Source organism: Apodemus sylvaticus, chromosome 13 (assembly GCF_947179515.1).
Source record: "Apodemus sylvaticus chromosome 13, mApoSyl1.1, whole genome shotgun sequence".
Taxonomy (NCBI): Eukaryota; Metazoa; Chordata; class Mammalia; order Rodentia; family Muridae; genus Apodemus; species Apodemus sylvaticus.
This window is the reverse complement of record NC_067484.1, coordinates 6,987,381-7,059,469: the sequence shown is the minus strand read 5'-3', so window position 1 is coordinate 7,059,469 and position 72,089 is coordinate 6,987,381. Positions and strand designations below refer to the sequence as shown.

The following is a 72,089-nucleotide window of genomic DNA, read 5'->3' as shown; positions in this document are numbered from 1 at the left end:
GTAGCTTCCGTCCTTGTATTGGAGTTTTCCCCCTATTATCCTTTGTAGGGCTGGGTTTGTGGAAAGATATTGTGTAAATTTGCTTTTATCATAGAATATCTTGGTTTCTCCATCTATGGTGATTGAGAGTTTGCTGGGTATCATAGTCTTGGCTGGCATTTGAGTTCTTTTAGAATCTTTGGTGAGAAGTCTGGTGTAATTCTGATAGGTCTTCCTTTATATGTTACTTGGCCTTTTTCTCTTACTGCTTTTAATATTCTTTGTTTAGTATATTTGGGGTTTTGGTTATTATGTGATGGGAGATATTTCTGTTCTAGTCCAATCTGTTTGGAGTTCTTTAGGCTTCTTGTATATTCATGGGTATCTCTTTCTTTAGGTTGGGGAAGTTTTCTTCCATAATTTTGTTGTAGACATTTACTGGCCCTTTAATTTGTAAATCTTCACTCTCATCTATACCTATAATCCTTAGGTTTGGCTTTCTCATTGTGTCCTGGATTTCCTGGATATTTTGGGTTACAAGCTTTTTGCATTTTGCATTTTCTTTGACTGTTGAGTCGATGTTTTCTATGGTATCTTCAGCATCTGAGATTCTTTCTTCTATCTCTTGTATTCTGTTGTTGATATTTGCATCTATGGCCTCTGGTTTCTTACCAAGGTTTTCTATCTCCAAAGTTGTCTCCCTTTGTGATTTCTTAGTTGCTTCTACATCTGTTTTTAGATCTTGGATGGTTTTGTTCACTTCCTTCACTTGTTTGTTTGTGTTTTCCTGTAATTCTTTGAGAGATTTTTGTGTTTCCTCTTTTATGATTTCTGCCTGTTGACCCAAGTTCTCCTGCATTTCTTTAAGTGATTTTTGCTTTTCTTCTTTATTGGCTTCTATCTGTTGACCCATATTCTCCTGAATTTCTTTAAGTGATTTTTGTGTTTCCTTTGTAAGGGCTTGTACCTTATTCATGTTCTCCTGTATTTCTTTAAGAGATTTATTTATGTCCTTCTTATAATCCTCTAATAGCATCATGAGATGTGATTTTTAAATCCAAATCTTGTTTTTTCTAGTGTGTTGGGGTATCCAGGACTTGTTGTTCTCAGAGTATTGGGTTCAGATGCTGCCATATTGCCTTGATTTCTGTTAGTAATGCTCCTACATTTGCCTTTTGCTATCTGGTTATCTCTGGCTTTAGTTGTCACTGGCTGGCGCTTGAACCTCCTGTGAGCCTGTAAGGCTACTTCCACACCACTGGATGACTGGGTTTCCCCTGGCACAGATTGCTGATGGGCTGCCCTACTCTTGGGTGCCGTTGGAGCCCTGGTATGCCGTGCCCCAAGCAATGTTATACTCAGGTTGTCTCTATGTACCTGGTGCTGTCCTCCTGGTCCGTCAATAAGTGAAAATGGCGGAGACTGTGCCAAGTGCTGGTCACCCTGCAGGGCAAACATCCCACGACAGGGCTGGCACACAGATGACTCGCAGAGCTGCCCAGGTCCTGGGCACATGCAGAAGCCTGGCAGGCTGTGTCCCGAGTGATGTGAAACTCGGGATATCTATGTGTACCTGGTGTTGCCTTTCTAGTTTGTCTGGTAGTGAAGATGGCGGAGGCTATGGGGACCCCCTCCAAGTGCTGATCACTCTGCAGGGCAAACGTCCCAGGGCAGAGCTGGCATATATTAACTAATAAATGTAGATTAAGATGCATAAAATATTCTTAGAATTCTTTGGGAAATTTTATTCCTAGTCAGTTGTTGGCCTTTGTTCTGAGGAAAGATGTGTTAGTTGTCCTCATGTTTCAACCAAACCAACCTGCACATTTGGAGGAAGTCAGTTTTGAGGGCTATTATTTTAGTAATAAATAAAGGGAAGAGAGTCAGAATTCATCAAATTTCTCCTAAATATGGTATTTTGTGCAAAACAATAAAAATATGATCATGATGCCATTTGTAACAATAAAAAAATGGCTCTGCAATGAAGAGACAGTATCAATGGCAGTACATATTGTCCTCATTCAATGCTGCAATAGGTCCATCTATTCAGAAAGAACAAATTACAAATCCCAATGCAAAGGCAAAAAAAAGTTGAGAAAACAATGGTTTGGAAGAGAGGCTCTTAGTCTATTCAGCCATGCTGACACCTAAGGAATCCTAGTGTTTCAGATGATGAATTCTAGTTCTGACTAGGCAATGTTAACTGTATTTACATAGAAAACTTCTCCTTCACCAACCACTGTGGAAACTGAGCTATCAATACCCAGTTTCTAAGACCAGTACTTCTGTCCCTCAAATTTTCATTCTGCATTTGTCGAATACCAAAGAGATATCAGTACCATCTCTTCTACCTCTGTCCCTGAGGTTGTGTGGCTCTTGGTCAATGTCAACACAGTTTAAACAGACATGCCCTGTGCACCCAGCACATGTGCTAAAGACGACTCAGAGACAGTGGGATGCAGGGCAAAACCCTGCATTTTCATCCTAGATGAAGAGGGCGGAGCTCCAGGCTTGTAAGTGTACCAAACTCTTTCTTTGGAGGATGGGAGCTTACAGCTACCTATGTGGCTGAAATTTGACCTGCTAGGGCAGTGATGGAATGAGGAAAGGACAAGCACACAGACACATGTACAGAAAAGCTGGGGTCAGGTGACCTATGCCCACTGTGATGGAGTTCACAACCTGGAACCTCAGACCTTTTATTATGAGCATCTCAGAAAAAAAAGAGTTAGCTAATCTCCCTAGGAGGTCTCTGTAAGCTCCAGTCTAGGGGTGTGAGCATCTAGCAGGAGGAAGCTTTAGTCATTAGTTCTTACACACACACACGCACTGACAACATTCTATTCTGATCCTGACCTGGGGGAAAGCCTTTCCTATTTTTCATGGATTTGAGTGAGGATTTGAGTGAGTGCTTGGCATGGCCATGCCTATGCCAAGACTACACATTCATTCGGGATTTCTTCAGCTCTCCAAAGGAGCTGCTGGCAGGTATTCGTTCTTGTGAATGACACAGAATGGGCAGGGAAAGAAAAGGAAAGAAAAGGAAAGAAAAGAAAAGGAAAGAAAAGAAAAGAAAAGAAAAGGAAAGAAAAGGAAAGAAAAGAAAAGAAAAGAAAAGGAAGTAGTTGGGATTTGTTAGGAAGATATTGGTTGACCATTCCTCATTCTTTTCCTTTCCCACCTTTAGCCACAGATTCTTGCCCACTTCCTAAATCACACTGGGGGCAAGCATACCTAGAAACCGTGAGATTTAGCAGTCCCAATAGATGCAAAGTTGAGGTACTCCTTTTTTTTAATTGAATACAATCTTCATTTACATTTCAAATGCTAAAACCTTTCCCAGTTTCCACCCCCCACAAAACCCCCAACCCTTCCTCCCACATTTCTTTAGGTGCTTTAGAGCCATTCAAGTTTCCTCAGTTGAGAATTCCCTGTTTAGCTCTGTACCCCATTTTTAATAGGGTTATTTGATTCTCTGGAGTCTAAATTCTTGAGTTCTTTGTATACATTGGATATTAGCCCTCTTTCAGATGCAGGATTGGTTAAGATCTTTTCCAAAATTGTTGGTTGCCATTTTGTCTTATTGACCGTGTCCTTTGCCTTTGCATTTTTGTGAGGTCCCATTTGTCGATTCTTGTTCTTAAAGCATACGCCATTGGTGTTCTATTCAGGAAATTTTCCCCTGTGCCCATGTGCTCAAGATTCTTCCCTACTTTCTCCTCTATAAGTTTCAATGTGTCTGGTTTTATGTGTAGATCCTTGATCCACTTGGACTTGAGCTTTGTATAAGGAAATAGAAATAGGTCAATTTGCATTTTTCTGCATACTGACTTCCAGTTGATCCAGCACCATTTTGTTGTGAATAAAAGGAGAAAGACCGAGCAGCAAGAAGAGCTTCTTTCACCACATTGGCAAAGGCCCTCTTTCTGTACCTATATACATCCATGTAAAGACTTGGCCTTGAGAAGTATGATTTGGTGACCATGAAGTGTTAGACCTAAGAACAAGAACTGAAGATGCTGAAGAATGAAGAAAAGAAAGAGCCTGGGACCTCATGACCTTAAGCCATCAGCAAACCTAAGAACAATTATCCAGTTATTTATACACGTACTATTAATATAAACTGTCCACACATCTCCTCCATCCTGAATCCTAAAATAGCATAGACTGGCACAGATAAAGAGTAGAACAGGAAAGCTCATAACCTACACACAGGCAACAACAAAGATAATTCAGGCATTGCAAGAGTAGGAGACATATCCATAAGCAACCCATCAAAACCTAGCATATAAGGCCTTAGAAACAGCTACTAACAGAAAAAGAGCTAGCTGGAGCAGTTTACAGTGAATGCAGGTGACCTCTGGAAGAAATACAAAGCTTCCTTCTCAATGAAAATGTGATTGCTTAAACTTGCAGGCATAACTGGGAATAATAAGGAAGCCATAGGAAAAACTTACCAGTGGGAACAATGGTAATTTTATTTTTATTAATAATTAACCATTGCCTTCCTTTATTTTTAATAATTAGTATCCTCATGGGAAGGTGAGGAATAAAGGATGATGATTACCATTGGAGGGGAGAAATGAAAGGAGCATGCAATTAAATGATTAGCTGTAAGCCATAACCAAAAAGCAGCTCCAGGTCAACAGCCAATAAACCAGTGGAGGTGAGATAGCAAATACCTTAGATCTCTATCCAAACTCTGGCTCTCAGGCACTGTCCTAATGACTCAGCACACACACAACTGAGTCACTCTAATTTCTGGCACCTCCCAGAATTTAAACTGGGATATGAAGAAAATGCACATTAAGTAGACAAATCAAACCAGCTCATTCAAATCATTATAATTAAGGCAGTCTATTCATTCTCTGATACACACTTAATATACAAGGAAGAAGGGGAGGAAAAAATGATATATAAGAAGAACCAGGAAAAAAAAAGATATATAAGAAGAACCAGAATAAAGTGAGTCATGACAATGCTTACAAGTCAGCAGTTTTCAAACAAATACCACAATGTAGACAAAACTGAAATATCTACAACAGAGCTGGAGAAATAGCTCAGTTGCACAAGCATGATGACCCAAGTTCAGATCTCCAATATCCATACACAAAGTAGAGCATGGGGCATACAACAGCTGTCGGGGCTGAAGACAGAGACAGGAGGATTCCTGCCTAGCTCAAGCAGGTAGTCTCAGGTTCAACAAAAGACATTGTCTCAAAAACATAAGGTGGAGAGTAACTTAACTATATACATGTATACTCATGAACAAGTACACATGCATGCATGACACACATACACTTAGCAAAAATATAAAACTAGCAGAAAAAAAAAGAAATACTCTATAAATGGGGCCAAAGAGGTGGTTCAGGAAGTGAAAGGGCCTTGCTGCCAATCCTGACCTCTTGAGTTCAATCTCTGGGACTCAGATAATTGAAGGAGAGAACCCATTCCCTTGTGGGTCCTCTCATGTCTACATATGAATTATTATATAGATGAGCATGTGTGCATGTTTTTGTTTGCATACATACATGTACATACTAAAATTAAATGTAAATTAAAAAGAGAAATACTCTTCAAATATGTAAAATGTTGTTTGAGAGTTAACTCAGGTCTGGCCAGCATTTTTATTAGTTAGCCACGCTACAAGTCTTTCAAAATAACATGGGATGGCTTGAAATGATCTCTATAAACCACAGAGCCTTTGAACATAAATCTGCCTGCCTGAGGCCACACCCTTGCCTTGCCTCATCCTGACCTGTGATTAATTTCTTGTTGTCTTGAATTCAGGAAGTTTATGAGGGTGTAACGAGGGTACCATCCCTAAGAGCTCTCACCTCATTGTACAGTTGATTTATCTGATGTTTGTGGAAGGGAGCCTGAATGAGAGTCATATTAACCAAGCATTTTTATTATAGGAAGAATTGAATGATACAATTAACATATTTAAAAATATTTGCAAAAATGTGTATGTCATGCAAACATTTGGCAGGTTTTAATGAGTGATTATATACTAGAATATTAAAAATATTTCAATAGATTCTAAAAATTACAAAATATAAAACCCACAGTTTCTGGCTAGCTTGTAAGAACTAAGCAATCACTTTTGCTAAGTATAGAATTCACACATTTCCTCTCCATCTAGCCTGCCACCACTAAGTAAGAACAGTTACTCTATGGGACTAGTGACTACTCATGGTGATATATTTTCCAACCAAAAATACATGTAAAAATTTCCATTTCTCTCTTTTAAGCAGAACCCATGGCATGATTCTCCAAACTAAATTTGATATTGAGGCTGTGGAGACCCCATCAATCAATGCCTCTACCCAATCATTGTCACTGTCACTTATTGCTACCTAAAAACTTTTTCAAAAGTTTAAATTGTTGTGTGTAGGCAAAAACAAACAAACAAACACACCTATTTTATTAGATTTCATGATTCTTTAGGATATGGAATTTGTGTTGGGATCACCTTAGACATTCTTCAGTTTTATCATAAGTTGACAAATATCACTGATGGTTCTAAATAGGAAAATTGAATCCTCTGAAAGAGCACTAAATAGTGTGAGCAAGACATAAAATCTTTGAGCCTTCATACCTGGCATCAGTGGATTTGTTGAGTGGGGTGCCTACATGTAGCCTCTCCAACATAGTAATCTCAAAAGAGCCAGAACTTAACACATTGTGGCTCAGATTCAAGATTGAAGCAGCTTGGCCTTTAGTAATCTACCATCCACAAGTCATCAATGGTCAATACCAGTTATTGCCAAAGCAGTCACAAGCAATCTTGAATCAAAGGATAATGTGTATAACACCATCTCATCCATAAATGTTAGACATGTTAGCTAAACAGAGATAGACATGACACTGGGAACATCCAAAGTGTCTTAAATATCGGAGGTCATGGACTGCATAGCCACTAGAATTCTTTTACAATATACATAATTGAAGAGGAGCTGGAAAGAGTCAACTAGTTTGAATCACATGTATTTAATCACACCAAGAATGAGTATGTAAATTCTCATTTTATTAAAGATTTAAATTTTGCTGTATTCAGAACATACAGGACTGAAAAGATTTCTCAGTAGTTAGAGCATCTACTGCTTTTTTGCAGAAGACTGGAGTTCAGATCCAAACATCTACATATGATAATTTACAACCCACTGTAACTCCAGCTCCCAAAAAATGCGATGCTTTCTGCTGGCTTCTGATTATACACAATACACTCACACATATATACAGAATCACATAAATATACACAGATAAAATAAAAACAAGTTTACCCCATAAAGTAAAACAAGTCCATTAGACTTAAATAAAATTGCCTCCACCATATTTCCTGTTACTTGCTGTACGTAACAAATATCATACACATCTGTGAATAACAATCTATCATCTCATAGTTCTGTAGACATCATATCAGGAAAAGGCCTCATAGAACTAAAGTATCCATGTCTGAGAGATGGTTTATATCTGGGCTCTTGGAAAGAACCTATCTCCTGTTCATTTAGCTTCTTGAAGTTGCAGAGCGGAGGGACAATTTCCTTGATTCCAATCACTCCTAACTTCTAGAGGCCATCCTTACTCTTAGGCTTTGCCTACTCTCTCGTCTCCAAAGCAAGCAGAGGCAAGTCATGCTCTTCTTATCCTTCTTCTCTCTATTGCCTCTCTCTGACTTCAGCCAGAACAGATACTTCAATGTTAAAGCTTCATGTGATTACACAAGATGCCAACAAGATGCCGAGATCATGTCCTCACCCCAATCTATTTAATTTAAACACATCTCTAAATTCTAATTGCCATATAACATATGCACAATTTTAAGCACGAGGCTGTGGACCTCTCTCTGGAGTGTCACTATTCCATTTGTGACCCTCTCAAACTTCCATTTGAATTCCAATTTATTTTTGCAGTAGTACCAACATATAGTACCATTTCTGAATTTTCTTCTTCGGTTTAATTCTTAGGCTTGAGGTATCAACCACCAAGTCATTTCCATTAAAATGGTAATTTAATTATTTTTATCTAACAGAACACTTGCTCTCAAACATGTCCTAGCCTTTTCCTATATTCCTAAGTATTATGTTCTAATTTTGGGAGATGTTTAAATATAAGCAAAGTAAATATTTTACAATTAAAATATGCATTGTGATATAGTTACATGCTTTCTAGTGCAATCACTGTTTGCCACATTTACCTTGTTTTTCTTTTTTAGTTGTTTCCTGTGTGTATATCATCATTGAAGTCTTCAAAGGAATTGAGAGTTATTCTTAACACATCCTAACATAACGGATAATCAATTGGATTTTCTCTCTTCTTGCTCTGGCTGGCTGGACCTTTACCCTGTCTTAAGATTGAATTGATTGCTGTCTAGTCTGCTATAACTGTTAACCTGTATATGTCTTTTTAGACTCACTCCCAGGATCCCTTTCACATTTCTCCTGGGTGAAGAGCCATCTAATTCATGATTTCTCCCCTTTTGTGGGGAGTACATTCTTTGATAGATCCCCAAGGGAAGAATGCATGCTGTCAATTTATTAGTTCCTTAAGTGTTTGTATTCCATTCTCACATTTGATTAACAGGGTCTGTATAGTATTTTGAGAAATCTTCCTCCTTTTCTAACATGATATGGAGATGTGCATATGGATAGTGTAGAGAGATCTACATGACAGACTGAAGCCACAAAGTCACAGAAGTGAAAGGAACATTGTGGAAGTTTAACTGAGATGTCCCTATAGTCTTGGGCATTTAAACACTTTGTCCTCAGTTGGTGGCACTGTTTGCAGAGGATTAGGAGGCACAGCCTTGCTGAAGAAAGATGTCACTGGAGTCTAGCTTGAAGAGCTGAAAGCCTGCCCTCCTTTCTCTTTGCTCTCTCTTGACGACTTTGTGACTGCAGTAAAGGATGTGAGTTCTCAGCACAGCATCCTGCTCCTGCTGCCCTGCCTGATCTGGCTGCCAGGAGTTCCCATCATGACAAATTCTAAGTACAAATAAACTCATCTTTGGTCATGATGGCCTTAGTCATGATTTCATCATAACAACAAAAAAGTAACCCTACCATTGTGAAGACAAGTCCACCTCCAGAATTGTCCTTGAGGGAATAGGAAATGGTTTCCTTACATACCGGTGTGTGGAGACATCAAAAAAAAAATTTCATAGCCTTTTTTCATGGCACAGACTTTCTCTATTTTTGCTCTATTTTGAAGACCATTCTAAAGCATCAACTCCTCCCTAAAAACCAGGTAGGAGACATAAAAATCCTCACTTTTCTATATGCTCTCTCAGGACCATACATTTTTAACTCTTTCATCTGTTTGAGTGTCTTTATTTTATCTCCTAGAATAGTATATTGGTATCCTATCTGTGGTTTTGAGTTCAAAAAGTCAAATGTAACTAATACTGAAAAGAATTGCTCTTCCTTTCTCTTTTTAAAAATCTATACTAGAAATAAGCATGTTTTATATGCTGAATATGAGGAACTGAAGAATCATATGTGTGTTCAACTAAAAAAAATCGTAGATTTCTTATACCTACAAATAAATGCAGCTCTTACTCCCCATCAAAGAAAGTTCTCTTTTCAACAGAAAGCGACAACTGGTCAAATGCAGAGAGAACAACTGACCGACCATGAGGTGCCTAGCCCTAACTGGTACATCTACAACACAACTCCTACACCTAAAGCTTAGGGAAATTTTCAGAAGAGGGGGCAGAATTGAAAGAGCCAGAGAATCAGGAAGTCTGCTGTTAGATTGTATCATCTATATCTGAAAAAGTGAAGCTACTCTTATGAAATTCAAGAAATATGGCTACTTAAACAAAACCTGAACAATGACAACACACATTGAGATGCTACCCTGGGTGGGGGACATCTCATGGGGCTCCACTTTTAGACACAAAGCACCATAGGCAGTTAATGGCTGTGAAAAGAGGGTGAATTAGATTTCCCCAGGAATGAGCTTCCTAAGTGGCTACCTAATACCAAGTGGTCAGCCTCCTTAAAAACATATACGAACCGGGCGGTGGTGGCACACGCCTCTAATCCCAGCACTTGGGAGGCAGAGGCAGGCGGATTTCTTAGTTTGAGGCCAACCTGGTCTACACAGTGAGTTCCAGGACAGCCAGGGCTACACAGAAAAACCCTGTCTCGAAAAAACAAACAAACAAACAAAAAACATATACGCACAAATGTTGTGCCCATTCAGGATAGTCTGAAAGTACATCTAGAACTGCCAAGCTTATCATGATTGGCTGTTGCTAGGGAGTAGCTAAAGAGTAAAGCTTTGGTCAGCTTGAGTTCAGCTGCAGGTCAAGTTCTCATGCCCTTTTTCTTCTAAAATAGAGGCTGGTCCCAAAATGGAACACTGAACAGATTCAGCAGGTTGCATGTTTATACTTATTCACATATATGTAGCAACAATAAATTGCAACTATTTTTTATCAATTTGTTTTTCAACAAAAAAAACAAAGCAAAACAAAGCTAAAAGTCCTCATGCTTTCTAATGATCTGTGAAAAGGTAGGGACTAGAAGTTGGTTCAGCAGTTATGAGCACTTGCTCTTCTTGCAGAGAAATCCTCATTTTGATTCCCAGCATCCATACATCATGGCTAGCAACAATCTTTAACTATAGTCCCAGGAGATCCAACACTGTCTACTGACCTCAAAGGCCACCGCACACACACACACACACAACACTACACTAGAGAAATCCAGACCAAACACTAATATAGACAAAATAAAATGGATAAATATATCCAAGAATCTAAAAAGAAAAGCCCTACCCTTATATTTATTGTCAGCAAATTACATACATGTATGTATCTATCTGCTAATACAATCCTAGAAATTATTAAATTTAATAATACTTTAGGAAGTAACTAAGTCATAAATATTGGGTATTGAGACAATGTCATTGCCCAAGCCTCCATTTCTAGGCTTTTATGTCTTTTTAGAAAGATAGCTATAAAATGAACAGCTAAATAGTCTATGATTACATGCCAAAATTAGTATTAAAAAGACTTAATTTCTAACTGAGTAAGGAAAAACAAGGGAACTGGTACCAAACTTTATCCTGTAATCCACTTAGAAGAAGAACAATCAAAACAAACCCTAAACCGCAACTTAAGGAGACATATATAAAAAAATTCAAATAGATCTCTTAGCATGTATTCAACCTCTATATCTGAATGAATGTATAAGCTATGAATAGAAAACAGCATTATATTGCTATAGCTGAAATTTTATGATATTATAACTGAACTTTTATTCTAGGGCTGACATGGAAACAAAAACTGAACAAAAATAAATACATTTCTTATAACTACAGTTTTATAAATGTACTTTTTTGAACATTTCTGTACCTTATATTTTTAACTTCCTCAGAAAACCATAGAAATATGCTTCCATTTTATTCTGGCCTTAAAACCTAGTTCTTGCAAATAGGGAAATCCTTCCAACCCATTTTAACAGCAGGGTTGGAATCTAAGGTTGTATCAATATAATAATGAACAACAATTTAGTAGTTGATAGATGCTATTTCATGTTCTTAGATAAACTCCTTTATACTCTCGATTTAATAATGCATGCTAATTAAGCTATTAATTAAATGTAGAACTAACATTAAATTGCGCAGTTACAGAGCAAATGTAGGTAATTTCTAAAATCTAATTTACTGGAGACAATACATATGTGCAGGTATTATAGAATGCCAGACAAAAAGCAGGAAAAAATCAATATCTGATTTAATTGTTCTAAGAACTTAATTTCAGGTTTCCCCTTCCAGTTGGCATTGGCTGGATTTCTGGATTCCACCAATTGTCTTTAAACTCTAAACAGGGAAAAACTATTTCCTTAGATGTAGTTTTAAAAAAAAAAAAAAAGAAAGAAAGAAACACACACACATGCATGCACAAAGGGAAACCAGTCACCATTATAGCTGAAGTCTGCAGTTAAAGTTCAAGTGGTGAGTGAGCACCAAAGGCACAGATGTAAAATTATTCCACATTAGTTGTCCTTGCCAAGTGAAAGCTTAAACATAACATGGTTTCTAGTAAGTGAATGACATTTGTATTTTTCCCCAAAATCAAAGTAAATAAATCAAAGTTAGATTTCATAATTTTTTTTCTGCCGTCTGAAAAAGTGTTCTCTTGTGTGGAAAAGAAGAAAGCATGGCATGGTTAAATGAAAAGACTGACTTTAAAAGTCATCAAACCGTGAAAAACTTACTTTGTAAATGACTTACACTGACAATTTCCTGAGAGCTCCAGGTCCTATCTGAGCAAAGTACTGATGCATAATTTTGTTTCCTGCCTTTACATATTATTTTCATTACTATAGTTTCACTGTGCCAGTAGGTTTCATAAGAAGAGTTCAGCAGCTAGATTCATCTTTTATGATTAAGTCTATTTGCACAGTAAGTCTAGGAGGCATGTATTAGAACTGAGAACTGAATCTTTAATGACAATAAAAATCAAATCCTTTCTGTTGGTTCAGAAAAGGAAAGTTTGTTATATATTGGAATTCCATGTGTCAGTGTCATTGAGAATAAACAAGAGTAGCATTTCAGGTCAAAAAGGATAAAACTGAATTACAGTCAGAAAAAACTTCAATAGAGAGGTGAGTAAGAATACACTAAAATCAAATTACCACAGGAATGACTCTGAAAACACACACACACACACACACACAGAGAGAGAGAGAGAGAGAGAGAGAGAGAGAGAGAGAGAGAGAGAGAGAGACTGAGAGTGAGTCATGGGTTGTTTGCCCCAAGCATTAACTTGCCAAGATACCAGCTACAAAGTCATAAAACATGCAAAAACATCATTAAAACTAAACATTTAACTAGTAGAAAACAGGGAGAACCCAGGGCTACATGAACAAGGCTACAGATTAGGTTAAAGAGCTGTGGAGGTGGAAGCAAACAGTAAGCTTAGAGCTACCTTCCACCAACAGATGCCCTCCTGTCCTGACTTGTGAGTGACATGAACCCACGCTGCTTTTGGGATTCGGGCCTGGTTCTATACTGAAGTATTTTTGTTATTACTCCTGATATTTATAATCCAAGAGAGGCATTCCCAAAAGGACACTTGGATCTTCCAGAAGTGTCAGGAAACCCTGCTGCTAATGTTGAAGTCAGGGTTACTGGGAAAGTCCTGAGCTCAGTACAAAATGGCAGACTATCTTTGTCAGCTGGGCTTCCTCTTTTCTGGCGGTCGACTACCTGAGTAATGTCATGTAGTCCTGCACCTGAAATTCCTGGAGTGCCTCCCCAATCCTAATGAGACATAATAGTAGCCTTAGCCTTCAGCCAATCTTTGCCCACCCTGGATATTCTCACCCCCTTTCCCAAAACCATATAACCTTTAGTCCAACCCAAATAAAATGTATGTGTATAAGCCCACCCTGAATAAAGGTATATGCAGAAGCTAAGATTATCTCAGAGAACTAGTTCACTGACGATTGTTGGAGAAGGTTGTGGCTTAAAAGAGCTGTAACATGAAGATTGTTAGAGAAAAAGACTGGGATCCTGTTTGTTCCAGACTCCACTTCATCCTTCCAGCCTCGTGTGCAGTGAGCAGTGTCTGGACACCCCGAAAGGGAGAAAGCTGGGGATCCAGAATCACACAGGCGTGTTGGTCAGGCTGCATGGTCCTAAGTAGGAAGGAATGCAGTCTTGAACAAAACTAGTTACAAAACATGGCTACAAAACTCAGATGTAAGCTCTGGGAGATGTCTCAGTAGGTAGACACTGAATTTCAATGTGCAACACCCACACAAAAAGAAACTGGGTATGATAGTCATACCTATAATACCAGCACTGGGAGGTAGGGGATGTGAATATGGATGTAGATCCCTGGGGCTCACTAGGCAGACATTCTAAGCTGAGACAGTAAGCTCAATTTCAAAAAAATAAGGCAGAGAAACCATTAAGGAAGAAATTGTTAACTTTTTGGCTTCCAGATACTTGCACACTTGTGTGCAACACACACACACACACACACACACACACACACACACACACACACACACCCCAAATTCATGACTGCAGGAACATATACATGCAAATTTAGCTGTGCTTAGAGACACTACTGGTTCTTCACCAGGATCAGGCCTCACCATTTCCAGAAGTTCTTGAATTTTTCTCTCCCATGATTCAACCCTAGCAAACAGCCAGCGGTTTCTTTTGTTTGAAAGTCTTAGGTAGCCTAGGCTAACCTTAAACTTGCTACAGAAGCAGGTGCTGATCTTGGACTCCTGGTCTTCTTACCTGTACCTTCTAAGTGCTAGGATTTTAGGTAGGAGTTCCTTGACCAACTAAAACCAGGCTCAAATGTGAATTCATGAATGATCTTCCTATAAAAACTGAATTACCTAAGAACAGAGTACCATATTCACAGCATTAAACTAACTGCCACTTCAAAAGCACAGACAGCACAGGATAAAACCATGTCTGGTAATGGAGTTTCAGGTCTCACAGAGACAAGGAGAAGAATCCCTTGATGGTCGAGATAAAGCAGTCATGAGCTGCTCAAGTATATGCCAGGAATAAAACTCAGGGTCTCTGAGGAACAGCAAGCACTTTTAAAGTCAGGGCTGGGCCATCTCTCTAGCCCCAGAGCAAAGATTTAAAAGAAAAAGAAAAATTTCACTGGAGGCCAAAATATTAGGCTCTATGAAGAGAAATTCAACTGAAATAATGGTTAAGTATTTTTCATTTAGAAGTTAAAAGCCTCAGAAAAGAAAGAAAACATCTGGGCCTGGGGCAGAGAAGTTCAGAATGTAAAGGTGAGAGTAAATTAAATTGGCTGTTAAGCATAAGAGTAAATTATGCATCCCAAGGTTGACTGATGTTTTTAGTGAGTTCGCTGGCTTGTTGCATCAGCTACTCCACCCTCAGGAAATGGGTTACTACTGTCATCCTCCTCACAGAGACTGCAAAACTTTCAGGGACACCATCTGGTCTCTTCCTCCTTCTTCCATCAGGTAGAATGAATAACTCTAGCAAAAGGATGGGGGATAAAAATAGGTTGTTTATATATTGTGTACACATTTGTGTGTGTGTGTGTGTGTGTGTGTGTGTGCGCGCGCGCGCGCGTAACAATAACAATCTGGGAAGTTGCTATCACTATGAAAGCAAAGGAGGTGGAAGGAAGGGCTACAGAAGGGCCGGAGGGAGGGGTGGGGGAAATGATGCAATTTTCGTAATATTTAAAATGTTCAAAAAATAAAATACTTCACATAAAACAGAAAAATCTGAAAAGATTTCACCTCTGGAGACAGCTTTTCCTAGTATGCTGTCACTACTTAATACTGCCAGCATCAGCTCAGAGACCCTTGGGCCTGTAGGCCTGGGTCTCAGCTTGACTCATAAACAGTCTGAAATGCTTTGGGTTGTCTGAATCACTGCCCATGAGGCCAGGAAAGACTCTTTAAGGAACTTCATAATTTGGCTGTATTTTAACAAGAGCCATCCATTTTCTTAGTGAAGACCTCTCTTGATTTACTCAAAGACCCTACAACTGCCTTTGGAGGGAGTTCTAGAACCAAATATAGGGTTAGTATCAAATTTTACCATGGTCCTAAGCACACCCTATATGACACAGCCAAGGAGCACTACAGATCTGTACCTCCTTCTGTGTACCTCCATCAGTGAAGTCTTCAACTTGCCTTTGGTGATTGCCCTGAAGATCATTAAGTGAAAGAACTATTCTTGGCTAAGCTGAACCATGAAGCTACTTGTTATTTGGATTTTATTAAATCTTGGAGTTTGATGACTTAAGCCACGTCCTAGGGGACTTTAGAAAGACATTTTGACTTCAAAGTGATGTGCAATTATCAAGTAAGACAATGACTGGGAATAGAAGGTGTGATGATCAATTTAAGTGTCAAGAGGACAATACTGGAAAACAGACAACCATCAATTATTTAGCTCTGAACTTGCAAGGAACTATTGACTAGACTGAGGTGGGAAGACCCGGTCTAGAAGCACGTAGTACTGTTCTCCGGGCCTAGGTTCTAGACTGTACACAAACAGAACGTGAACTGAGCAAAAGCACGTATTGCTCTTTGCTAACTGTGGATACATGGTACCAACTGCTGCTGTGACACCATGATAGCCTCTACCTTTGAAACATAAACCAGAGAACATCTTCTCGCCATTGAATTATGTTTTTTTCAGGGTATTTTATCACAGGAGAAAAAGAAACAAAGACACAGGGAGAGTGCTAAGTAGTGTCATGAAATATTTACATATCATTTTCAAGAAGACATCTGGCTCACTTCCTCTGCACATTCATAGGTTCTTAAAGGTTTTCTATCACACATGTCTGAGGCCTGTCCATTCTAGTCTCATAACTGAGCCTCTCCTTAGGCCCATCACTTCAATGTTATCAACTTAATAAGCTCCGGAGAAACTGAGTAAGGCTCCTATTTTGGGTTCTACTAACATCAATTTTTGCTGTGTTATTTTTCAACAAGATTAAAATCCATCTTTCACTTAGCTATGATGGGGGGTTACTTTAAAATAATATTGGTAGAAATTTTTCAAGTAGTGCTTAATCCAAGATGCTTACTGTGATAGTGCTGTCAAACCATTTAGAATCAGCAGAAGTTGAGTCTCTAAGCAACTCTGTGTGAGTTTCTCTTCATTATGACTTATACCTACACACAGGAGTGTCTCCTAGATGACGTGGAGCAGTGGAAATGAGCAGCAGCAACATTTATGGATCCTCTGTGTGTTCTAACCTACATACACAGACAGACAGACAGACAGGAATGTATAGGTGCAAACTTTTACAAAGCAATGAAATTCAGTGGATATTGGAAAGCTTTCTTACAACTTTTCATGGTAAAATATTATTAAATAATGAGATGCTTTTTAATGTTTTTAATCCAAACATTTATCACTTAGCCTAGCTTCCATTTTGTACGTTTTTGTTACTTTGCTACTTTTAGTCTTTCAGTATGTCTCTCAACTCACTCCATTATACTGAGCACTGCAGTGTATATAGCAGCACCATCAGAGGACCCCTGGTTGGTCACCCTGATACTTCACTAACATGCAGTGGCTCCCAGTTCCCAGTGTCTGCGCTCTTCATGGCACACACACACTCTCCAGCTAACCACACACGAAGAGGGCCAGACCCTGCACCTGGATGGTACTGATGACAAGGCAGACATTATGAACAAAACTTTTATTTACATACTGTATCTAGAAGCAGATACATAAATTTTTATACAATTGATTTCCAAAAAATGTGCAAGAAATTACTATAATTCGCTTACAAACCAAACACATATTAAATCGGTGGACTTTGGATAATTCATTCTGTGGTGTTCTCAGTACAAACAGTATACACCTGATTTGAAACATACAAAGTGTAAACTACAGCAATCTAGGTTGCAGGTATTAATTTCATGGCATATCAACTATGAGACTTCCTTACCCCAACATGACAATATACTGTTAGGAAATTCTAAGACCCCATCACATCCTTTCTGGTTAGAGAACATGCATCACCTTTCAAAAACAAATTCCTATTTGCCTTGTTAAATCATGACTGATCAATAAAAAAGATATAAAAATTTTTCTTTATGGACTATAAAAGTATTAAAAGAAAGCAAATATTTTATTATTGATGTACTAATAACTTTAGAATTTTAGTTATTTGTGGAACTGGCTATTGTTCCTCATTATTCAACAAAACTGTCTATTGCTGGTAGTGTTATTTCATTTTCTAATTAACACTTCATATTCAATGAAAGACACTCAGAAATAAATCAAAAATGTTACTTTGATTCATTCATAAAAGTTTCTCTCATATATAACATGAAATGTAAAGTTGGCATTCCTGAAAGCAGCTAGAGATGCTTAGCACTAGGGAAAGAACTGCATACACCTGTAAGATCTCAATAACTTCTGTCTTCAGTAATACTGCCTCGGAAACTGATGAATACTGTCTTTCACTTCCTTAATTCTAATGAGTTAGCCTATTTGGCACATTATTTTATTCAACAGCAAAATTGTTGCCCTGTGTGGCTGGTTTCCTTAAAATCGTTTTTCAGTTTTGTTGTTATTTACTGTGATATGTGACCTTCTAGTTTTTCAGAGTAGTGCACCATGTAGAAAGAGAACAGTCTTCCTTGGAGAAAGCAAGGCATTTTTTTCAAGTACTTTCCATAGCTCTCTTATTTATAAAAATGTGTTAAGTGTCTTAGGAAGCCCCAAATTAACCCTCAGCCTCCAGCATTTTTCATGGTGGAGTATAGGAGTAAAAAAGAAAAAAAGAAGAAAAAAACCTGATTTACTCTCAGATGGTTTTCCTGCTTACTTTTGTCTTGCCTTAATATAGAAATTCTAAATGTTATCTGAACTAGGGCCTCTGCATAAGCCTTATGGTTGTGTAGTTGGTGTTCTTGTCAGACCCCTAATAGCAGGGGCTGAAAGTGCCACTGATCACTGGGGCCCCTTTTCCTTCCAACAGGTGGCTTCATCCAACCTTGTATGAGAGTTTGTTCCTAGTCTTAATGGAATTTGTTATGCCAGGTTCTGTTAATATCCCTTGGAGGCCTGCTCTGTTTTTTGTTTTTTAAGAGAAATGGAAGAGAAGAGGATCTAGGGGACACGGGGAGTTGGGAGGAGGAAAGGTACTGAAAACTGTGGTCAGGATGTAAGGGATGCAAAAAATTAAAAGTAACAAAAATTATTTCACACACAAACACACCACACCATACACACACACACACACACACACACACACACAGAATGGCTTAGAGGTTATGTTTGTATCATCTAAGTTCAAAAAAGCCAGAAAGTTAATCAACTTTAATCTAGGCCAAGATACAAGACAGAGATTTAAATCTTTTCCTTTTTACCAGACAGTGTCACACAAAAGTCAGTATTTCCCACTGTTTCCCACTTATGTCAGATGGATGTCTTGGCTACAAAAACACAAAAATACCGACAATACACCTTTCTGTTTGCGTATCTGATTTCCCAATAAATGCTTCAGTTTTTTTATTCCTAAACTATCAGAAGCTAATAATGATTTCAAATTGAGTTGGACAGGTCATATTAACCATGAAAATGGAAGTTCATCAAGGGTTGTTTTCATAATAAATATTTGTCCTAAAAAGTAACACAAAATTGATTATTAGAAAGATTCAGATGAAGAATACTCTTGTCATTTAATGAGTACATCCTAAACACACAGCACCATGAGAAGGAGTGGGAAACGTGCTGGGGACAGTCTCGAGCCTTCTATGAGCCAGGATCTGCAGGACACGTGCATGGTTTTGGAACATGAAGCCATCTCGACATTCATCATTAATACAGTGACTGTGACAACACCTGCCATCTAATGTAGATGTGGGACTGTCAACTCACACGAGACACAGCTTCAGTTGTTTAAAAAATAAAGTTTTACAAAAAAATAGGGAACTGTCTTGCATTACTTTGCTCCCAAGTGTATAACTCTCCAATGGTTATTAACCCAACAGTGAACCTTTCCACTAGTACAGTGTACTCCATCTATATCACATTAGATGAAATAAGTCAGAAAATGAAATTCTCTGTAACATTCCATCAAAAGTAAGTGCCTTGCTACTTCTAAGTCAAGATGGCACAACTCTTTATCATGTTGGCACTAAGCCTTTTCCTGCAATATCTCATTTTTGATTCTAAAAAAGGAAGAAAAAATGTAAAGCTATAGCTATGTTTGGATTACAAGCCAGCAAGTTTGACCTAAGACCTTTACCCTGATTTTTTTTTTAAAGCATATGTAGCTGGAAATATTTTCTGAATGGGGAAATCTTTAAATACTATCACTTAGTAGTTTTAATAACACCACTACAGAACTTTAAAGTCAACCAACAGTCTACATTCCAAAATAACTTTTAAAACCTGGGCACATCATTCTCTAATACAATGATAAGAAAGTAGAGATGCCAAACTACTTAAGAATTAACTAAATTAAAATAAACCAAAAAGAGTAGTCACAGGGAGGAAACTATTTCTGGTATCTGACATGGTTTTACAATTTTTCTCACATAATTTATCACGATTTCTAATTATTTAACTGATGTCATTCAGGGTTGTTGGTTTAGGGGTAAAATGGTCAAACCCATAACACTGTAAAGATTATACAGAAGAAAGTCAAGACAACTTTAAAATTACCTTTCTATTCAAATCAGTTTACAACTTTATATAAACTTTAATGTAAGAAAATACAACTCATTTATGAAACTTGTTTTGTCAAGTTTGTGGAAGAAAGTATCTACTAAAGAAATCATAGATAAAACATTGAATTGAAAAAAATATCTCTCTCTCTCTGTCTCTCTCTCACATACACACACACACACACACACACACCTCACATGAAACCAGGGTTATCTTACTTTAGTACCAATTGTTTGGGCTTTACAGAGCTTTAAGTTATGCCAATTTGTACCCGAGTTTAATGACAGAAAAGGCAACAATTTATAAATTGGTTATATATTTGTTTACAATTTTAATGTAAGGCAATTTATCAAAAGAGACAAACCACAAGATGAAAATGAAGGCAACAGAAAAATTCAACTTCTCACAACCAAAACAATTATCGCATCCTTAAAAAATAATTTAGAAAAGTGTTGTAAAAGGTGTTGTAGATTTGCATTCCATTTATCAACAATGTATTAATTCATAATTCTGAACAAATAATTTTTCTAGTGTGAGACTTAAAAAACCATTTTAGGTAAATGTTTTATCCCACACATGTTTATTCAACTGGGCCATTTAACGTCATAGCAATTTATATTTAAGTTTCAATTTAATTTTACTTAGGGTTGAGTACACATGAAATGTGCTTAAATGCATAAGAATCACAGTGGATAGCAGCAAAGGACTGGGGAGGGGCGTTAAGGAGAATCTGGTCATTCACATTGTGATTATTCTGCACACTAAGGAAAGATTACTCACACTTCTAGAACTCAAGACATCCCTTTACAAGAACCAAAATAAACTCAGGACACCTTGCAGACACTTCCCCACCCCTGAACAAATTGATGACTCTCACACATTAAAAACTAAAAAAGTTATGGCAGCAAAGACTTCAATGGCGATGTAAGTCTGTAAACTGTACTCAAGTCTTGTTTCTGAACCCCAAAGTGCAAGAAACAGGGCTCCCAATCTCTCAGTAGTGCTTCTCCTGCAAATAATCCTTCATTTTGTTTGGCAAAGGCAGTTTCTGAATTAAGTCTATTCTGGTGTACTGTCGTATAACAAAGCGGCACAGATACTGCAGAGAGCGCACCTGCATGAACCGTGACACTGGATTGGTCAGTCTGACTGGGTAAGTTGCTGATCCAGGCAACCGAGACCTTGAATAACAAAATGCTCCATTTTCAGAGTCCCTGATTGAATGTTCGATTAAGTCAACTATTGATGTATGCCCTTCCACATCTGGCTGTTCATAAAAGCTGAACCTGCCATTTGAGTGCTCAATTCTTGTGTGAAGTGTTTTACCATGGGAGCGAAAGCTCAGGCTTAAAAGGTAACGGTCATCAGAACTATCCCGAACAAGAAAAGAACCATCTGGCACATTTGCCAACTTCCCCTCTGCCTCCCAGCGTGTGATGGGGCCCCAGTACCACCCCTGTTTTGCAAGTTTCTTCAGCTCCTCCGTAAGACTGGTAACAACCATGGGGCCACTACTTTGCACCGAGTCATAAACTCTAGCAACCCCAGGCGCAGAGTTGGGATCGAAATTCAAATGACAGCGAACACTTTCCGCCATGTGCAAGTCTGGGCCTGAGAGGCCGCTGAAGTTCCTTTGGATTGGGTTATTCTGCATTGGAGGTAGCAATGGTGAGAGGGGAGGGGCATCATCATGACCTCCTCTAGGGCTCTGCAACATGACTCCTGTGGTGCCAATCAACAAGTTGTTCACTGATGAATCCACAAGGATCTCTGGGCCTACAACCAGGTCCTGGTCCACATGACTGTCATCTTCGGAGATGACACTCGCCCCTGGCAAGGCTACGGCTGACACCTCCATGGGAGAAGATGTATCCAGGCAGCAGCTGCGCGGCCCTTCAAGAGGGCACATCCCATCGTCTAAAGGCACGGTGTACTGAAGGTAGTCCTGAGACATGAGTCCAATTACTACAGGCACGTGTTCCTCCAGGTGGAGGCTCAGGTCCCCGGGCGAGCTGGGGCTGCAGCGGGACTCAGGGCGTGGCTCTGGCTGCAGGTCTCGCAGCTCCCTGGGCTGCAGTAGCTCCCTGGGCTGCAGCTCCCGCAGCTCCCTGGGCTGCAGCTCCTTGCGCACACCGTTGACTGGTCCTGGGCTGGCAGCATGCACCAGCGCCTTCACGCGCATCTCCATCTTGATGCACGTCTCCTCCGAGCTGGTGGGACGCAGTGGCCAGGGTGTGGGGCTATAATGGTGGCTTCGCAGTGATGTGGAGCGGATGGGCCGTGGAGCACGCACATCCTTGAGGCCACCAGGAGCTGAAGCTGAGGAGAAGGTGTCCTCATCTGTGGGCGCAGTGCCACCTTTGCCCTTGCCCTTCTGCTTGGCGGACAAGCGCCTCTTCAAAGTGCCCATCAAGCTCTCGCTTTTGGACCTGTTCTTCCCTTTCTCATCCTCGCTGCCAAGGTCGCAATTGGCCATGTCTTTGCCATAGCAGCTCCCGAATAAAGAGTCATCTTTCACGAAGTCGCCAGCAAGGGACTGGGGCTGAACCACCATGAACTCAGTTTCATCTTTGCTTTTACTCAGGTTGAAAGACTTCCTGAAGGTCTTCAGACTGATTTTCTTCATTGTGACAAAAGTTAACTAATCCAAATGGATCAATTTGCTTCTTGAGCAGCTATGCCCAAACACTGGGACAGGCTGCGATGCCTCATGGGTGAACTCTGCACAGCTTCATTTAACCTCTGAAGCTATTTTCTGGGGGGAAAAAGTTAAAAAAAAATCCATTAAATATTTTAGTTTTCAAATAAAACTTAACAGAAATTTTAATTTTTACCTTCAAAACAAAAGCACCCAATTCTAATCTTAGGAATGTCACCCTAAAGATTAGGATAACTGCCTGCTATACATCCTGGACATGGGGCAAACACGGGTCCTTTGTTTATTCCTTGCTTTTTATTTTGTGTTTAGGCCATGCTCATCTTCAGCACCAAGTCTAAGTAGCCCCCTCACCACTGCCCATGCACCAGGCTGAAGGAGCAAAACATAATGAAGGCCCCACAACGCCCTGGAAGAACAGACCCACACCTCAACACATACATATGCATTGTGAGACAGTCTGTGGCCCATCGCAGGTATACTGCCTGACCCAAAGAGAAATGCACCCAAAATCTTAACACCTTTCCACTGCAGCTTAGAGCCACTCAGTTAATTAGCAGAAAACACAGTTCTAACTCACCGTTTGCTTACTAACCCCTACTATACACACAGCAAAGTGCAATAGCATGAAGGCTAGTAAGTTATGATATAGAATGCTGGTAAGCAAGTAGAAGAGACAGATATATGAATGGTAAATTACGGCACAAATCTGTCTGGAACACACTGGTAAAACAGGTGGGAGTTGAGTGGAAAAAAAGAATATGTCAAGTGTTCAGTGTTAACAACAGAGAGCAGGTGGTTGTTGTATAGACAGAATCTGTAAAAGTCATGCTTACTGAAACCACTCAAACCAGACAACCTATCAGGAACAGCTACATCAGCTCCACAAAAAGCAGCAGCAGTTTTAACAGCCTCGCTGTCATATAGTCTCTGGAAGATAGTGTAAAAATAGAATACTTATAAATATTTGGAGTAGCAGTGACTTTAAACATGAAGCTATGCACCAAGTGAACTCACTAAGTGCCTGGTCTGGTCCCAGGTAGCAGACTCAGTAGCTGATTGTGAAACAGTAAGTGTTTTACTAACCCTGAGGTTTCAATAGTCCTGCTTGCCACTATCATATATCTACACCACAGATGATAAAAACACTACCAATGCATATGCAACTCAATTCTAATATTAAGGGGACAAGATCCAATCCTAGACATTAGAAAGTAGAAGTTCAATCAAACCATATGCTTCAGTTCTCTTTTCTCCATCTTCTAGGCAGAGATTACTCTAATTTTTTTAAAGACTATTTTCCTGTTTGCACTTCCAAAAATATATGCCATCTTTTTATAGGATTACCATCTGTCTTGTGCCCAATAAGTGTTCTAAATCAATCTTGCCATTTTTCTAATTGCAAAGTTTTAAGTTTACACACACACTTGAAAAAATTGTATAATGGTTCAAGGGAAAAGGTTTTAGATATTTAAAAAAAAATAATAAAGAAAAAAAAAAACCCTCTGCAGGACTGGTGAGGTGGTCCAACAGGTAAAGGTACTTGCCACTAAACTGAATCCCTGATACTTTTCTCTCACTCTCTGTTTTTGGTATTTGGAAATTGTTTTTTTTCCAGGAAACTGATTTATATTAATACATAACAAATATATTAATGTTTTTAAATAATCAGGTAAGTATTTTTAAATTTGGTTTTAGTTTCTAATAGGATAAATTTCAATAGGAACAAAACATGTAATTAAATCATTTTGTGATTCCCAAACAGCAATTTCAAAGATCTTTTAAGAGAATAAAAACACAGAGGGTGGATTAAGGAGCACTGATACAAGGACTAGACCCAGGTTCAATCCCTGGCTATACATAAGCCAGGTGCTATATGCAAGTTTGTGATCCCATCACTTAAGGGGAGTTGGAGTTAGGAAGATCAGGAATTCAAGGCCTTCCCTAGCTACACAGAGAGTTCCATAATTCTGGAGACCCTGACTCTCCCAAAGACATTAACTATGGTGAGGCTTAAATGGATTGATCTATTTTTCAAAACTCTATGAACTGTGTACTAAAAAATGTGATTTCACTGTAGGTGAATTATATCTCATTCTAAAAACTTATTAAACAGGACATTCAAATCAAGATAATATATTTCTGAGAGCCATAGTGTAGCTAACAAAAACTCTTATTGCCAGGCATATAAAACCACCTTTCAGATTGGAACTGACCTGAAAGCCTCCTTCCTGAGGACTATCCGAAGGTGCTAAAGGAGAAAAAGCAATTAGAAAACATACCAAGGGAAGGTCTCGAAACCACAACAATGACCAGCATAGCAAAATATGCAAAATATGCAAAAGGGTGCAATAGGTCTGGAGAGATGGCTCAACAGTTAAGAGCACTTGTGTTCTTCCAGAAGTCCTGTGTTCAATTTCCAGCAACCAGCCACATGGTGGCTCTCAAAAGGGTGGAATAGTAGCATTTATATCTTGGGGGCAACCAATAGCCACCTCATTTAACTAAAGGTCTATTCAACAGGAGGGAATTAATCCCTGGTACTAAGAACCTAGCCAACTACCATTAGTTGGTGAGATCACTGACCCCCAAAACTAGCATCTTTCCCAACTGCATTCTAAATACCTATTCTTATATCCACACGTAAGGGTAGCTCTTATCCCTCATCAGAAAAGCCACATTTTGCTTTCCAGTTCAACTACAATTCAATCTATTGTGGTAGGTCTGTTCCCTGTGGCTACCAGAAACCTAAACCTTGCCCAGCCAAATCCCTGACATCTAACACCCTGGAACCTAAATTCATCCAAAGCAGGGGTTTCTATCATTCATAGGATTTCCACAAGTTTCCTTAATTTATATGCACTTCTTTGCCTCTACCACTTCTCTTTCATTATTGTAAGATAGCTTTATCAAGTCATTGACAAAACACTGTGCTTTCCAGAAAAGTCTGCAGACTTAGCTACAAGCAGTGGTTAGAAACAAAGACTAACTAACGGACAAGCGCTGTACTCTCCAGGCCTTCGGGTTCCAACATTAAGGCACTAAGACAGCAGCAATCATGTATAGTAAAAAACTTAGGATGTTGCACATTCAGTGGCTCAGGCCAGGAGGAAGCTACTGGCTGCAGCTGTGGAGGTCATAATGTACCAAAAAGTATATTTCCCTTTCTGCCCCTCAAAAGAGTTCGATCTTTAAAAGGCTACCTTTCTTTCCTTCTTACAGAAAAACAAAGTAAGTTTAATAATGTCTCCAAAGTCCAAAAGGAATCCTCTGAGTAATGTGGAAGCACTGCAAACTTGATCAAGCTTTCACAGCAGATCAAGAACACAGATACGCCATTCTGCCTGAGTCATTTCACAGGACCATGTATTTCCTAATGTTCTGGATGCCCATGGAATGCTTCCTCATCCAGAAATACAGACAAAAACAGTATATGCATAGATGCACCTGTAACATGATGTAATAAGGAAGGTTGTGAGTCCTTTCCCCTACAAAGTAACTGAAGCTGAGCTTATATGCCAAACAGCACTAAAGCGCATGCTCACAAACACTACTGACTCTGGAGAAGGCGATCTGCGCAGGAAGATAGCAAGACTGAGAGCAAGAAAGGAAGATATAAAGATATAAAGGAGAACAGCTTCTTAACAGGAACAAAGGAGGCCAGAAGGGAGTAGGATGACACATTCAAATGCTGAAGAACATTCTGCTACCAAGAATTCTATAGTCAAAGCAATGTAGGGTAATCAGGAAAAAGAATTAGCATGATGCATAAGCATTCCTGTGTTGAAAAAAGGTTGGGCTGCTAGCAGGTCTGTAGCCAGAGACTACGAAACATACCAGAAGGAAAGTGCTTCAAAGAAGATGCCACTTGGAAAAGACTGGAAATGATAAAAGTAAAGATTAATTTACAAATTATAATTTCTCTCATCCCTCTGTTTTAAAGGACACAGGAAAGTATAAATCAATGTATTCATTATTAAAATGCAACATATGATAGACATAGATGCAATTTATGTAAAACAGAAAAAAGGACCAGAAAGACATAGGGAAAAACCCAAATTTATATTTTACCAGAATTAACATTATTTTGAAATATTCTGTGATAAGAAATAACTAAGGGTCTGTGAAGCTGTCACAAAGTTTTATGAGAATCTGAAGTTAACATTTAAAAGATGCATTTAACACAGGAGGTCTACAACATAGGAAGAAACATAAAATGAAGTAAATTTAAAAGCCAGTGAAATGGCAGATATAAATGTGACATATCAATAAGTATCTTACACATGAATGGACTTAACCCTTTCAGGCATCACAGCTCATGATACCCTGTAGGCAAAAATCACTCCTTTTTGTATGTTCATCAAAGAAAACTAGCTGGATAAAATCAAAACAATCTTTTTATGTTACAAGAAAATTATATGAAATTCTAATTTCTGTGCCTTTAAATTAGTTGTATCAGGCCAAAAAAAAAAAATTTCACACTTTGATATTACAGACTGTGGCCACTCGACAAAACAAGGCCTTCAGAAGCTCTATAGCATGCAAAACTTAACATATTTGCTATCTGATATTTTACAGAAAAATTTGGCAGATGCATAACCTAGTCAAAGAACCGTCAGAATGAATACAAAAAAAGAAACAGTTATTGCTGCATCCTGGTTACTCTCTTGTCAATTCAACACAAACTCGGGTCATCTGATAAGAGGAACCTCAGGCAAATCCCAGACATTTCCTTCTTCTTTTCTGGCAGAGGGATGTTTTTGGAGATAAAGTCTCTTTATGTAGCACTGGCTGTCCTGGAATTCACTATGTACAGTAGGCTGATTGGTCTGCCTCTGCCTCCCAGAGAGTTGGGATTAAAAGCAAGCATCATCACAGATAGCATACTTTCTTGATTGATGATTGATGTTCCAGGTCCAAACTATTAGGTGGGTAGGGTCACCTGTGAATAAGTAGTCCTGATTTACATAGAAAGCATGCAGAGCAAGCCAATAAACAACATTCCTACATTGTTTCTGCTTCAGTTACTGCCTTTATTTTCCTGTATTGGGGTCCTATCTTGGCTTCCCTCAATGAATTGTAAACCAGGATATGTAAGCCAAATAAACCCTTTCTTTTCCAAACTGCTTTTGGCCATAATGTTTCATAATAGTATAGACATGCTGTCTATAAGATTCCTCTAAAATGCAATGACAGGTATCACTTAAAGAACAGGACACAAAAGAATACACCAAGAAAGTAACCAAGAGACCTAAAATAGCTCAATTAACATCAGACAAAATAAGCTTTAAGATAGTAGGGACAAAGAACAGACATTTCAAAATGAAAAGAAGGTTAATATATCATGAAAATATAGTAAGAATAAATGTATATACACTTGACATTAAACCCCCAAATAGGAGAAATGACAATTCAATAATAATACTTATTGAATAAGTATTCAGTCAATAAGGCAGTCTCCCAATATATTGATAGACAGTTTCATGGCAGAAACTGAGTTCAATCCCCAGTGTGAAGGGGGAGGGGAGAAGGAGAAGAAAGGAAGAGGAGAAAGACAAGGGAGAGTGAAGGAGGGAGGATGAAAGACGGAAGGGAGGAAGGAAAAACAGAAAGAAATGAAGAAAGGGTAAAACTTTAGAATATTGAAGATCCCTACACTAAAAACCTGAAACACATGAAAGCCACCATTTAGACAATTCCGCACCTAACCTGGTGTGATGGGTTGTAATCAAAAGCAAGGGTTGAAGGAAATAAAACTCACTTACATGCTAAGGGAACACAAAACAGAAGAGCTGTGTGTTCAGATGCAGCTTCCTCCCTAGGACATCTCATCACATACAATCAAATACTCAAAAATCAGAAAAGAACCCAAAACTGAAAACACTTTTTGTCTCAAGTACTTTGGGAAACACTCAGCCTAGGACTTGAACACTAATAATAGCTTTGAGTGTTGTTTTTTAAGTTTTCATTCTTAGAACAGACAAAAACAGGACTCAGTAGTGTTTAAAAGATTGACATTATATAGAATAAGTATTTTTTTGACCACAATGAAGCTAAATTATATATGTATAACAGAAATAAATCTGGAAAACCACCAAATATAAGAAAATTAAACAAAATACTTCTAAATAATCTATGGGTTAAAGACTAGAAACCATAAGCTTAAAACATATTCCAAACAGAATAAAAAAAATAAGCAAAATGGTGTAGTTTATAAATAGGCATTGTAGCAACCATGTAAGCCTAGCAACTTAAATCAAGCCAACTCTAAGAAAACAGTAAATATAATATAGAACTAAACCCAGAGAATATGAACACACACAAACACACACACACACACACACACACACAGAGTGAATGACAGAGTAGATACCAACAAGATAAATAGCAGGAAATATCTAACCAATTCTTTTAGATGATAGAGAAGAAATAATATCTAAAAGAGACCTAGAAGTGGGTATCCCTTAAGGTTCCAAAAAGCCTTAACCTAGTATTAGCAAACAAACTTGACAACACGCAGCAATCACTATGATCAGGTTCTAGTGCGATTTTGTACGTATTTGTGTGGGGGTTGTAGTACTGTCAGGACTGTGTGTATATGTGTAAAAGCCAAAGGATAACCTGCAGAAGTGTTCTCTCTTCCACTTTCTGTGTCTTTGTTTCTGACTCTGTCCCTTTTATGCTTTTACTATTTGAGCCTTCTACTTTTTTCAAGAAATTACATCAACACTGAAATACAGCCTTGCCTGTATTTTCTACAAAAAGTTTTGCCATTTATAATGAAGTTCGTGGTTAGCCTAGTACTGATTTATGTGAGGTAGGGATTAATTTTTCCACTTGGATAACTAATTGGCTCAATATTCAATTATTGACTCTTATAATAAGGATCAAAGCAAGAAACCAATAAGAACATTTTTTAATTCAAATCAGCCAAAAATTTTCTGATCACACTGGCAATAGTCATTTTAAAAATCATCATAATCTCTTCTTGGCAATATTATTTTTATTTTTATACATTTTAAGAAATAGCTAACAATGCTCCTTGAATTATGATTTAAAAAAAAAACTGAGTCTTAATCAAACACATCCTAATTTCCAACAGTGTGAGAGCAGTGAAACAAACGCTGGCACCGCAACATGTGGACCACGGAGAGCAGTGAGACCTGTGTCACACAGTTATAAACAACACGGGGCGCCCATAGTGCTCAGCTGTTAAGTGCAAAATACAGAAAATAAAATTATATGTAAAGCATAAGGTCTCAATTATGTAGAAAGAATAAGGAGAAAAGTGGACAGAGGAGCCTGTTGCTAGAAAGCAGAGTTCTTTAGACCTGTTAGTTAATATGAACTTGGAGTATTTAAAAGAAAAATTCTGTGAGGTTATTTGTTTTTCTGAAAATTGATTTTACTTGGGAATGGCCATGCAAATCTACCAGTTTCAAGCAAAGCAGAAAGCTTCTTCTGGGAATCAGTTATTTCACCAACTAACAAAAAATTTCACAAACAAAACAAAGTCAATAGATGAGACTCTTATTTTGCTTTAGTAAAGCCTAAATAACTTCTTCCTCCTCTTTCTGTTATAGAATCTGACATAAAGTTTTATACCGATATGCATGGTCTACTGGTCTTTTTGTTTGTTTGTTTGTTTGTTTTTGTTTTTTGAGACAGGGTTTCTCTGTGTAGCCCTGGCTGTCCTGGAACTCACTCTGTAGACCAGGCTGGCCTCGAACACAGAAATCCACCTGCCTCTGCCTCCCAAGTGCTGGGATTACAGGCGTGCGCCACCATGCCCGGCTTGTGGTCTACTGGTCTTACATATTCAAAATTTAAATGACAACTATGACAAATCTACTTTCAATAGCACACCTCCCTCCCTACTTGTTTACAGTCCACATCTAACCAATGCATAAAGCACTTGCAGACACTAAATTCAGATTCCTCTCTCCACCCTCACACCCAGGCACTGGTTATGTCTTTACCTAGGCCACAGCTTGCACCCACAGCTGACCATGGCTGGAAAAGGCCATTCAGATGGTTCCCCCTTTATTTCTCAAGGTAGTATGTAAGGTCAATCAAATGCTATCTAGAAATCTACTTTTTTGTTTGTATGTTGCATTCTCTCTTGTTGCTGACCATTCCATCCCCATTTTCCTCACATCTAAATACTCCATCTTCAATCTCAGTTGATGGCTCAGCCTGTAATTTCAGAGAAAATAAATTATCAAAAGAAAACTTTGTAGCTAGATCATGCTCTGCTGTGGAGATACCGCCCCCAACAAGTACAAGGTTCAAGGTCCTAGGTTCAAGCCCTAGCATCAAAACTGAAGGCAAAAAAGAAAGTGTGCATTCTACTATCTTGTCAATCCAATTAATGTCAGATCCACATCACTCCTTTCTAAAGACACCACGACACTGTCTTTGCACACTCCATCTCCTACCAACTCCCCTTTGTTGGATCATTCCTCTCAATAAATACCTCACTTTCTCCACAGCCATGGCTCCATCTCAGCTTCCTTTGTAGCAGCACTCCCTAGAAACCTTTGTAAATTCAGCAGCAACAACTGCTTTCTCTCTCTGCCAGCCATCCTTCACCACAAGGCCAGCTGCTCAGTTTTTATCTAAGATGCTACTAAAGCTCCTTTTCTCAACAGAACTTTGTGTCTTTGCCACAAGGCCACCTCACTTTTAGACCCCCTGCTGACTTCTCTCCAGCTCCTTCTAGATGGAGCACATCAACACTCAGGTATGTTCCCCTCTTCTTTCTCTATGCAAACACTTCACACTTCTATACTTATTCTTATGGTGATCATAGCACCTATATAGCATCCATTCCCACATTCCTGTCTCACCATTTATAGGCCAATTCTATTTAACTCTCCTCTTTTTTTTTTGTTTGTTTGTTTGTTTTTTGGATTTGGTTTTTTCGAGACCGGGTTTCTCTGTGTAGCCCTGGCTGTCCTGAAACTCACTCTGTAGACCAGGCTGGCCTCGAACTCAGAAATCCACGTGCCTCTACCTCCCAGAGTGCTGGGATTACAGGCGTGCGCCACCACTGCCCGGCCTTAACTCTCCTCTTAACATTGCTACTTGGATGTCTTCAATGCAGCTGAAACACAGTAAGTTTACACTGAACTGCATGTTTCCCAACTCACTTCCAAGGCTGCTTTACCTGCTCATTCCTGCAAAGGCTCAGATCAATGCATTCAGAACCACCCTTGACTTCTTTCTTGATCTGAAGCCTCATGAATGTCATGAAAGACTAATCATAGCTACTTCAACTTACAAGCATAATTTAACTATTTTGCCAACAGATTCTAGTTTCAGTCTTTTGCATTACTATAATAGCATCTTAAGAGATAATTTCATTGCTTTTTCCATTGTATAAGTTTATACTCTAATAAAAAGCACTGGTACCCAGAAAGACAAAGCAGTTGCTGACAGTGATGACAGCTTCTATTCTAAGTAATAAAGACCTTCATTTTGTACTCTAGGGTCTCACATCTTTTACAGAAGGCCAGCTTCACAATGTCTGCCACATACATGCAAATAAAAATAACTAAATTTATAATTATTAAAGAAATGCAATAAATTTTCTTTGACTTCTTTCAGGGCCTGTAAATAACCAAAATAAAACTTAAAAAACAATATGGAGCATTTTCATAATTACAAAAGTGGACTTAAAAAATATAACCTTAAAAATGTGTATAAAATTGCCATTAAAGAAAATGACAATTTATAATTATCATTTATTATTAACGTCTTAGTTAAGTTTTAAGTAGGCCTGTTCAGTGTTATCCCCCTAACACAACCAACACTTGCAGAGGTTGAACTGAGTTTCAATCTTCCTTACTGAGTTCCAGATTTGCCATATGAACAAAGAGGCTTCATCTCTAAAGCATGCTAGGAGACTTGTATGGTTTCTAAGAATCTTTTACTATAACCTAATTTACTACATTCCTGCTATATTATAGAGGAAAAAATTCATAATTTCAATCACATACAAAGTTAATACAGCTAGCTAGCTTTTACGAATTAAGGAAATGAATTTGCACTTTTCTTTAATATTTTATTCATTTAACAAGTTGCACGTTAGAAAGTAGTAGATATTGCACTCTTTAATTCCAGTGGTAGAATCAGGTAGATCCCTATGCCTTAAAGGGCAGCCGGCTTCACATACTGACTTGCAGGCCACCAGGCTAGAGGTGGGACAAAATCTATCAACTCAGTGTTCTTTCAGTGTGTATGCACATTAAATCTATTACACCCATTTTATACCTAAACTGGCACGTGTTAATTCAAAGCAGCATGACTACACTATAGAATGGGGACTTTTGGCCCCACTCCCACATCAGGGGGAAGGGGGAGTTAAGAGATTGAGAAGGGCTGTGATTAGGATGTAAAGGGAATAAAAATTTAGTCAATAAAGAAAAAGAGCCAAAGATCGATCAGGCACTCCAAATACTCTCAACAGATCACCAGATTCTGCATACAGGTACAGGGAGAGCAGTGCATGCTAAAGGGGCACTGGAACTGCAAATCACAGCGAATACCTCATCGCATGCAGCCTTTCTACTCACCCTTTCCCAGTAATTCTTAGAATAAACCAGTCAACTAAGTATTTTACTGAGTTCTACAAATTATCTAATCAGAAGAAGTCATTATGGGAACCCCTGACTTACGTTGAGTCAGCAATACGGCATCTGTATGGGGAGTCTGTGGACTGAGACCTGTATGGTGTGTGCTGCTCTGGACAGTGTTACAGTAGAAGACACAAGTGTTTATGTTTGAGAATTCGTGTACTGAAAATACAGGGCAATGAACATACCTATTCCTTCACTCTGTATCTGGCCCAGGTCATCTATAAAATAACTATCAGACATTTCAATGAACTGTCTCCTTAGTAACAAGCCAGTGGCACTAATAACGGAAATCATGTACATGCTACCAACTTACTATTAAAATCCTATGGTTTCCACACATCCATTTTAGTGACTGAGGCACAATTATACTTGACTATTTGAAAAGGTCTATTGTAATATTGATAAGTAATATAATATTATAAACCCTGGTCTGTGCTGTAAATGTAATTGTTTTAATAGAATTCACTGATACATTGTCAGAAATGACAATTGAAATTTAAAATTTACTAACAGTTAAATAATGTCAATCAGAATGATTTTAGCTAAAATATTACACATTCTCCAAAATACTCATCATTTGCACTGCCAATAAGTGTAAACTTTCTGGTTAAGCAATCAAGTAGGTTATGTTCTTTGTGAATTTTAGACAAACTGAACAATTACATAAGGCCCAAAGAAGATCTACATTTTTACTCTAGGTAGAAGTAATATATCAGAATGATGCAACTACATGATTTCTCTAAGAACTTGCTCATATGTAAAATTCTCTACAGTGTACTTAACTATTATAGTAAGGAAGTTTAACTCAGATTCTGATAGACAACACAGACATATAAATAATGATTAAAAAGTAACAAAGTTCCTTTGACTGCTCTGAGTCTGTAGATCTTAACACAGAAGAACACATAAGCTTTTTATCTGTCATAAGTTAAGAGCTTTATGGTAAAAAACAATTGTATTTTCTAAATTACACTTGAATTAAGAATAAAATTTTACTCTATCATCTGTGAATGGTTGAGATGCATAAAAGGGTCAGTCCTGTTGACCCAAAGTTGCAGGATCTCTATGACTTAGGGCAATAACTGTATAGCAGGGGGAAGTCCCAGTAAGGATCCAATATTGATGCTGTCACAGAAACCAGAGATCTCAAACCAATGACTCCTTACATTGAACATTTGCAAGTGAAGATATGCACACAGAGAGATATATTGTAGAATACACTGTGACACACTACAGCTTCTGCAAAGAGCTTTCTATTCTTTGTGTGTGTGTGCGTGCGTGCGTGTGTGTGTGTGTGTGTGTGTGTGTGTGTGTGTGTGTGCGTGCGTGCGTGTGTGTGTGGACCTGGAGATAAGTGGGTTTAGGGTGGATGATGTGAAACTCTCAAAGAATCAATAAAAACATTTTTAAAAAGTAAGATTTTAAAATAACAGATTTGAGATATAAAAAGTAATTCACATAAGACTTACTATCAAATATCCAAAGGGCTTGGGTAAACTTTATCAATCATTAGAGCTACAGAGGATCTAAAATAGTAATAATTACTTAAGCAATACAACCCTGTTAGCCAAAAAATCTCATAAAAAGACTGATTGCTTTGTAAACTAATCTAGCTAGAATAAAATTATTCAACATGGGCTAGTGAGTTGGCTCAACAGGTAAAGGGTATTGATACTGCTATACATGACAACCTGAGTTCAATCCCAGAACCTAAACAGTGAAAGCAGAGAACCAACTTCTATAAGTTACCATCTGATCTCCACATATGCACACAAACCTCCCTCCCTAAAATAAAGAAATGTAAATAAACAAATAACATGACAAACTTAAAGTTCTTCATGTTGCCCACTGTAGATCATCTGGCCCTGGACTGGAGATATAGAATGTGGTGAAGTACTTGCTTCACTAATATGGAAAACTAAGGCCTGAGATTGATCTCTAACACAGGAAAATAAGGAGAGGGGGAAGGCAAGCCAGCTAACTGCTAGTTTTTTTGTAGTACAGGCCTGGAATCCTATCACTTGAGAGGCACAAGAATGGGGATCTTAGACTAGACAACACAGTGAGTTTTAGCCTTGGCAACATAGCAAAATTGTCTTAAAAAACTAACAGCAACAAAAATCCATCATCAACAAGAAAGAGTATACATGTTATCTGCTACCTGTCTTAGCTGGGGTCTCCACTGCTATAAGACGACGTGACTAAAAGCAGTTTGGAAAGGAAAGTAGTTATCTGGCTTACACATTCTGACCACAGTCCATCACAGAGTCAGGTCAGGAACTCAAGGCAGGAACCTGAAAGCAGGAACTGGAGCAAAAGCCACGAAAGAATACTGCTTACCAGCTTGCTCCCTGTGGCTTGTTCAGTCTGCTTTCTTCTATCAACCAGGATCACCTGCCCAGAAGTGTCACTGTCTCACATCAATCGTTAATCAACAAAATATACTATAGACTTACTTACAGGCAAATCTTATGGAGGCATTTTCTCAATTTAAAGTTCCTCTTTCCAAATAACTGTAGCTTGTGTCCAGTTGACAAAAATCTGACCAGCATACTACCATTCCTCCATATGAAACGAAAACCTGAAAGCAAAAGAAAAGTATGACAACTGGGAACAATGTTAAAAGGCTTAGACCATCCTTAGCTGCAGCACTCAGTGGTATCTCAGCGACAGAACAACTGTCTAGTATGTAACAAGTCCTGCTTTGCAGATCTATGACTCAAAAAATAATGACAATTCAAGCCTTCTAAAAGAGAAGACAAGAAGAAACTTCCCTGAAAAAAGGATCACAACTTTGAAATAAGTTCAGGGAGTGCAGGAAGGTAAGAAAACCAAAATTCATTGTTAAAAATTTAAATACAACACCTCCCTTCCTGCCAGACTAACATAAAAACTGAGAGAATAAAAATAATTAATAAACATATTAATCAGGACTTCCTGTAGCCAAAAAAAAAAAAAAAAAAACACAACAACAAAAAACGCCAGCAGTGGTGGTGCACGCCTGTAATCCCAGCACTCTGGTAGGCAGAGGCAGGCAGATTTCTGAGTTTGATGCCAGCCTGGTCTACAAAATGAGTTCTAGGACTGCCAGGGCTACACAGAGAAACCCTGTCTTGAAAAAACCAAATCCACAAACCAAAAAACCAAAAAACCAAAAAACCAAAAAACCAAAAAAAAAAAAAAAAACCCAACAACAAAAACCACCACCACCAACAACAACAAAACTTCAAAGAAGTAAAAACAAAAACCAAGGGGGGAAAATTACAAATGAAGGTTTAAAGTCTTCCACTGAAGAGCATAAGTTAAAAAAAATCAATAAAATAATACATTTTAAGAATTAAAGGATAATGAAACAAAGCTTTAGTATTATAAACAGATATTACAAAAACCACAAAAAAAAAAATTCTAGAAAGACACAACTGCTATAAAGCTGTGATGGCTGGCCAAGTCCTTAACAGTGAAGGCTATATGAGGACTGGTATGATGATGGGCAATGCCTTCAAACCTCCAACTCTGTCAACCCAAAAGTTCAATGGCTCTCCTTGACTCTTCCACATTCCCTGACATTCTTGCAAAACGATATGCTGGATTCTGGACCTGCCATCCTCTCCATTTGCCAGAGGTAGGACAGCAATTACAGAAGAGCAAAAGATCTCATTACTGATCCAAAAGAAGTCACAAGAACCCATCCCTCCAAAAACTAGGAAAGCAAAAGCCAATTTTCACCCTTTATAACACACTGAGATTTTTAGGGTTAATCCATCAGTGCTACATAACCTATTTCTCCTGAGTAAATAGTACCTAAAATTCTACACACAACCAGACTGTAAACCAAATATTCAGATCAAGATTTTCTGATACAAAAGCCCCAAACAGAAAGGTACCACCTCCTTACTTTTCAGAAGTTTTTACAAGTGTGAGTTTCAGCAACTCAAGAAGGAAAACAAGAAATTCCCTTTGGGAAAAAACTTCTAGATTTACTGTCTCTTTCTGTCTCTGCTTCTATATCTCTCCTAGTCAAACTCACTTTTCATGAAGACAGAAGTACAAATAACCAAATCCCAGGATTAAATTAAACCACTGGCATCGATGGCAAAAGGGCCTGTATGTATGAGACTCCATGCTGAATCCTCTGCAGAAGCAGCGTGTAACTAAGCTAACTGCTAAACACTCCAGTCTGAATGTATTCATTCATTCATTCATTCATTCATTCATCTGTAGAATGATGAAGTCTGACTACTGAAGTCTTTCTAGTCTGAAATTACAACAATTTTATAGATGTATAAAAGCACAAAACTACAAATATTTCCTACTTGTTTATATACTCTGCCAGTCTGTGATATTTGGTAACAATATTCCCTAAATATGTTTTTTCCATTAAAAGAGATGCCAACACGTAACTGACTTATTGAAGAAGGTAATATTTCAATTAAGAACAAAGTTTGCTGGGCATGGCCTTTAATCTGAGTACTTGGAAAGCAGAGGCAGGTGGATCTCTGAGTTTGAGGCCAGCATGGTCTACATGGGAAGTAATACATAAGCAAAGTAGTGCCCACTAGTGAGAACGCGTCTTAGCCTAAGTGTGCTAAACCTGTGTACCATTTGGTACACAGCTGACACCAAGGTCAAATAAGGTCTACAGCAAAGAGCTCTCTGAGGCAGTTAGTAACCAAGCCTATTTGTGTAATTATAAAGATAAAACTAAGTGACTAAGTTTTTGGTAAAAATCTTATCTTAAAGGGGCCTCATATACGTCTGCATTTGTAAGGAGATAGTTTAAACACAAGTTCACACATCAAATACATCTCATACTGTCATTAACTTCTGTATAAAAATACACAAATCTCCTAGTTCACTTCAGAGTGGCCCTGACACCCCTGAGGTCTACTGATATTACAGCTTGTCACTGAGGTCTTCAGTGACATCTCATAGTCCGTCTATCATCTCTGTCTTTTCTTCTCTAATGCCCAAGAGTTAGCTGAGGGAAAATGGGACAATCGCTATAACTGTCTTCAAAATATTTTCAATAACTTTAAGACAATACTTTAGTGTGGTGGCTGTACAGAGGAGTAAGACAGCTTACTCCTCATACCACACATCAAGAAACTGCAGAGAGGACTCACACCAACTAAAAAGTACTGAGCCCACAACCAAGCTCCACTGGCATCTATGCTATGACCTGTGAACACCCCTGCACACACACACACACACACACCAGCTTGCATACTACCAGTTACCTGTGCTCAGCTGCTTTCCCCTGCTATTGGACATTTTTAACAAGAATGTCTGCATCATACAGAGATAATGCTGGTTCATCAGCATATTACTTTTCACCAGCCAGAAAACATTTGAAACTAATTATTATTATTGCCATTACGTGCTATATTCTAAACACCAACACAGTACATGTGCTCTCAATTTCTCCTCTCAGCTCTCAGAAACTGATACTTTAAAGATAAAACAAATAAGATTTTTTAAAAAAAACTATTATACAAAATCAAAGTGTTAAAATTCAATCTAGATTTGTATCCCTATGAGAGACTGCTGTAATAAGTCTTCTAAGTGTCTGGCATGTCTAATTCCAAACTGGTTTTTATTGTTGGTTTTTTGGTTTGTTTTTTGTGTTTTTTTTTTTAATTTTTTTGGTTATTTTTTTTCTTGCTTGATTCTCTGTTTAAAACTAATACTGCCAAGAGGTTCTGGATAACTGAAGCTTGACTTTACTAAGCTGTGTAAAGAAACAGCAAAGAAATATGGTCTGGAATAACTGCCTTCCACATGGACAAATAACCACACTTACACAGGGGATGCAGATCTGCCATACCCGGTTTGGTCTACGAGTCAACGCATACACATTCTCCATGGGGAAACAGCTCTCGTTGTGAAGGCATGTTTGGGCTCTGTGAATACAAGGCTTCCGATTTTACCGTTATGATTTGTTCACCTGAGCAAATCCGCTTGGACAAGGACGAACAACATACAAGGCCTAAAGCTATCTAACATCTACTCAGTGAACCTCTTTCTTTAATGTGATGAGAACTACACTCTTTCTACATAGCAGGTCCCCACAGAGTGTGCAAGTTCCACAGGATATGTTAAAGGCACAAGTGGGAAAGGGGCCAGTTCCATGGAATGTGTTGGGGACACAACAAGAAAAGAGACCACCTCAGGCATTCTACCTTCCTGGAACCTGTGTGAAAACAGACCACAAAGAAGAGCACAGAATAATTAGACAGCTATGTCGAAAGGAAACATGCCAATTCGTTACTTCAAGAGGCATGCAGTTCTTAGGAAGGTTCTCAAAAGAATAGACACTGGGAGTTAAGATCTGAGAATAAACCTCTCACACAAGTAGCCACTGGTGGACACTGAGAGTTAACAGAAGCACTGTATCAAGGCTGAGTGTTGTCAAGCAGTGTAGAACACTGCAGAATTGAAGGGCCAGGGTATAACTATGGCATAAGACAAGGTACAAACCTACAAAAAAAAAAAAAAAAAAAAAACCTGTAGCCCAATTAAAAGATTGGATTCACTGCAAATGAAATATATACTTACTAAAACTGTGAGATGATTTATATACATTTAAGGAAGTCTCAAGAGCTCCAAAGCCTGTTCAAGGACACAATATGCTAGTAAACTACCTCCCCAAACACATGTCACATCTTTGTATACAATATGAAAACTGAAATCTTAAATATGGTCACTCAGATTTCAACATGACAGCCATTTAGCAAAGCTAGATTGATTCCTCATGAAAATAATAATTTCACAAAAATACACATGTTCTACAAACATGAGTGTCACTTGTATAACTACAAGAAATCAGAAGTTACACATTCCCAATGGCTGTACACATGTATACATCATCCTGTTCCTTCAGAACACACATTCTTGAGAATGACAGCATTCACCAAGAAACTCAGAAATGGACATAAAGGACGAGTCTCTTCCTTTCAGTGGATCTCATGACTTTAAATAAGATCACACAATTACCTCTATAAGCAAAATAAAAGATATTCTCCTAGTAACACAAGGTTTCCTGAAATTATCCACAGTGGCAAAATTAGCAGGGTTTTCTCCAAGGAGTGAAGTTACACAAGAAGGTTACAAAAGCAATTGGTTTCTATTCTCTGAAAAGACAGCTCTTAAAAACAAGACTTCTCCATTCTAAAGCAAGACTGTAGAACGTGAGAAGGTAAACGGCTTGGAATCCAGTTGGTGTAGCAGCCTTTTCCACACCACACCCTGTGCTTCGGCTGGCGCCCAAATCACTGCCTTGCCACTCCCTGCAGGTGTCCTAACAAGGAAGGGCACTCAGAAGACTCCCTGAGGGAGACAGTGTTTAGTTCCACAGTCAGAAGAGAAAGCAGCAGGGCCAGGGACCTGAATTCTGAGGAGTCTTAAAAGATAAACGCAAACAGAAGTGGCTTTAGAGAGATTCTAAATGGAGCCCAAGAAAAGCTAGAGGTTCAGGTAAGTAACTTGGCAGATCCTGACCCTGTCCAGCCCTGGATAATAAACTCTCCTACGATTGCTTATGAAGCCCACTATCCAGAAGCCAAGCCCTCAAAGAAACAAGGATTAGGGAGAGTAGTGGAACCAGAAGGTTATGATGACCTACTTTCTTAGAGCAGGGATGGATCCTAAACCTTTTCCCCACATCCACACATGCAACACTAGAGAAAAATCAGAGCAGAAGAAATCCGGACTACATGCTACCCGTAAGCAATTCCACTGGTGTTTTTCACTGGCTTCAAAGCACTGAGATTCCAAGTGAAAACTCATTCATTCAAGTAAACTATGTGGATTCCACACTGTGGTACTTGGTGGGTTAAAAGTAAACATTGAAGTAAACAACTATGGCTAATAATTCACCTTTGCGTAGGCAGAGGGGTCTACCTTTTTTTCTGATTACAAGTTTATCTTTATTCCAAGATTCCAAGACTATAAATTAAAACTGTACTTGGGAAGTCTTTCGTCTGTTAATTCACATTATAATTGTGATTCCTATACTGCAAGGTACTCGGGCACGGCAGTATCTTGCCTAAGTGAGACCTTCAGGAATTCAACATTATCTCCCTACCGGAAGCCAGAGTTCCACCTCAGTCTCACCGGCCTCCAATTACAAAAAGTGGGGATGAAAACCCCAAATCGCTTTCAGCCTACACACTAAGTTAGTACACACAACTCCTGCAAGTTTGGGGCCAGGCCCTGCTCTGGGAAACACCGAAACACCAACAGTGCCACTCAGAGCCACAATGGTGTGTACCTGAAGTTGCCAACTCCAGGAGCAAAAGAGGGCCTGTGCGAGATCAGAGCAGTTTAAATGCCTCGGCCCTCCTCCCGCGACCCTTTCGCGGGACCACGCGCGCGGCCATCCGGTCCCGGCCCCGATCGGCATCTCATCCCCTGGACGCCACCCCCGGCACAGGCGACCGCGCAGATTCCGCGGTCCGGCTCCGAGAGCCCGACCGGTCTGGCCCGCAGGCCCCGCCGCCCAGGCCTCGCGGAGCCCCGGCCTCGCACAGCCTCGGGCCCTGGGCAACAAAGGCGGCGGCGGGCCGGGCGTGGAGCCGAGGGTCGGGGCGCCGGCCTGGGCCTCACTCTCACCGCCCTACTCTGGGCCACACGCGACCCCGCGCCTCCCCCCCGCCCCGCCATCCCGCTCACCCGGCAGCCGCCGGCTCTGCTTCCTCCCCGCGGCGGCACGACGGCCGCGTTCGGACCTCCTCCTACCGCCGCTCCTCCTTCCTCCTCTTCCTCCTCCCCGAAGGGAGGGCGCGCGGCCGCGGCCCAGGCGGGAGCGGAGCCGCCGCGCAGGAGCCCGGGCCGCCCGCGCCCTCCGCACAGCCCAGCAGGCGGGGCGTCGCGTGGGGAAGGGCCCCGGAGGGCGGGGCCGCGGTCGCGGGTGCGAGCGGCTCCACCCCTTTCCCTCGCGGACTCTTGAGCAGCTGCAGCCAGGGCAATTCTCAGACGTCAGAGGCGCTGGGCTCCTGCTCCTCTCCCTGCCCAGTTAGCTACAAGTGGGAAGCCTTCGGCACCTTCTCTGCTTGGTCTTAAGAAAACTAGTCTCAGTCCTTCAGTGGAGCTCCTGCAATTAATTGGGGGGGGGGGGGGGAGGGGGGTAAGGGGAGGAGTTGGGGGGGGAAACTTGTGGGGGGGCGTTTGGGCTTTGGAAACTTAACTCACTTTTTTACAAATTAACACTATGTTTCCAATGTATAGCAGACCAAGATTTATTACTGTCCATGAGTAGGAAATTTATTTTTCCTATAATGGTAAGCAATTAAAAATATATTAATACCTAAAAAAAAAAGGGAGGGAATACATACTATTAAAGTCTAGCTTAGAATTAATGTGAGTTTTAAAAGTGTTTCTTGAATGGTATACGATTTTTCAAATGAAAATATATAAAGAGATAAGGCTGGGGAACAGAGGAATTATTCCTCAGAAGTAAATTCCAGATCTGCTATGTTTTAGTGAACTTATTAGTTTTTTTTTTAAAAAAAAGAAATAGAATAGCAATGTTCAAATAATTGATATTCTTTGAAATGTTCAGTAGAAAGTGTTCATCTAAAAGCAAAATCTGGCTAAGTAATAAACGTGGAATTTATGGGGGTTAAATCAGGTTTTATAATTGGATGTGGTATAGCTGTGTCACTTGGAATTACGTGTTATTCACCAGACTGATCACCGTCATTCTCAGTATTAACTTGGATTAATGAACATTATCACTACTGTTTCCCTGGGTAAAATGTAATTCATTTTATATTCTCTGTCTTACTTTCCTTTCCTCCTTTCTATTGCCATTCCAAAGATAGCCTCCTTAGTCTTGAGTCACCCAAGTAGAAGAAGGTAGACTAAAATCAAAATACCAAGAAGACTGGTGGTGATTAGATAGAAGGAAGCTTTTCAGGCTCCTGTCCCTGGTAACAATGATTCCTCATTTGCGCTCAGGATGGGAAGCCGGCACTGAGCAGTAGAGACCAATGGCCAGGAGAAGCCATGTGCTGAACTGTGAATATGACAGACCTGGACCATGCCACAGTTGGGACAGTTCATAGAACTGTTTAAACATAAACAAGTCTTAACTTCGGTTTCTGCCTCCAAAAAGTGGGGGTGACTGACTTTGGCATTTGCCCAAAGAACTTGATATCCTTCTTCATAGCTATTTGCCCCACCATGGTTATTACAGCTCTGCTCACAATACCTAGGTGTGAGGGCTATTCTTGGTTGTCAACTTGACTACATCTGATATTAACTAAACTGCAAAAATAGAGGCACACTCATGAGGGATTTCTACTTGATTTGAAGCAGACAGAGCTACTTCTTATCTGGATCTTTGAGTAAGAAGACACTTCAATCCAGATCTGCTCTGGAACATGGCTTCTGCCGGAAGCCTGTAGAAGGACATCAGGACATGCAAGAAGACACCTGCTGTTCTTTGTCTGCTTGCTCTTGCCTTGCTAGCAATTCCATTCCTTCACTGGCATTAGAACCTTCAAGACTACAGCATATGCTAAAGACCAGCTAAGACGTCTAGCCTTATGGACTGAGAAACTACTGGATTCTTGGTTTTCCATTCACAGCCAGCCATTGTTGGATTAGCTGGACCAAAACCTGTAATTCATTCTAATAAATCCCATAGATAGATAGATAGATAGATAGATAGATAGATAGATAGACAGATATCCATTCTATAAGTTCTTTTACTCTAGAATGGTGGTTCTCAACTTGTGGGTTACGGCCACTTTGGGGATCAAATGACCCTTTCACAGGGGTCACATATGAGATATCCTGCATATCAGATTTTTATATTACAACTCATACTAGTAGCAAAGTAACAATTTAAAGTAGCAACAAAAATAATTTTATGGTTGTCGGGGTCACCACAACATGAAAAACTCTATTGAAGGGTCACAGCATTAGGAAGGCTGAGAGCCGGGCGGTGGTAGCGCACGCCTTTAATCCCAGCACTTGGGAGGCAGAGGCAGGTAGATTTCTGAGTTTGAGGCCAGCCTGGTCTACAGAGTGAGTTCCAGGATGGCCAGAGCTACACAGAGGAAACCCTGTCTCGAAAAAAACAAAAAAAAAACAAAAAACAAAAAAAAAAAGGAAGGCTGAAGGCTGAGAACCACTGCTCTGGAGAGCCCTGACTGATGAACCAAATTTCCATTATATATATATATATATATATATATATATATATATATACTATGAAGTACTATTAATCTGTAAAGAATGAAATCATGAGATTTGGATGGAACTAGAAAATATTACATTGAGTAAGGTAACCCAGATTCAGAAGGACAAATGTTGGATATTCTCACTCATCCAAGGCTCCTAGATTCAAATCTTCCATTGTTGGTTCCTAACTTGGAATAACTAGAAACCAGGAAAGTAAAAAAGGATTATTTGGCAGTGAGAGGCACTAGAGAGTGGAATAGTAGAGTACACATAATCTGGAGAGGGAAATGTAGAAAGGAGTAAGGGACTCTATTTAGGGAGAAGAAAGGAGATAAGTGGTGAAGAAGGAGAAGAGGGTAAGACAATCAAAGGACATCTGAAAAAGTCACAAGGAATCATATTATTCACTACCTAAAATATGAATAATACACATAAGTTGCTATAAAAAATACATATAGAATTTAAATGAAAAATTCCCATCTGAGATGACAACACTGCCTCCAAGAGCCAAAGGCCATCTAACAATAAATCAACACCGGGCATGAGAAGCCCTGTTTTGAATAATTGGTCATTGTCTTAGTCAGGGTTTCTATTCCTGCACAAACATCATGACCAAGAAGCAAGTTGGGGAGGAAAGGGTTTATTCAGCTTATAACTTCTACATTACTGTTGATAACCAAAGAAAGTCAGGACTGGAACTCAAGCAGGTCAGGAAGCAGGAACTGATGCAGAGGCCATGGAGGGATGTTTCTTACTGGCTTGTTTCCCCTGGCTTGCTCAGCCTGCTCTCTTATAGAACCCAAGAGCACCAGCCCAAAGGTGGTACCACCCACAAGGGGCCCTCCCCACTTGATCACTAATTGAGAAAATGCCCACAGCTAGATCTCATGGAGGCACTTCCCCAACTGAAGCTCCTTTCTCTGTGATAACTCCAGGCTGTGTCAAGTTGACACACAAAACTAACCAGTACAATTGACCCCTTGTCAACTTGACACACAAACAAATCACTATTAAGCCTCAACCATTACTTTCTTATTCATCCCCAAGATCTAAATTACTTTAAAAGTCCCACAGTCCTTACATATTAAAAGTTCAATCACCTTAAAATGTCCAATATCTTTAAAATCCAAAGTCTTTTAAAAGTTCAAAGTCTTAACTGTGGGTTCCACTAAAATACTTTTCTCCTTCAAGAGGGAAACATATCAGGGTACAGTCACAACCGAAAGCAAAACTCAAACTCCCAATGTCTGGGATCCAACTCACGATCTTCTGGGCTCCTCCAAGGGCTTGGGTCACTTCTTCAGTCCTGCCCTTTGTAGCACACAGCTTGTCTTCTAGGCTCCAGCTACCTGTACTCCACTTCTGCTGCTGTTCTTGGTGGTCATCGTATGGTACTGGCATCTCCAAAACACTGTTGACTTCTACTGTAATTAGGCTTCACCAATAGCCTCTCATAGGCTCTCTTCATGGTGACAAGCCTCTGCTCCTATGCAAGACCTCTTCAAGTCCTGGGCCATCAATTGCAACTGAGGCTGCACCTTCACCAATGGCCTTTCGTGGCCTCTCACTGTGCCAAGAGCTTCAGCTGCTCTTCATGACACCTTCATGCCTTCAAAACTAGTACCATCTGGGTGACTCTTACACAGTACCAAGTCCAGCCACAGCACAAAATACAACTGTGGCTATCTCTGGAACACACTCTCTGTGCTCTCAGAAAACACTTCCAAGAAAATTTCATCTCAGTGATGCTGTTCTCTTCTTAATCAGCGCTAATTTCTTAGCTCCAGCTAACCAGCATCAATAGTCTCAGTAACACAAAGGTTTGCTTTAATGGTTCTGGTATCTTGTTACTTACAGCTGATTCTTCAGCCCCAGCTAACCAAAACCACAGAATCTTCACAATCAAAACATGGCCACTGTAAGTCTTTAATCTTCCCTCTGAAATTTCACAAGCCAGGCCTCCATCTTTTGTACTGTTCTTGACATTGTCTTCCAAGCTCCTACAGAACTTTCCACAGCTTTTCTAGCTCAAAGTTCCAAAGTGCTTCCACAGTCCTCCCCAAAACATGGTCAGGTTGTCACAGGAATACCCCACTCCTGGTACCAATTTTGTCTTAGTCAGGGTTTCTATTCCTGCACAAACATGACCAGGAAGCAAGTTGGGGAGGAAAGGGTTTATTGAGCTTACACTTCCATGTTGCAGTTCATCACAAAAGGAAGTCAGGACTTGAATTCAAGCAGGTCAGGAAGCAGGAGCTGATGCAGAGGCCATGAAGGGATGTTTCTTACTGGCTTGCTTCCCCTGGCTTGCTCAGCCTGCTCTCTTATAGAACCCAAGAGCACCAGCCCAAAGGTGGTACTATCCACAAGGGGCCCTCCCCACTTGATCACTAATTGAGAAAATGCCCCACAGCTGGATCTCATGGAGGCACTTCCCCAACTGAAGCTCCTTTCTCTGTGATAGCTGCAGGCTGTGTCAAGTTGACACACAAAACTAGCCAGTAGAGTCATGGCTGTCCAAGAGACATCCAAAATACTATAGGCTATTGCTACAGTCCGTGGTTGCCCCCAGACATGGAAGGTAATTACCCATTGACAAAAAAATACCATGCACTTCAGAGACAGGTCCTGAAGAACCCTGAGCTGAAGCTTTCCTGAAAGCCATCTCCCTGAGGACTACATTTCATGGCGCAAGAAGGCACCATTCAAGCTTCCAAAAGAGAGAGGTGCCCAACAGCACTACCCAGATACGACATCTATGAACCACAACAAAGGGCAGTAGTGGCATGAATACCTTGGAAGTAACCAACAGCTCTCTAATTAGACTTCAGATTGATTCACCAACAGAAAGAGAAATTATGCCCAGTTCTGGAAACCTAGCTATCTAACCAGGGCTAGTGTAAGTCACCAGGCTTGGAGGAGAGCCTACAATTACCACTTTACTAAAACATCATAATCCCTAACTACAGTCTAAAGATTGTCTTTATGCCCACAGATAAGTATAGTCCTTATTCATCAAGAAAACTTCTCTTTGCAACAGAGATTATTATAGAAAACCACAGCTAATCAAAATGCAAAGTTGTAGAGCCCAGTCCCAGCTGAAACATCTGTAATACAACTTCTGAATCTGAGGCTCAGAATCATGGTGGAAGAGGGAGTGAAGTGATATGTAGAGCTGTAAGATCAGGGAGTTTACAATGAGGTTTTGTTTCCCAGTAATGTCAGAAGCTACATCAGTAAAGTTTCACCAAGGACTGCTTAAACATGAGCTGAATGGGAATGAATGCACTGATGGACATGTAAAGGTAAATGGGGGAAAGTTCCAAGGCCTCATCCATACTCAAAGAACTACAGGTAATTAAAATATGCTGAGAGGAGAAGTAGTGTCTCCCAGGAAAAACACACCAATAGGTTACCCAATACCAAAGGGTCAATCCTGAAAACATACATAAAAGTAAAAATAAACAGACTGAGCAATCACCTTCTCAAAAGTCAGGCCACTACTATAGAAAATACCTGGAATGCTGACATTTCTTCATGACTCCAGAATACAGCTGTTAGTCACTAAATTAAAATAATAGCCATAGAAACCTAATAATATATAAGGCAACTTGTTATAGAGATAAAGATACTGTTAATATCTATATGCTTGGCAGAATTCCAAGTCCCATCCTGCCTATAGACATATATACTCTGCTTGGCAGTCCAATACCCTGCCACCTTTGTGTGACATCTTTGCCCTACCTACACCCAGGACAGCCAAGGTGCATGTCTCTGACTCTCATAATTAGTTTGGAACAGTGATACGGGCCTGATTACACATGGGATAGGAGGAGACACTCTAACAGGGCACATTGATAGACTGCCCCTGATACCAAAGGACCTAAGTAAACCTTGGTTTGCTAGTCAATTATTTTCCTCCCATTTGTTCTTCTTTTTTCTTGTTGCTTTGCTTGTTTGAATTGGTTTGTTTTCTTTTAAACAGTCTGATATAGACAAGCCTGACCAGTCTCCCTTCATGTGTACTGACAAAGCAAGCACTCTACCAACTAAACTACTAATCCCCCGACCCACAGTACTTCTTTTCTAGAGCGAAGAATGTGAAAACAGCAACGAACCATGCTTGCATCCTAAGCATGTATAACCATAGCCCTCTCAGAGAGTCTCAAAGATAAAACTGGAGCTTTGCTTAGAGTAAATTATCTCTTTTTAAAATTTACATTAATATATTTAAGACCCAAAGTAGCAATGCAGAGAACACGGTACTGGTTTATTTTCTTCTTTAGAAAAGAAAGAACAGAAAATTCAGAGAACAGTTATAAAATTATAAAAGTACATAGCATGACCAATATTTAAAGTTCAATCAACTGATTCTCAGCATCTTCTCTTTCCCTCTACTTCACCTAACCTTCTCCTGAGACCTAAAATTTTACCTTATTAGCTGTAATCCTATCCAAAGAATAGAAACCATTCCATGATGACATTAGGAGATGTAATCATTTGAGCTGTAACCTCAAAAGCCAACAAAAATAGTATGTACAGCTACCATATTAAACAAGTATGGATTTTCTTTAAGAAGTCCATTCCCTGTATTCTTGGGTGTATTTACTTTCTTCCCAAGTGCTGTTATTTCTCTTAACCCCCATGCTTAAGAATGTGATTTAGGCCAGGAGAAATGGCTCAGTGTGTTAAGGTGCTAAGATATAAAAGCCTGAGGATCTAAGTTTGATATCTGGAATCCAGGTAAAAACCCAAATATGGTAGCATCTCAAATCCCAGGAAAATAGAAAATAGTGACAGGTGAATGGCTCAAAGTCAATTAGCCTAGAGTACTCTAGAATTCCCAAAAGTTGTCCTCTGATTTACACACACACACACACACACACAGAGAGAGAGAGAGAGAGAGAGAGAGAGAGAGAGAGAGAGAGAGAGAGAGAGAGAGAGAGAGAATAGCATCTCACATGCACACAGGAGTACACACATGTGCACACACTTTTTTTATTTAAAATTTAATTTTAAAGTCACTTAGCAGACACTGTGAAGAGATACCATAGCCACAACAACTTTTACAAAAGAAAGCAAAAGAGGCTTGCTTACAGTTTCACAGGTAAAGTCCACTGCCATCATGTCAGAAAGCACTGAGGTAGATGGGCACACAGCTGCTGGAGAAGTAACAGCTCTACATCCATTTCCACAGGCAGTAGGAAGAGAGAGGAACTCTGGGCTTAGTTAGCATAGAAGTTGAAACCTTAAAGTCCACCCCCAGTGACACACTTCTTCCAACAAGACCACACCTTCTAAGCCTCTCAGTGCCAACTCCCTGGTGATCAAGTATTCAAATCTATGAGCCAATGGAGGCCATTATCATTCAAACTGCCACAGTGCCTCATACTGATTCATCATAAAATTATTTCCTGTGGTTAAGGTAAAAAAACAAAACAAAACAAAACACCCAGTATTGCCTGAGTTGAGATGGCTGGAAACACTAAGAGAATGCCTTTGTCCATTGCTGCTCACATTAAAAACAGTCCAATAGAGTGGTTCTAAGAGGATACTTATAGCATACTATACAATACGTTTGAAAGAGAACTAATAACAAATTTTTTATGAGTACATGCAAATACAGAAACTGTACATGCACATGAACTGGAAGGATCTACATCAAGTTCACAAATTTTTATCTTCAGATAAAAGAATACCAGAGAGGTGTACAAAGAGGACTTTTGGCTGTCATATATTCATTTTTAAAATTCTCAGTTAAGCATAGCAAATTTTAAATATTTGTTAATTTTTTTGTTGTAGTAAGCCACCTTTTGTTCATCTTGTGATATGTAACTGAGTGCTTATTCTATTAGTCACTGTAAAAATACAGATTTCACATGCAGATTCTGCAGTCAAGACCATATTCAAAGCCCTATCCTATTCCTGGTATATCACTTGGACTTCAGCGATTAAGGACTCGGTTAGCAACCTCATACTTACAAGCTTGACAGATCCTTTTGCTTTCATTATAGCAAAAAGGGGCTAGAGCAATGGCTGGGCAGTTAAGAGAACAAACATTCTGTTCTGAGAGAAGACCTCATTCAGACTACACACAACTGCCTATAGTTCCAGACCCAGGAGATCTAACATCATCTTTCATATTTCACGAGCACTTATACTCACACATAGATACTCACATTTGCACATAACTAAGTAAAAATATAAAAATACAAACAATACTACAAAATACAAAAAAGCTAAAGCAGTTTAAAAAAAAAACAATACAAAGCAAAACAAAAATTGAGAGCAGAATATACTACAAGAGCCTTATTGACCACATGAGTGAAAATACCCAAAGCTCCTCATTTTTTAAGTACAGCAAAACATCTGTGTTTTGAAAAGAAAAAGATAAAATGCAGGTAGAGATGGAACAGGGTGTAGTCAGATAGACCTTGGTGCTTCTTTAGTTTGAAACGTTTGTCATGCAAAGATGTCAGACTTTGGGGTAGTGGTTTCTGAGCCTCAACATCCATTAAATAGAGCCAGTCAGAAAATGGAAACCCATTAGAGTGTTGAAGAAAACTGAAATTGTACAACAAAGTCACAAAAAGGTATTTTAATTCCAGAACTCCAGCGATAGAGAGACCATATTACAGAGCTGAGCTCCATTCCAAACATGAGAATAGTGAGATTTGTAGTCAAAGAAACAGTGAGGTCAGTGCATATAATTTATGAAAGAGGAACATCAGAGGAAGAAACCATTAGGGCTAAATCAGATGATAGGGATAGAAAGGCATAATATATTTCCTTCACATATGATAAAGGTTCTGGATGACATTGCTATACAAAATATCAGGTAAATAAGCAAAAGCAAAAACCATAACATATGTATTTAACCAAGGTTTTGTGTGGCATGAGAAGTTTCAGAGATATAAACTCAAACCCAAAGGAAAACTTTTTCTGTACTTCAGTGTGATTGTATATTCACAAATGTGATTAGGCAAAAGGAATTGAGGTAGGGGTAATGGAATGGCAAGGAGAAAACCAGAAGGTCTGTTCTTCATGCCTTTCTTAGCCTTTCTGTGTGGCAGCCCTTTCTAAGTTCTCTCTCTGGGATGGAAGTCTTTACAGAATAAAGGAGAACAGGTAAAGTAACCTTTTCAGGTTTTATGGCTTACTTTGAGAAAGGGAGATTCCAGTTTCTATGACTCACCATGAGAACAGAGTCTGGTTTCTGTGGTTTATTTGAGGGTAGAGATAGGACAGGAGACAGGAAAGACAGGAGACAGGAAATACAGAGATAATGTGATCTGCGGCCTCTCCAAGCACCTTCAGTTCAAAGTCCTCAGCTTATCAAGGTGTCATAAATTTAGAGTATCATGACCTGAAGCACAACAAGAGATTTCTTGTGGCAGATAGGTGAGAGTGGACACATAACTCCTCAGGGATGGTTGGGAATGAGTAATTTGATCAGTTTTTTTTTTTTTTTTTTAAGCTGACAAACAAGATATTCTCTAAAACTGCATGGTACAGGTTGACAACAATCAAAGATATACACTAACCACCCAGTTCTCAGACATGATTGGCCATAGTTAGGTTGTTAATCTGTAAACATTTATAATGGCTCTTATCTCATAGGGTTGCCAACAGAACTATTATATAGTGTATTTAATACACAGTGTATTTACTGCAAATCTTTAATAAATGAAAACTCTTTACTACTCCTTCATGAACTTTCCTAAGAATATAGCCATGTGATTTTTTTTAATGTGATGACCTATTAAACATGACCTATTAAACTTTTAAAGTTTAGAAGGACAGTGGCTTTACATCCATCACTATTGCTTCAGTACTTGCTAGTACATTATATGTGAGACAGGATAAGAATCCATTGTTGGTTAAGTGAATGATTTAATGATGTCAGTGAATTTGTTTTCTAAGACATAAAAATGAAAATTCTAGCTTTGAGAGATACCAAATGCATAGTAGAAAAGAAAAAACTGACAGTAAATTTGTTTTATAGTGTATTTATTATTTCTATTTACAAATTCCCAGATGTGCTTAGAAAAGTATTGTCAATTTGTGAGTGAGAATCTGTGTGAGTAATTCATTATAGATCATCAAATATGAAACTAATTAAACAACTGTCATCAAGTTTGCCAAACTTTTGAGTTGCTTATAATTTAGTCACTCTTTAACAAACTTTATAACACATGGTTGTGAGATATATTTCATTATTTATCTCAAGGCATGTTTAAAAATCTCAGTTACAAACTCTAGCTTCTGACATATAAGAAAGACTTTAGATTAGAAAGAGCATATGTCCAAGGTTAATCATAATTTAAGAACTTAATTCTTACCTATATGCTCAGCATTTACAACACTGAGGCAAAAGATTTGCTTGAAACCAGGAGTTCAAGGCCAGGCTTTGAAAATGACACTCCATTTTAAAACAAAAGCAATCAAACAACAAAATCTTAATTCCTAATATCAGAGAAAGCCAGAAATCAATTGTAGCTTAAGCTGTGTCAGTATGTTTGGACAGTTATAACAAAATTGCCCATAATCAACAAACATTTACTTCTCACAGTTCTAGATTTCCATGATTAAGATTCCAGTAAGTGTAGTTTGCTTTGCCCCTTTCCTGGTGCATGGAGAGCCATCTTCACAATAAAGACTAAGTGAAGGATTCAGCAGGATGATGAAGGGGCTTAAAGGTGGGGGTATAGGGGTTAGGTGAGTGTGGCTAGGCGGCGTGGGGAAGGTGTCCAGGGCCCTTGCCTGGGCACCTCTGCCCCTGAGGGACCACACACACACAGACATGGTATAGAATAGTTTATTCAGAATAGGGGATGGGAGTTAGTGGTAGAGAGAGAGAGAGGGAGAGAGGAGAGAGAGAGAGAGAGAGAGAGAGAGAGAGAGAGAGAGAGAGAGAGTGGAGGCCGGCCATGACCACGTGGGGGGGGGGGGGGAAAGAGCCCCAGGGGCAGAGAAGTGAGAGAGTATGGGAGAGCGGAGAGCAAAAAGAGAGAGGAGGAGCAAGCAGCCCCTCTTATAGTGGGCCAGATCTCTGGGGCGGGGCATACCTGGCCATTGCCAGGTAGGTGTGGGGTGGAGCTTAGACAAAACCCCAACATTAAGTAATTCCCAGGGTTTCCTTTATCAGGGCATTAATTCTACCCAAGAGAGCCTCTTCACAATCTAATAAGCTCCCCAACACGTCATTTGCCAATACTATAAGGATTTCAACATGAATTTAGAAGGTACACAAACAGTCAGATTATTAGCAAATGATTAGTGGATTCAGGAAGGGAGCACAGTGCAGGCTCAGTTCCAAACACATGGTATTTGCAAAGTCATTGGGGATACCCAGCTGCAGAGCATATGTGGGTTGTGGATATAAAATTACTAAGAGGAAACCTCAAGGGCAACTGGGATTCTAACAAAGCCAACAGGACTAGGTCCTTGTTTAAGGCAAGCGAAGGAGACCAGGCATTCCTAGAGGACAGAGCAGAGACAGAGGAGGTGAAGAAACTGATCTGATATTAAAAGTGGTTAGATATAAAGGACAGATTCTTCACAAACTGACTTTCCAAGAATGGTAAGGCTGATGCACTGTAGACTTGCAACTATTGGAACCAAGCTGGGGAAAGGACCTTGAGAGCCCCACATAAAGTTTAGTGAAGGAAAGGTTTTTGGTTGGTAACTAAATGTTTTCTCAGTTTATTTTTCCTAGTCTATTAATTCAAAGTTACAAACTCCCAGGGTGATGTAGGGAAAGAAATATAACTTTTTTTTCAATTCTCATATATTCTTTTTACTTTTTTTTAATAGAATGGGTCCCTATAACAAAAAGATAGATTCACAAGAGGAAAATGAACTTTTTAATGTGTATATTTCACATATAATGGGAACTGCTCAAGAAATGAGGTTGCTTTTGTGATGTTATCAATGGCAGTGGATATGGGCCTTAGGTAGAGCTGCAGCACTTTGAGTTCTTGTCAGAGACCTTTATTTAGGTGGATCTAATAGAAAAAAAAATAAAGATGAGTCAGTATCATGCAGATCTTGAATTTATTAAGCAGGTATTTTTATTGCATTTGTTTATTCTTTTATTTGTATATATACACATATAAATTGCCACAGACCAAACTCAGCTGAGGGATAACCAGGATTCTTTTGGTCCAGGAAGGCATGGGTTCGGCAAAATGACACACAGACACCGAGGTGGTTTTTGGATCTTAGTGTATTTTTTGTTTTGAGGCATGAGCCTTTAAGCATGAGGGATTGACATTTACATATCAAAAGATGTATCCAGTAAAGCAGGCCCAAGGAACAATTAGCATAATCATTTGGCACAAGGAAGTATAAAATCAACCAAGTAAAATGTTTTTCCATGTAACAAAATGGAACACAGACAACATCTATCTTCTTGATATAAACTTTTAAAGAGACTTTAAAGGACATTTTGTCAAACTCCCAGAGTCTAAATGAGTCTCTGTGAGTAATAAGTATCCTGAATCACACCTGGATAAGTTAAGAATGTTTTTTGTTTTTTGTTTTTTGTTTTTGTTTTTTTGGCCAAAGACCCCCTAGGTGGGGTCTGCAGGACAAAAGCAGTTCCTCACAAGCTTCCTTTGAGGCAGCTCTGAGCTTTGCACCAACTCAAATGTAAATTCTTTCTAATTTGCCCAACACCCACCTGTTTGGCAAGGACATTGTATAAGGTTCTTCAGATGTAAATATCTTCTAGTCTGGGCCTATTGTTTCAAATCCACCTGTCCTGCAAGGGTGACTATAAGGATCAAAAAACAAAAGAAACTTGTATTTTTCATGTGTCGCTGGTTAAACTACCCTCCTCTTAATAACATTATATCTTTTAAATTATGTCCAATGACTTATAAGCCAATATACAGTCAAGACACATGAAATATATTTATACCACTGTGCTAATTAATGCTTTTCATACCATAGTGTCAGAGCCATACTTCATTTACATACTGTTGGGAGGTAAATGTAATTATGTAAACGACTGGAGCAGAGTGTTGCAGAATTTTCTGGCTAGTGACTTACTTCAAGATGGATTCTTTTACATCTTAATTTGCTTGCTTTTTCTTAGTCCTGGCTACTAAAAAGGGGGAGAGTTCAGAAAATTGCCAAGTGAGAATTTCGGCTTCTGAATAGGGTGTTCCGGAGAGCCCCAGGGGGCATTTCTCCCCGCAGTCTGTAAAACTTTGTCTTACAGAGTTTACTGGGGCCACTGCAGCAATACATGTGTGAATATACATGCCATAACAGAAATGTGGTTAGAGAACAACTTTCAGGAGTTGGTTTAAAATATCTTTATACCCTTACAGTTACCAAATACATAATCTGGATACTTCTGAAATTACAGCTCAGATGATTACTGGAGTGGTTCCATAGATGAATAGTAGGGTTAACCATAGGTCACAAAGTTTGCACATAGAAGCTAAGACATATTGGTGTAAATGAAGCTTGTAGTCCTATTTGTAGAGTCTTGGAAAATTCTAAGCTTACACTTGGGAAAGAAAGGACTACATCTCTTCTTGAAGTTCATCTATGATTAGGTTGCAAGCACACTTCATTTCTTTTCAACATTTTTATGTTGAATGCTCTGAACAAGGAGAATATTTTTAGGCAATCTACACACCAATTTTGTTAATGGTAGTGGAATTCTTGACCCTATGTTGGCAAAGGATGTCTACTGGGTTCTGAAGTGAGGGAATCCTTCCCCTTTCCATATCCCTTACATTTTCCCTGTTTGTCTATTTTGTCTCAGTTTGGGATCTTCAACAAAGAAACGTGAAGTGTTAGAAAAATGATGAGGCAAAGGAAAACTCCTGTAAGTCTGTATGGGTGGCAGAGGGGAAGGCAAGCAAGGATAGTTAGCCATCATCACTGCAGAGGACTATGGAGCCACCTCTAGGTGAACAGAATTCCAGTCTTCAGGGATAACATTTGTTCTCTGGTAGAAAGAACAGACGTGCCTCTTTCATCTTTGTAAAGTTGTGTGCTACCTTTAGAAAAGTAGAGAGAAAGAAGATGTTTTTCTGAATTTAAGTCATCCCAGTTACCTCCAGAGCAACCACCCTTTTTATTTACATGTACCAGACAGCACAGACACTTATTTTGGAGTAATTCTTTTTGTAATCTTATATTCAGACTCTTCTGTTCTGAATGAAGCTAAACAACAGACAATGAAAAAATTGAAAACCCTCTTCTTATTGGAACCTAGGCTTATTTAAACATCACTGTAAGACGAAGGGCTTTGAAATAGCGTGGTAGCTGTCATCAGCCACAGGAGCATAAGCTGGAGACACAGCTCCTGCATACTACTGCCTGCAGCAGCCCTGGGAGCTTGTTATAGAGACCTCCACTCAGACAGAGCTGGAATGTTGCTATAAAAAAGAATTTTGAAACTATCACTTTGAAGCAGAGTTGGAGTTTAATATGAGGAGAGATTTTAAGTTTGGGATTAAGAGAAAGAGATGCACCAGGCAAAGAATGGTGTCCCCCCAAGTAAGTGAGAGTGTGCATTTCTCAAGAGTGTCACACTCAAGTGACTCATCAATAGTGTACATGTGTGTATAAGCAACAAAAACATTCATATATATGTAAACACACATATACACATATTTCTTTGTAGATTCTAAAGTTGTATCTCAAGGTGTTTTAACTAAACTTTTTTTTCTTTTTACCCCATCTCTTTAGGTGCTTTGGACAGTACTAAAACCTAACCAAGATAAAGACATGGATCACAAAGGTCATATGAGAGAGTTTAATCTATCTTGTTTACTTTAGTTGATTTTCTAGTGATATTCCTAGAAAAGTAAGAATTTATAGCTGAAGGAGGAAAAAAAAAACACAGTCATTTGTAGTTGTCCTCTCTCTCTCTCTCTCTCTCTGTGTGTGTGTGTGTGTGTGTGTGTGTGTGTAGATCTGTACATATATAAACATGTGTATGGGGTAAGAGGTTGATATTGAATGTCTTCATTAATTCCTTTCTACATTATTTTTGAGACAGGGTCTTCCACTGAACTTTAGAGCTTATCAGTTCACCCTAACTAGCCAGTGAACCCTGCCTGTCCCTGGCTCCCGGTGCTCTGTACAACATTGAGGTTATAGATTCACGCTACTATGTCTGCATTTGTGTGGGTGCTGGGGGTCCAAACTCAGGTACTCATACTTGTACAGCAATTTAAAAATTATTATTTGAAATTCCTGTATAATGGAAATACTACCAGGCAATAGTGACAGGCAGATCTCTGAGTTCAAGGCCAGCTAAGTCTACAAAGTGAATTCCAGGACAGCCAGGGTTACACAGAGAAACCCTGTCTTAAAGTAAATAAATAAATAAATAAATAAATAAATAAATAAATACTCTCTGTATATAGGTAACATGTTAATTTTGCTGAAATTTGTAGCTCTAAGGTGGCAGAAGTCTTCCACCAGAGCCCAGTGCCAGGGGCTCATTTTCCTTCCTGAGTGCCCTTACTTGTGTCCCCATAGTTTTCCAAGTCTTTCTATTCTGCTTCAACATCACTTAGTATGCAGCACCCAGCAAATGTATGGAATATAAATAGTGAGGTCCAGGACTCCATCATGGGTAATTAAAACACTGATATTGAGAGCGTATCCTACAAACCTTATTTTACTTTCTTCCATTAACAACAAACATATGTCTGAAGTATATGATTTATTTTAAATAGAAGCAGTAGCTCCTGGGCTTTTAAGGTACTGATCACTCTGAAAAGCTCAGTCTGTGCTTCCCTGTAGCTCTTCTCTAGGAGAGAGAGTTAAGAAGCCATGTTGTGCTGTGGCCTAATAACTACTGATTTATGCTGCCTGTCTCCTCCATACTCTGTGCTATGTAGAAATGAAGCCCATAGAATGGAACTTTTCATTACCCCTGCAAGGATAGAAAAGTCAGATTTTCTATCCCTTTGTCTTGGGGATTACTCTGAAGGCCCTCCTTTGGGTTCATTCATTCTATGGTAGAGGCTATTTCTCCTTTACTTTAAACTATCTCTCCTTTTCAACATTTTAAATGAAAGCCTATCTTTCCCCTGAAGGCCTCAACACACTGTCTCTGATATGGTAGGCTGCCCCTTTTAATGGTCTCCCATGTCAAAGTTCAATCATAGTTCCCACGAGCATGAGCTCCTCCAAAGAAAGCTCATGGATGAAAGGTAATTTCATTTCAGCTCTTTTGCTGAGTTCACAGTTGCCATTCCCTTTTCTAACAGAAGCATTGGTCATTTGAGTCTTTTTGTCTTGTAATAATTAAAATGCCTTTGAAACAGCATGTGTATATTTCCTATCCTGAGTCACATCTTTATCTCAGATGGCCAAAAATCTTGAGCTCAGGAAGAACTCTCTGAGAGAAAAGCAACAGGGTTTCCACTTAGGGACTTTCCCTGCCAAGACTCATTTAATGTCCTCTTGGCTCAGAGTTTAGACTAAGGCTAGGCACAATAGGTGTTAAGTACCTTTGCATTAAGTTCTAGATAGTCCCAGCCAGACTTGCAAAAGGGATTCAAAATCTATTCTGCCTGAACTAGTTTGACTGCCTAGCTTCAGGGCACATATACCATCTTTCACTGATGTAGAAAAAGAATTTTCCTCTTCATTTAATCCAAGTTATGAGGTCATTTAAGAAAACCAGACAGAGATCCTGGGCTGTCCTTGCTGCTGGAGTGAAACAAAGGCTGCTTTAGTCTACAGTAACAGTTCATCTCCCATAATGCAGTAGACCCTCTGTGTTCACTGGCAATATCTTTAAGAATAAAGTCTACTGTTAAGTCTTGACAGGATTTTTGATTTATTAGGACAAGCAGGGCAGTAGATTGATGTCTGCCTGAAAAGACAAGGACCATAGCACAACCTTTGAGTCCTCTGGTAGAAACGCATGCTGAATTGAACTGTAGGCTAGAGAATCCAGCATTGATGGGGTGGGTACCTCCAAAGCTAACAGAAGCTTTCCATTAGAAAAAGACCCAAACAAACAAATTTTTAAAAAGGGAAGGAAGAGGAAGGAAAGATGGAAGAGAAGAAAACAGAAGGGAACAGAGAAAAAAGGAAGGAAGGAAGGAAGGAAGGAAGGAAGGAAGGAAGGAAGGAAGGAAGGAAGGAAGAGCTTGGGAACCTGGCTCCTAGTGTCAGAAGATGAGTAAGAACTTGGTGATTATTAGCTGTGCCTTTTCTCTTCTGTTGGCACACATCAGAGAACTAGCTTAAAATGGTGGCATAAATTGATACAGAGTGTGATGGGTTGTATGTGCTCATCCCAGGGAGTGGCACTATTAGAAGGAGTGGCCTTCTTGGAAGAAGTGTGTCACTGTGGGGTTGGGCTTACAGATCTTCCTCCTAGATGCCTGAGTATGCCCAGTCTGTCCTGGATTTCTTTGGATAAAGATGTGGAACCCTCAGCTCCTCCTGCCCCATGCCTGTCTGGATGCTGCCATGCTTCTGCCTTGATGACAATGTACTGAACCTCTGAACCTGTAAGCCACCCCTGAGTAAATGCTGTCTTTTATAAAACTTGCATTGGTCATGGTGTCTGTCCACAGCAGTAAAACCCTAACTAAGACACAGAGAGTGGTCAAGAAGCTTAGCTAAGCCTTGCCCTCTAAACGTGAAGCTCCTTAAAAGAAAAGAAATTCAGGCTTAGTGTAATGATTGTTCTGGGGTTATTATCATATATATATGATAATATATATGATATATTATAATATGAAAGGTCATATGTGTGTGAGTTCCTGCAGAGGTCAGAAGAGGGTGTGAAAGCCCTGGTACTGGAGTTAAAGGTGGTTGTGAGCTATCCACTATGGGTGCTGGGAATTGAACTTTGGTCTGCAGGAATGCTAAGGCACTTTTAAGAGCTGAACCATGTTTCTGTCCCACCAAAGGAGGACAGAGCAAACATTGTTTTGTTGCTCAGAGACTATGCTAATGTATGAGTGGCAGGTATCATTACATGCAGAACTGTGTGTTTCCACTACTCCATTTTAGAGCAGGGCTGAAGGCATTATCTGGGATCTCAGGAATGCTAGTAGGGTGTTCTCCCCACTAAGCTACTTTTGCAGCATACTACGTTTGATATGACGATGGATGGATTTTTTTAAAATCTAAAATAAAAAGAGATTTTTTTTTTAACTTGCATGAGAAACCTGAGGATCTTCTTAGAGACAGCTTTTAGGAGTGAAAAAAAGCATTTTTATCTGTGTAATTGTTTCAATGAGACAGTCTTAGAAAATACTATCTCTTTCTTAATAGGAGCGAGCATATAGTAATTCTCTAGTATCACACACCAACTACTTTCTTTTGAGAATAAATAAATATAGTAATCATAAAGTTGAAAATCAAGCTTTTCATTTCTGATTCACCATGTATATAGAGTTCTACTTATGTTAGGCGCTGGGAAGGCATAGGCACATTTTCTTGGACATCATGGAAGGTGATTATGATCATTAATGGCATATGTCCGTTTGACTGTGACAAGTGGTACAAAAATTCTGGATGTGTCTACAATGGTGTTTTTGCATGTGGTCAATACTGAGTTGGCAAACTGAGAAACACAAATTTCTGTTTTTAATGTAGAATGACAGTATCCATTTAAAGACCTGAGTAAAACCTAAAAAGCGAATAAGGAGACATTGCTGTCTGACAAAGTTACTTCTGCATTTGTTACTCAAAGAAGCTGAGAGATGATGAATACTTATTTTTAATCTTATTTATGGCCTGAATGAGAAATGTTTTCTGCAAGCTCATGCATTTGAACACTGAGAATTGGCTGGTGGCACTATTTAGAGTTGCATTTTCGGACATGGAGCCTAGCTGGCTGAGTTAGGGTAATAGGTATAAGCATGGAAGCGTATCGGCTAGCCCTGTCTCCCATCAGGCCCTCAGCTTCCTGTCAGAGGCTGTGATGTGAATGCACCAGCTGGGCTCCAAGCTCCTCATGCTAGGGCACAAGCTACCACCACCAATTCCTGGGCAGAAAGGGAGTGTGGCTCAAGAACTATCAACCAAAATAAATCGTTCCTCCTTAAAGTTGTTTCGGTTAGATAGTATGTCACAATGACAAAGAAAGTAATTAGCATAACCACTGCATTTTGGAGAAATTTACGGTATAGTAGTGGTTAGTTAATACACTTAACTTTACAATGAAAATTAAGTCACAAAGAAGTTAAATAACTTGCCCGGTATCGTGCAGCTAAAATTGACAGTGCTCATGTGTATGCTGGTATTAACTATTCCCCTACTACTAAGAAAGGGAGGAAATTGAAAATAAGTAGGAATTTTAAGCAACCAGTAGGTGCTGGTGTTTGCCTATCTGTAACATTTTATCTTAATGTTACTTCTTTTCAAAACTTTAGTTTATTCTTTAACATAGTGTCTTAATATTTTTCCTAATATTGTCACAAAATTTTAGGCAAAGTGCTTTATAGAAACAATGAGTAGGTCCCGTCATATGTTGGGAAACTGAACATCTGAGATGAGGATCTAAAGACAGATGATAGCACAATGATGGGAGAGATTACATATGGAGACAGGAACCAGGATGAGTCAGAGTCGAGACTTGTTCTTTCTTTAAAAAGTTGTTTTCATGGGAACTAATAGGGGTCTTAAAATGCATAGCTTAATTCTTTCTGAGAGTGGCAACCCAAATGATCGAACTTGCAGTGTTAAGAGGCTCGGCCTCTTAGAAAAGTTCCAGCATAGCATACCAGAGATCAAACTTGCAATATGTGAACCTGTGAAGGATACAAATAATGTAAAAACCACAGTAATTAGTGCTAAGATCACAGCAAAAATGAGCAGCACTTGCTTATTTTGGCTGTGAAACCTTTGAATATTATTTGACCTTACGTAAAAAAAAAAAAAAAAAAAAAAAAAAAAAGACTGTTGCAGTCCTCCATAGCCTCACAAGTTAGAACAGTTGTGATCCACTTGATATTGTTTGGGAAAACTGTGGTAGGTTTTAGAGGAGGAGCCTGTGTGGATGAAGAGAGTCACTGGGGAAAAGTCCCCGGAGCTTTATAGTCTAGCCTTACTCCCTGTTCCCCGCTGCTTCCCGAGTATATGTGCAACGTGAGCAGCCAGCCTCCTGCCACCAAACCTTTCTTCCTTCTAAGGATCATCCTTGGAAGATAGTGCATCTTCTGCAACTACAATCCAAAGGCAGTCCTTTTACCTTCAAGTTGCTTCTGACAGGCTTCTTTAAAACTATTTATTATTATTATTATTAATTATTATTATTATTATTATTTTTAGTAGTAGTAGTAGTAGTAGTAGTAGTAGTAGTAGAAGTAGTAGTAGTAGTAGTAGTAGTAGTAGTAGTAGTAGTGGTAGTAGTAGTAGTATCCCTGGGTTGGGGTACATGTGGAAGTCAGAGAATAGCTTTCAGGAGTCATTTCCCTCCTACCTTCAGTTCCAGGGCTCCAGTTCGAGTCCTTAGGTTTGTGTGACAAGTACTTTTATCAGAAGGCATTACATAGGCCAGTTGTTGGGGGTGTTTTGTCACAGAGAAAAGATAACTAAGATGAAATAGATGATAATAATTGGAGATTGTATATAATATTTTCTTCACTCCTTAAATTCATTGTTTTGTGGGGAAGGCATATTGCTCTTATTCAGATTAATATCTCTTCTCCAGTTATACCTGATTTATTCAAACTTAACTTATAATGATTTGATCTTGAATTTAAACAACATAATGAATTAAGCACTATGGTTTTAAAACCAAAAACATTCAAGATTAACTGTGAATGTTTAAAATATATTAATTGCTTAATTTCTAAATTCTATATCTTCATTTATATAAAAAAAAACCCCACACACCCATATTCTTACTCTAATGTATCCTTCTAGTTTCTCCTTCTTTTCAACAGCATAGCCCCTTGCTCTGACAAAAAAAGCGCCCAAGCAGTTTCCATAAAGTTTATGATCAAGACAAGATGGAATGACAATATGGCTGTTAGATTACTGATTTGTTAGATTATGGATTAGTATCCACCACCATCCTTTATATTAATAATGATCACTATATATAAACATTGAAAGCCACCAAGGAACTTCTTTTCAATCATTTGCTCTTTAATACCTATCACTAATTGTGATGGTTAAAAATATGTCTTCAAATCAAGTGCAAATACAATATACTGTGCAGCCACTTAAGAAAAGCACTTGGCCAAATGTATTTTTTCATTATCTAAAGAAATAAATAAATGGCTATCAGTACTGCTTGCATCCTATAGTTTCATCGGCATAGACACACATATCCATTATAATAGCAAATTACCATCTATTAATAATGGCAGTGAAAAATTTTGTCAGAGGTCTCTTGTAGTAATTTTCTACCATATTCCCTCTTTAAAATATTGCTGTATCTGGATAAAAGGATTTAGCTTGATAAGACAGCACAACAGCAGCAGAGAGAGACCTAGGGAGCTAGAAAGGAAACATCAGTGGGAATCAGGTATCTATCAGTCATGATCTTCAGGTCCAATTGTGTTTAAAAACATACTTTGTAGGGACTGTAGAGCAAACAATTGCAGACCAACTACTTAGTTCTTCAAAAGGACAGCCTCACTGGACTGCTGGCACACTGGCACGAAAAACAGTAACTCTCACCTGAATTGCTGAGTATTGAGTAGCAGCCAGATAAACATTTTATTCCTAACAGATGCCTGGGGAATGTTTAATCTTTATTGAGGGTTGGTGCAGAGCAATAGATTTAGTTTTAGGCATGCCAAGAGGAGGCTTGTCACTAGAGTAGAAGGCAAGGAACCAGACAGGAATATATTTGAAGATTATCACCTTGGCCTATAGACCAGGGACATGTCTAAAAGAACTGCCAAGTCTCCTCTGCCATGTCAGGATATTTCAGGCAGGGAACGTTGCTTAGATGGTAGAGCTTGAGAGTCACATGTTCCATTCCCAGTGTCCTGTAACCTGTGCATGTTAGTTTATGCTCATAACTTCAGCACTCTGGAAGTGGACACAAAAGGATCACAAGTTCAAGGTCATCCTTAGGTACACAGCAGATTTGAGGCCAACCTTGTATGCCTAAGACCTTGTCTCAAAACAGACAGACAAGAAGAAAAATCTCAAATTCATACATTCCATAGCAAAAGTGTTTACCTCAAAGTAAACAAATAAAAATAAATAAATCCTTTGTTTAAAAAAACCCAAACAAAAAACTCAGTGAAACAATAAACCAGATATTTTGTGAGATAAAACAAATTTCTGTTTTGTTTTCTACAACTTAATTATGCTTCTTGATACAGTTAATATGGTGTATTTTAATAAAGAAGGTACATGTCTACCAAATTAACAAATTAGAAATCTAATAATAAATAAAAATATAAGTTTAAATTACATATGATTTTCAGAAATATTGAGTCAATATTTTTTACTAATTAATTATTTATGTTAAATCCAGATCACAGCTTTCCCTCCCTCCTCTACACTCAGCCCTTCTCTCTTAGCTTTCCTCCCCCAACTCTGCCTCCCTTTCTCTTCAGAGAAGGGGAGGCCTCTCATGGATAGCAACTCTCCTTGGCATATCAAGTTGCGGAGGACTAGATGCACCTTCTCCTTATTGAGACTAGATCAGGCAACCCGGTAAGAGGAAAGAGATCCAAAGGCCAGGCAACAGAGTCACAGTCACAGTTGAGGTCCCACAGGAAGACCAAGCACATACATAGGGTTTGGTGGAAGAGCGGTCAGAACTGTAGGGAGGAAAGGGAAGGTTCAATAGTTGTTAATGAGACTCCTATAATCCTTTGAGTAGCAGCTTTTTTTTGTTGCCAATTCCTAATTATTTCTTCATGCCTTGTTAGTTTACTAATTAAGCTCACTATTCTGAGCACACACATACATATACATATGTGTGTGTGTTTGTGTATATATGTGAGTGGGCGTGTATGTGTGTGTGTGTGTGTGTGTGTGTGTTTGTGTGTGTGTGTGTGTGCAAAATACTTTGGGATTATCTTCAGTTCCTGTTAATGGTGATTTGACATGGCCATTTCTTTATATAGCATATTGGTAGATATAATTCAGGTAGGTATCCTGGAGACCTTTGATTGAAGCAAATACAAACATATTATTTCCTACTTAATCCCACATTATTATGCGAAGGGAATGGCATCAATTTTAAATTTATTATTTAAATTACTTATTTTCTCCACATTGATTTCACTTTCTTCTTTTTTCATCTTTAGTTATATGAGCATCTAAGTTGGCAATATGCTAAGCAGAATAGGTTGGACACTTCTCAGAATTCTGTTCTAATCAGGGTAAGCTCAACGATATTTGAAATATACACAATAACTTTGACAAATTTCATCAGTGCACCAGGTATTGTGGCAGCTTTGGAGTTGTGATTGGCTAGCTCATGTGGTTGATGTGAGGAGTTGTGAATGGCTGGCTCATAGGGTAGATGTGAGTGAGGAGTTGTGATTGGCTGGCTCACATGCTTGATGTAAGGTGTACCTGAACCTGTAGCTATGACATTTTCTCTAGACCTCCTTGTAGCTTCTCTGATTCCTGGCTCAAGAGTGTGTTCAATTTAGAACCAACTTATTTTGTAGGATGCCTGTAACATCAGCACTGGATTTATTGGATGGACAAGAGTGCTTGCTATGCAAGCATGAAAACCTAAGTTGAAATTCCCTATAACCCACATAAAAAGTCAAGCTAAAACACACTCTCTGTAGCCCCAGCACTGTGGGTGGGGGATAGGGAGAGGATACGAGGCAAGCCCCAGTTTAAACGAAAGGTGAAAAACGATACAGCAGGACATTCAGTGTCCTCCGTTGCCCTCCCTGCACATAGACATGTGCCTATAACACACACACACACACACACACATACACACAATTACAGCCTTACAAAATCTAACTCACCACTCTCCATAATGATATAAGAGCACTCCTAAATCAGTATTTTGTAGGAGAGATACCTAGAATGCTTGAGTCTTTATTTAAGCCCTGACACACATTGCTATTCTTCTACTTCCCTATATATTTCTCATCATATATGCATCAGATACTCAAGTGCTTCAACATTCTTCCTTATTAAAGACTTTTAAAGATGTTAGAAAAGTCTGAGATTCTTTTCCCTTTGGGAACCTAATTAACTAAGTAATATCAATCTGGATTCCTCTGAGGCCATTAGCATCTTCATAGCAGCTGAGAGTTAGAATAAAAATTAAAAATAGCTATCTTTGTTATTTCTCAAACTATTGATTCATAGCTTAGGTTTTTGCAAAAATAATTTTTAAGTTATTGGTAAGAATTTTTCTATTTAAAATGTCATTTTATTGCAAGACAGTATTTAATTACAAGTTTAAACTATAACCTGGTAATTTTAGTTGGGTAGCATGTTGATGCAAATTGCTTATTCAAAAGTGGTTAGACAACTCTGGATACAGAGCAAGTATTAAATATATGACTGGCAATAGGGTTAAACCACTAAATGAACCTTGATCATTTCTTAGGAACGATACACTGTAATTTCAATAGATGACAATATAGGAAGAGATCTTCACACAAGTTAGTTCTCTTTGGTCATCTCAGATCATATATATATATATATATATATTTGTATAACTAGGTAATCTTGAGCCTTCTTAGTGAGCAGCTTTAGATATTCTCCCCCCTCCTTTTTTTTGATATTTTCTTTACATTTCAAATGTTATCCCCTTTCCCGGTCCCCCCAAAACCCCCCATCCCATCCCCCCTCCCCTAGCTTCTATGAGGATGCTCCCCCATCCACTTACCCACTCCGGCCCCCTGGCCCTGGCATTCCCCTAAACTGGGGCATCGAGCCTTCACAGGACCAAGGGCCTCTCCTCCCATTGATGCCAACAAGGCCATCCTCTGCTACATATGAGGCAGGAGACATAGATCGCTCCATGTTTACTCTTTGGTTGGTAGTTTAGTCCCTGGGAGCTCTGGGGAGTCTGGTTGATTGATATTATTCTTCCTATGGGGTTGCAAGTCTCTTCAGCTCCTTCAGTCCCTTCTCTAACTCCTCCATTGGGGACCCCATGCTCAGTCCAATGGTGCTCACTCCAGTGGTGCTCAGTCCAATGGTTAGCTGCAAGCATCTGCGTCTCACACTGGTTTCCTTTTCCAGCTGTGCAGAATTGCGCGGCACCACATGCTTCTCCACCCAGTCTATCATGTGCTCTTGCTCCTTGCAACACGTCATATCCTGTACAGAAATATGATAGTCCAGGTGCTTTATTTCCTTATATGCTCTGTGTAGCTGTTCTCCATAAGTGACCTCAAGGCTGTGGCAACATTATTCCTCTGAATGTCAAAGAGGCAATAGTACTTCTGACCCAGTGCCTGCTGTGCCTTCTCCATTTCACCTGTATCGCAGATCATTTGATGGCCGAGAGCTTACTTCTAGCTGAGTGATTTTTTTTGCTCATTAAGTTTATCAATGAATTCTCCAATAGAGACATCACATTACTTTATCACATAAACAATCAACCCTACTGCTGAAATGGTAGAAAAGATCTCTGGTATAATCACGTATATTTCTTTGGATAGAAGATACAAACTAAACCAAGCTGAGTTCCAAGAATCTGGGGTCCTGTTACATCCCATGACACCCGTGACCCTATGAACCCATTTCTGATTATGACATAATTTATTTAATCATAGGGACAATTATCATATTCCCTTTTTTGGGTTTTTTTTTTATTCGATATATTTTTTATTTACATTTCAAATGATTTCCCCTTTTCTAGCCCCCCACTCCCCGAAAGTCCCGTAAGCCCCCTTCATTCCCCCTGTCCTCCCACCCACCCCTTCCCACTTCCCCATTCTGGTTTTGCCGAATACTGCTTCACTGAGTCTTTCCAGAACAAGGGGCCACTCTTCCTTTCTTCTTGTACCTCATTTGATGTGTGGATTATGTTTTGAGTATTCCAGTTTTCTAGGTTAATATACACTTATTAGTGAGTGCATACCATGATTCACCTTTTGAGTATGGGTTACCTCACTTAGTATGATGTTCTCTAGCTCCATCCATTTGCCTAAGAATTTCATGAATTCATTGTTTCTAATGGCTGAATAGTACTCCATTGTGTAGATATACCACATTTTTTGCATCCACTCTTCTGTTGAGGGATACCTGGCCAGCATCTTGCAATTATAAATAGGACTGCTATGAACATAGTAGAGCATGTATCCTTATTACATGGTGGGGAATCCTCTGGGTATATGCCCAGGAGTGGTATAGCAGGATCTTCTGGAAGTGAGGTGCCCAGTTTTCGGAGGAACCGCCAGACTGATTTCCAGAGTGGTTGTACCAATTTGCAACCCCACCAGCAGTGGAGGAGTGTTCCTCTTTCTCCACACCCTCTCCAACACCTGCTGTCTCCTGAATTTTTAATCTTAGCCATTCTGACTGGTGTAAGGTGAAATCTCAGGGTTGTTTTGATTTGCATTCCCCTAATGACTAATGAAGTTGAGCATTTTTTAAGACGCTTCTCCGCCATCCGAAGTTCTTCAGGTGAGAATTCTTTGTTTAACTCTGTACCCCATTTTTAATAGGGTTGTTTGGTTTTCTGGAGTCTAACTTCCTGAGTTCTTTATATATATTGGATATTAGCCTTCTATCTGATGTAGGATTGGTGAAGATCTTTTCCCAATTTGTTGGTTGCCGATTTGTCCTCTTGATGGTGCCCTTTGCCTTACAGAAACTTTGTAATTTTATGAGGTCCCATTTGTCAATTCTTGATCTTAGAGTATATGCTATTGGTGTTCTGTTCAGAAACTTTCTCCCTGTACCGATGTCCTCAAGGGTCTTCCCCAGTATCTTTTCTATTAGCTTCAGAGTGTCTGGCTTTATGTGGAGGTCCTTGATCCATTTGGAGTTGAGCTTAGTACAAGGAGAAAAGGATGGATCAATTCACATTCTTCTGCATGCTGACCTCCAGTTGCACCAGCACCATTTGTTGAAAAGGCTATCTTTTTTCCATTGGATGTTTTCAGCCTCTTTGTCGAGGATCAAGTGGCCATAGGTGTGTGGGTTCATTTCTGGATCTTCAATCCTGTTCCGTTGATCCTCCTGCCTGTCACTGTACCAATACCATGCAGTTTTTAACACTATTGCTCTGTAGTTTTGCTTGAGGTCAGGGATACTGATTCCACCAGACTTTCTTTTGTTGCTGAGAATAGTTTTAGCTATCCTGAGTTTTTTGTTATTCCAGATGAATTTGATAATTGCTCTTTCTAACTCTGTGAAGAATTGAGTTGGCATTTTGATGGGTATTGCAATGAATCTGGATATTGCTTTTGGCAAAATGGCCATTTTAACTATATTGATTCTACCGATCCATGAGCATGGGAGGTTTTCCCATTTTTTGAGGTCTTCTTCCATTTCCTTCTTCAGAGTCTTGAAGTTCTTGTCATAGAGATCTTTCACATGTTTGGTAAGAGTCACCCCAAGATACTTTATACTGTTTGTGGCTATTGTGAAGGGGGTCATTTCCCTAATTTCTTTCTCAGCCTGCTTATCCTTTGAGTATAGGAAGGCCATTGATTTGCTTGAGTTGATTTTATAACCTGCTACTTTGCTGAAGTTGTTTATCAGCTGTAGGAGTTCTCTAGTGGAGTTTTTTGGGTCACTTAGGTAGACTATCATGTCATCTGCAAATAATGATAGTTTGACTTCTTCCTTTCCAATTTGTATCCCTTTTGACCTCCTTATGTTGTTGAATTGCCCTAGCTAGTACCTCAGGTACAATATTGAAAAGATAAGGAGAAAGGGGGCAGCCTCGTCTAGTCCCTGATTTTAGTGGGATTGCTTCAGGTTTCTCTCCATTTAGTTTGATGCTGGCTACTGGTTTCCTGTATATTGCTTTTACTATGTTTAGGTATGGGCCTTGAATTCCTGTTCTTTCCAAGACTTTAAGCATGAAAGGATGCTGAATTTTGTCAAATGCTTTCTCAGCATCCAATGAAATGACCATGTGGTTTTTTTCTTTGAGTTTGTTCATGTAGTGGATTGCTTTGATGGATTTCCGTATATTGAACCAACCCTGCATTCCCGGGATAAAGCCTACTTGATCATGGTGGATGATCGTTTTGATGTGTTCTTGGATTCGGTTGGCAAGAATTTTATTGAGTATTTTTGCATCGATGTTCATAAGGGAAATTGGTCTGAAGTTCTCTTTCTTTGTTGGATCTTTGTGTGGCTTTGGTATCAGCGTAATTGTGGCTTTGTAGAAGGAATTGGGTAGTGTTCCTTCTGTTTCTATTTTGTGGAATAGTTTGAAGAGTATTGGTGTTAACTCTTCTTTGAAGGTCTGATAGAATTCTGCACTGAAACCATCTGGTCCTGTGCTTTTTTTGGTTGGAAGACTTTCTATGACTCCTTCTATTTCTTTAGGCATTATGGGACTGTTTAGATGATCTATTTGTTCCTGATTTAATTTTGGTATTTGGTATCTGTCAAGGAAATTGTCCATTTCCTCCTGATTCTCAAGTTGTGTTGAGTACAGGCTCTTATAGCAGGATCTGATGATTTTTTGGATTTCCTCAGTTTCCGTTGTTATATCTCCCTTTTCATTTCTAATTTTGTTAATTTGGATACTTTCTCTGTGCCCTTTGGTCAGTCTGGCTAAGGGTTTATCTATCTTGTTGATTTTCTTAAAGAACCAGCTCCTGGTTTTGTTGATTCTTTGTATGGTTCTCTTTGTTTCTACTTGATTGATTTCGGCCCTGAGTTTGATGATTTCCTGCCTTCTACTCCTCCTGGGTGAAATAGCTTCTTTTTGTTCCAGGGCTTTCAGGTGTGTCATTAAGCTGGTAATGTATGCTCTCTCCATTTTCTTTTTGGAGGCACTCAGGGCTATGAGTTTTCCTCTTAGCACTGCTTTCATTGTGTCCCATAGATTTGGGTATGTTGTGTCTTCATTTTCATTGTGTTTTAAAAAGTCTCTAATTTCTTTCTTTATTTCTTCCTTGACCAAGGTATCATTGAGAAGAATATTGTTCAGTTTCCACGTGTATGTGGGTTTTCTGTTGTTTTTGTTGCTATTGAAGACCACTTTTACTCTATAGTGATCTGATAGGAGGTATAGGATTAGTTTGATCTTCTTATATTTGTTGAGGTCTGTCTTGTGAGCAATTATATGGTCGATTTTGGAGAAGGTACCATGAGGTGCTGAGAAAAAGGTATATTCTTTTGCTTTAGGATAGAATGTTCTATATATATCTGTTAAATCTAATTGGTCCAAAGCTTCAATTAGTTTCATTGTGTCCCTGTTTAGTTTCTGTTTTCCTGATCGGTCCATTGAGGAAAGTGCAGTGTTGAAGTCACCCACAATTATTGTGTTAGGTGCAATGTGTGCTTTGAGCTTTAATAAAGTTTCTTTTATGAAAGAGGGTGCCCTTGTATTTGGAGCATAGATGTTC

At 39.2% G+C, this 72,089-nt stretch overlaps 2 protein-coding genes across 5 annotated transcripts; one reads left to right on the top strand and one right to left on the bottom strand.

The window, feature by feature from the left end:
- Positions 1–17,161: 17,161 nt before the first annotated feature.
- Positions 17,162–42,312, bottom strand: Socs6 (suppressor of cytokine signaling 6). 4 transcript variants are annotated; one of them, XM_052155562.1, is made up of 4 exons: positions 42,127–42,312; positions 35,917–36,037; positions 26,654–26,694; positions 17,162–22,915 (listed from the first exon to the last, which is right to left on the bottom strand). In XM_052155562.1, exon 4 carries the CDS (start codon positions 22,784–22,786, stop codon positions 21,155–21,157), a length of 1,632 nt encoding a protein of 543 aa, XP_052011522.1. In that variant the 5' UTR covers positions 22,787–22,915; positions 26,654–26,694; positions 35,917–36,037; positions 42,127–42,312; the 3' UTR covers positions 17,162–21,154. The 4 variants fall into 4 exon arrangements, with proteins under 4 accessions (XP_052011522.1, XP_052011521.1, XP_052011523.1 ...); XM_052155561.1 differs by lacking the exon at positions 26,654–26,694; XM_052155563.1 differs by lacking the exons at positions 26,654–26,694; positions 35,917–36,037.
- LOC127664149 (proline-rich proteoglycan 2-like) lies at positions 41,783–42,403 on the top strand. Its single transcript, XM_052156011.1, has one exon. The coding sequence runs from the start codon at positions 41,783–41,785 to the stop codon at positions 42,401–42,403; it is 621 nt and encodes a 206-aa protein (XP_052011971.1).
- The last annotated feature ends 29,686 nt before the right edge of the window (positions 42,404–72,089 follow it).

Coding starts and splice junctions, on each gene's coding strand:
- Socs6 (XM_052155562.1), bottom strand. CDS start 22,786: ATGAAGAAAATCAGTCTGAAGACCTTCAGGAAGTCTTTCAACCTGAGT.
- LOC127664149 (XM_052156011.1), top strand. CDS start 41,783: ATGCCTCGGCCCTCCTCCCGCGACCCTTTCGCGGGACCACGCGCGCGG.